Here is a 72,089-nt window from a genome sequence, read left to right on the forward strand (position 1 = left end):
CCCCTTCCACTCCAGCAACCCTCAGTTTGTTTCCTGACATTAAGAGTCTCTTATGGTTTGTCTCCCTCTCTGGTTTTGTCTTGTTTCATTTTTTCCTCCCTTCCCCTATGATCCTCTGTCTTGTTTCTCAAATTCCTCATACCAGTGAGATCATATGATAATTGTCTTTCTCTGATTGACTTATTTCACTTAGCATAATACCCTCTAGTTCCATCCATGTCATTGCAAATGGCAAGATTTCATTTTTTGATGGCTGCATAATATTCCATTGTATATATATACCACATCTTCTTTATCCATTCATCTGTTGATAGACATCTAGGCAGAGCACCTTCTTCTTGATGCATCTTTAATTTTTGTGTCTTCACAACTATGAGACTGCCAAAAGCTCTCTTGAGATATTCAGCTTCTTTCTGTACAACTTAATAATTGGCTAATGTCTCAAAGTGAAAACTGATGCATAGTGTCAGACTCAATTCCTTGTGTTTCCCTTCTTTGTGGAATCTGGGCCTCTCAATCTCTGGTTACTTTGGGAGGCCCAAACTTCAATATTTATCTCTTCCAATCCCATGAGATTTCTAAAAGCTCTGCTGTCTCTGCTTCTCCACCTCTTACAGGCTGCATTCTGACCAGCTTCTGAGTATATTACCCCATTAGGCTGAAGACCTAGTAAATACCCTAAATGGAAAGAGGAACTCAGAATGTTGGAGTCACCTCTATCAGTTTCTCAAGTGTATAATATATCCAAAGACACCATCCATACTCTAGAGGGGTTCATAATGACACCTTGTAGCAGATGCTATGTGTCAAATAAATATGGCATCCAATAAATGTAACAGTAAGTACAAGAGAAGTTAATAGGAATTTTCAAAGTTAGAGTGGGTTTTTGTTTCTTGCAACAAAAATAATCTTAACCAGAATTAGACATTACTAAGAAATACTAGGTAACACTAGTACCTATTACTGCTCGTGGGGAAAGAGGAAAAGTGGTTGAAGAGCTTTTGTGATCAAGCATTTGTGATCAGTAGAAAGGGAACTATCTGGAGTAGGCAGGAAGAATCCAGGTGCGGTTTTTTACCATATTAGGTTTCATAAGTGGCAGTCAGCTCTCTAGGGAAGATTGTGTTGCCTGCCCGGATTGCCATACAAAATACATGAACTGGGTAGCTTAAACAAGAGATATTTATTTTCCCAAAGTTCTAGAGGCTAGAAGTCCGTGATCAAGGGGCTGACTGACTCCTTTCCCTATGAGGGCTTTCTTTCTGGCTTGAAAATATCCACCTTGAGAAAGAAAGACAGAGAAATCTCTGGGGTCTCTCACTCTTAGAAAGACATCATGGATGAGAGCTCCACCCTTATGACCTCTCTTAACCATTATTACTTCCTTATAAGTCCCATCTCCAATTATAATACAGTCACATTAGGGCTAGGGCTTCAAAATATGAATTTTGGTGGGGGGCACAACTCAGTCCCATAGCAGAGATGCACCAGCTCTCTTACCCTTAAAGTTATACTGGATGTAATTCATGTAAACAGAACTAAATCATGTGAAGTTTGCACATTCTACAAAGGTGCTACTTCATAATTTTGGCAATGCTGAGTACTCTTCATAGAATCCAGAAGCATTATAGTCCCTCCTCCACTTTAGAAGGTAGTTCCCCCTTGATACTACCATTTTCTTATCTAAATCTCCTCAAGAGTCTGAGGTTTTCCACAATTAATGGCTTTACTATCATAGTCTTGTCTTCCATTTCTTTCAATTAATACCTGAAATTTGAGTTATAATCCACTTAATAGCAAGATGTTCCTTCTGTGTTGGAGTCTAATTGGGGAGAGGATGGGGGAAAAAACTATCTTCTCTTGGCTATCTTGCCCTCATCCCATGCTAAAAAAACAAAGGACCAGGCAGTATAGGTACAAGTCAATTTCATAACTAAGATGTTGACCCAGCTCAGTGGACAATGGAAGGCACTTAGAAACATAATATTCACAAAGTCAGGGTAATCCAAATGTTTCTCCCCTTCTAAACTGGCTCATCTCCCTCAGATTCTTAGGCAGGTCTGCAGGAATCCCCTTTTCCAAGCCTCTAACTCTGAATGTTGAACCTCCAACCATAGGGCAATTTTCACCCTCTGTGTCAAGACAATATTTTATTTCTTGGATCCTCTCCATCTATGTGGGAAGCATTCCTGGTGATTTTCCTTAATATTTGACTTTTGAAGGTAAGTTGTATTTCAAATGTAAAAAAAAAAAAATTCAGAAACAGCATAGTCAAAACAATATTGAAGAAAAAGGTAATTTTACCCATTTTCAAACAGGCATTATTGCCCTTAGAGTGAGTCAATGGATCCCTGTTATCTTCTGAGGATCATTTGGTTTCTCTCTTGCTCCACAAAGGAGCTTGCAACATGAAAAACAAAAGCTGCCTAGCTTGTAATGGCTACTTTCTCTGTCATCTTTGGGATTGTGGCAATGATGATTCTCAAATTCTTTTTATTTACAGTCTTCTCCACCCCCATTCCATGAAGGGGGATGGTGGTTACCGATTTTTCTTATTATATTTCTATCATAATACCTTTTTTATTACATTACATACCTAATTGCATTGCATTCACCAACTCAGAATTTCACAACAGAAGGATTTAACTGAAAGTCTGGAAAGAGACCTGCATGTGCTTGAATCTCTACGGACTCAAGCATACTGGCATGCAACCATTCCACATGGGATCCTATCACGTTCAGTTTCTTATAACCAAGTGTCAGCAGGGGACCCTCCATCCTCTACTTCTCCAGGCACTCTCCTAGTTCTCTTGAAACCCCTGTATATGTTGCACAGGACTGTACCCTACTAGATGCTGGGGTGCTATTTTTGGATTTCAAGTCCTTTATTTCTGAGTTCATAGACCTAATATCTACCATTACTCTAAATTCATTCTAAGCAAGGTCATCTCCCTCCTCCAGCATGTTTTTTTGTTTTGTTTTGTTTTTGTTTTTGTTTTCTTTTTTGGAAAGCCATCAACTGCTCTACTGTGAGCTTCAGGAGGGTTCCTCCAAACCTGAGATCTCTGACTGTGTTCCTCCTGCTGTCTCATGCTCTGTTTGCTGTTGGTATCTTTCCAGGGTCTGTCTATGCATTTGAAAGTAAATATAAATATGTTCTTAATCCTAACCCTTTGATAAAAGGGAGTACACAATACACAAAGTCTGAACCTTGCTTTTTTCATCTAAGAATATATCTTGGAGACGGAAGTGCCGCTTTCTGCTTGGAAAATGAATTGGAAAAAAAAAAATCTCCATTTGTGTCGAGTTATGGCTCCTGTGAACGCTGTGAAATACTGTTCCCATTTACTTTACTTTCAATCACCATGTGCCTCCTTTAATTTGAGTTATAATTATTTTAAATTAAATTTGTGAAAAAACTTTTAACTGATTTAAACAGAATATAACAAAGTTTAAAAACAGAAATATCAAGCCAGGACTGTTAAAGTGAAAAGAGGTTCAAGGGAATTTCAAATTAAATCTCCCTTTTCTACTGCTACTGAAAATTAAAATCTAAAATTCAAAATCTTAATTTGCTAGGCTTTCTTTCTTTACTTTTTTTTTTCTTTTTTGTAGAAGTAATCAGTTGCTAGAATAGAAATGTTCTAATCTGCTTGTTGAGAAATTTTTTAAAGAGAAAAGCAATGTGGTTTGGAAATATGGAGCACTTATTTTTATTAGATATATATGCCAGTTATAAATTGGAAATATTAGTCCAGTCTTTCCCCTGGAAAATCATGATATTCGTTTGTTTTCCTGATCAGGAAAATTTGTTCCCCACTAGGCCTTATAATAACAAAATTCTTTGTTGAAGTAGGAAACTAGTATAAGTAAGCTCATGTTAATCTATTAAAATTCTTATAAATGTGCATCACAAAAAGTAAAATATATAAAGTTAACATCAACGACTTTCATATACCTTTACTTATCAAATAATACTAACTATTCAGTTTATTTTCATTTGGAATCTCATACTTGCTATAAGCATTTCAGAAACTTCTTTCCCTTTGACTTTAACAAAATACCTGAAAGTGCTCTACTGGAAATAAAATGCCTGCTAAAAGAGTTGTTTTATTTTGTTTCCCTTGCCTTTCCGATTTTATGACATGACACTATTATCTCCTGCCTTAGGAAGCTACCTGGTCCCAGAAACAAAAGTCCTTTAATTGTTGGAAAGCCTTAGGAAACTGTATTTTAACATGTGAGATATAATTGAGTAGATATTTTCCAAAACTCCTTTATACACAATCTAAGGTTGTATGGTTTTAACACAACGCCTGGCACCTTGTTGCTAAGGCACTAGCCATCTGCCGTGCTGACACACAGGCCCCAGACTTCTCCTGACAGAATCAGACTCTGGGTCTCCTAGCCTGTTAGCTCTCAAAGGCTTCTATAGCAACAGACAACAACAACAGATTTATACTTCCTCTGCTTTCTTCCCTATTAGAATAGAGCTGGAAACAAAAGAGAAATTCAAATTAACTAGGATTTGGGGCAAGAAAAACTCTCAGTGGGGAAGGCATTACTATATATAATCTATGTACAAAACATATTCCTCCATTTTACCTTGCATGAAGTAGTGAAGTTCATTGTCTTTCAAATGTTTCAAGCAATTCAAAAGAATAGCATTAAAAATGCACATTCGTCTATGAATACTGGGTCTGTATTTGTGCACAATAGAGAATTATGAATCATTTCTGCTCAGTGTTGTAAATTTAATTTTCAAAAATATTATAAAATGAAGTAACTACTATTATAAAGATGCTTTTAGATGACATTTAATTACAATGCAAGGTAATTTATTTTACCAGCTAGAGTATCTTAGGCTAATTGCATTTATTTATGTTTTATGCTTGTGCCATCACAACAACCAACTTATTCTATATGTTCATTTTACCTTTTTTTTTCAATCTTAAGAGATATTTTAGATTTTTCTCTAAATTTTGGTAATGCTTCTTAATTGTAAGGGGAATATTTCTTTGCCCTTAACACCTCCTGTGTGGAAGAATGCTTTGATCTCTCTAGAAGTTTAATTGCATTTTATGGAATGGTTCCTCTTTGCAATTAGATCTAGGCTTGGATGCCGAGTGTGCTTCCTTTCATGTTTCTATTCAGTCATTTCTGTGGTAAATTTTCTATCTCACCAATGTGTGCTTTCATCCCAGCCTCTGGTAACAGTAACTTCTGAGTAGCCACATTTTTTTTTCATCTGCTAAAGATAGGCTCTCTGATCACCCTTGAAGTGTTTTGGCAAGTTTGCCTTTGATAATTTTAATTATTCTTCCCTTTTACAGATAGTTACTGGATAGTGCTAGTTAAGATACTGTCATATCTCTTATTGGATTACTCTACCAGGAAGTCAGTCATCATTGATAGGGTAAATACAGTCTTAAGTCCCTCTGCTCACTGAATGAAAAGTATTATTTAAATTCTAGTGGAATTACTTGGGTTCACTTCTCTGAAAAAAGATAGTAAATACTTTAGCATGGTAAGTGGCAGTGATCTGTCCAGATTTCTGTCCAAAGCCTGAATAGTGAAGTTCTAGCCAAATGACAACCTGCTTCTTGGTTCTCTTTCTAAAATTTTTATTTTGTAGTCCTCAAAGGGCTCAGTTAATATTAGCACCATAGTTCTCAGATTCTAAGATAGCAAAGAACCATAGATCTTTGAGAAAGAAAGAAAGAAAGAAAGAAAGAAAGAAAGAAAGAAAGAAAGAAAGAAAGAAAGAAAGAGCAAGCAGCCAAATAAATAGAGTCCTGTGCACACTGTTTTGTTCTCTTACACAAGCAAATTGATTCTATTCAGGAAGTATGGCCTGATGGTTGGAGGTGAGCCAAGAGTTTCATTAACAATTCTGAATAAAGATTTAATGGTCATAGAGAATACCAGTAATGTTGGACAGTCAATCTGTATCTCAGTTTCTCCATCTGTAAAAACAAAAAAAGAAAAAAGAAAGAAAGAAAGAACTCCAGCAATATCCAATTACCTTAGAAATATATAAATTGGATAAGGGCTCAGACATGTGTATAAAAAGGACCTTACAACTGAAATTAGTAAGTTTTTAAACCAAATAAATGCTCAACCAGTAAAATGTTCAGCTGCAGCAAATTTATACAGTTAGTCTTTTATTTATCTACTCATCTATTAAAAACAATATTTGTTGCATACCATCTAAATACCAGAAATTGTACAAGGCATTGTCAATACAGCAGTGGACAAGAATTTGTGCTCTAGTGTCAGAAAAACTTTAAAAGGGTAGTTGATGGGGGGGGGGCGCGGTTCTCTCTAAAATAAGTGATCAGGAAAGTTCTCTCTGAGAGGATAATGTTTGGGTTCAGATGAAGTAACAAAGAGTTGTCCAGGCAGAGGAACATTAAGTACATGTCCATTGGGGAGGGAAAAAATTTATTCAGTTAAATACAGCAAGAAAACCAAGGTGGTTCAAACATAGCAAGTGTGATAGACAGTGGTATGAGATGAGGTTTAGAAGTAGAAAGATGCATCATGTGCATATTAGAGAACATAGTAAAGACTTCAAAAATTATTCTAAATACAATGGGACACTTTTGGAAAGTTCAGCAGGGATGTATCATGATCTGGTTTTGTTCTGGCTGTGTAGACAATGAATTATAAAGCCTAAAATGGAAGCAAAGAGAACAGGTAGAAGACTCCTGGAGTCATTTAATGAGCAGTGATGGCAGCAGTGGAATTGGTAAGAAGCGGCGGATTTGGAGTACATTTGAGATAAAGCTTAACAGTCTTGTAATGGTTCAGTTTGGGGCACAGGTGCAAGAGAGAGGAATCAAGATGACTTCCAGGTTTTTTTGGCTTGAACAACTGGTAGTGGTTGGCATTTACTCAGAGAGTGAAGATACAATTAGGAAGAGGAATATGGCAGTGCATCGAGTCCAGTTTTAACTCTGTTAATTTAAAGTTGCCTTTTAGACATCTAAATGTTGATGTCAAGTAGACAGTTCTATATATGAATGTGGCACTCAAGCCAAGGCTGGAAATAGAAATGTAGCAGTAATAACTACATAGATTGAATTGGAAGTGCAGAAATGGTCAAGCAATAGGGAGGAAGAGATTGCCCAGAGTTCTGGGACTTTTCAATATTTAGAGGTTAAGCATAAAAAGGTAAGGAACCAACCTAGGAGACTCAAAATAGGGGGGGAAGCATGAGAACACCATGATACAGAATCCATGAGAATAAAGTTTTAAGAGGGAGGAACTGGAAAATTATTTTGAATGCTTCTGAGGGATGAAAAAGATGAAAATTTTCTGAGATGGACATTTTTATTGGTCTTGATGGAGCAGGTTCAGAGGTAGGAATTGGGATGAAAATCTAAGGAGATAATGAGGAGTAGCCAAAAGAAACAAGAGCATGTAGGCCGAAAGGGAAAAGGCAGAGGTACATTTTTATGCAGCTGTATCTCCATACACTACCATTAAAGCTAATAATCAGTTTAAGGAATAATTTGTAGCCTTAGGATTTTGATTTATTTTTAATTTGTTTTGGAAGGCTTTTACTTATCAAATATTTACTCAGCTCCTCTTCATGTGCAGGCACTGTCCTAGGGTTTTGGATTTTTTATTAATGAACAAGGCAACCAAAGACCCTTACCTTCATGTAGCTTAGTTTCTACTGAGGGAGACAAACAACCAAACAATAGAAATAGTAAACTGTTTAGTTGGTTATCAGAGGAAGAACATTCCGGGCAGAGAGAACCACTAGTGCAAAGGCCCTGAGGCAGAGATAAAGCAGGGAGGACGGAATGACTCCAGAGTGAAGTGAATAAGCAAATCAATGAAGCAAAGGAGGTGAAAGCAGGGGTCACTTTAGCAATGTTTTCTTTAATCTGAATGAAAGAGAGAGCAATGAATTGCAGAGTTCTGAGAAGGGAGTGATATGATTTGTCTCAACAGTAATTCAGCTAAGAGATGATGGTGTCTTGGATCAGGGTAGGAGCGGAAGTGATGAGAAACAATGGATTCCTTTATGCATTAGGTGCTGAGTACAAGAGAAAGAGAGGAGTCCAGGATAACTACAAGGTTATTGAACTAAAATTTGAGAGGATAGAGCTGCTAACAGCTATGATGGATAAAGTGGCAGGTGAAATGAGTTTAGGGATAAGCGGTCATGCTGTGTGAGACGAGACCTTCAAGTAAAGATGTCAAGTAGGCAGTTGGATAGACAAGCCTGGAGTTTGGTACCTTACATACTGACTGTTAAGAGCTTTTCAAACCATGATAAATCCACTGATGCTACTTCACAGCTCCACTTAGAGCCTATTCAAGTAAGTCCCACAAACAGAGGATCAAGTCCTATGGGGATGTCAGAGCAGACAAAAGAGTAAACACTAACACATCTGTTTATAGGCCAAGAACACAACATGGGTGAGGCTAATGACAACGCAGGCTAACCAGATATATCTTATAATTTCATTTACCCACATTAAGTGTTATAGAACTTTAAGCCTCACTCTGGATCCACAGGTGAGCAACACTCAATTGAAAGTTGTTTTTCTCTATAATCCCGACATCAGGCTCAACATATTAAGTAAAATGGAAGCAAGAGAGAGAGTTATCAACAAATAATAACACACAGTTAAACACTGGACACTGTATATCATAACTTTGCAATCCAGAGAAAGATGCCCTTGACCCAGTTTATCTTTGGCAAATGTCTCTGTGTATATGTGTCTCTTATAAGATATGACAAGGGCAAAGAGATAATAACAGTCACAGTCAATGCCTCAGAAAACTGCAAGTTTTACAAAACAAAAAGGAAAATGGGCAATGACTATACCTTTGATTTGAAAAACCCGATGCAATTAATGATTGCCATTACATGTTCCCTATTAGCCTGACTTGCATAAGCACAAGGAAAAGTTCAGGGTCTAAGAGCTAATCAGGAAAAATATCACTAAGCTTTGGGGTCAGTTAATTAACAGTAAAGTCATATTTTTCACAGATTAAGTCAGGCTCTTCCTTTTGACCTCATTTAATTGCTGCTTTTAAAGACCACTAGAATAGTACTCTCACATACAAAAATGTAGTGAAATTCAGCATTCTTTGAGGTGTGATCAGAGCAGAATTTAAAAACACTGGGGTGTATGTTTAAATTGGCATAGTCTTTGTAGAGAGCAATAGATATGTGCACTGTGAAGCAATATATATTATTGTGTAACAATATATATGTTACAGTACATATTAAGTGGCAGAGAAACATTGATATTTTTGGCATACTCATAAGTTATAAAGGTTGTCTTACAGAAATGTGGATAATGATAAACCTATACAGGTATTCATCACAGCATTAATTATAACAGTAAAAACTTGGGGCCCTAGTAAGCGCTGAATCACTAAATTCTACTCCTGAAACCAATACTACACTATATGTTAACTAACTTGAATTTAAACAATAAAAAAAGAAATATTAGGATATTTAGAAAGCAAAACATCAGTGTGAACAGTAGGAGGAAAAGTTTTTGGGAGGTAGAGTTGTGAATGAGAGAATCTAAAGCAATATAGGTTGTGGGAGAAATGTGGAAGAAAGAAAAAGGACATAGGAAAATTGTACCTGGGGGTTAGAAATGAGATCCTCTGGGGGTGCCTGGCTGGCTCAGTTGGTACAGCATGCAACTCTTAATCTTGGGGTCATTGTGAGTTCAAGCCCTACACTGGGCTTACTTAAAAAATAAAAACTCTAGAGGCGCCCGGATGGCTCAGTTAGTTAAGAGGCCAACTCTTGATTTTGGCTCAGGTCATGATCTCAGGGTCATGAGATTGAACCCCCCCAGTGTGGAGCCTGCTTAACATTCTCTCACTCCCTCTCCCTCTGCCCCTCCCTGCCCTGTTCTCTCTCATGCGTGCTCTCTCTCTCAAAATAAATAAATAAACAAATAAATAAATAAAATAAAAACTCTAAAAGAATAACAACAATAAAACACTTATAAAAAAAAAAAAGAAATGAGATCCTCTGTAAAGATTTTTGAGCAATGCAAGTTAAAGCTCAGAATTTCGTTTAATTTTTTAATCATTCTTAGCTGTTTAGATGGTACTTTTTTGAATGCAGTGTCCATATAGAGAAAAGACCCAATGAGTCTAGGATTTATAGTTTATTGTTTTCTATAATGAATATACAGACTCCAGTCCACAAACTGGAAAAAAACAACAACAAACCACCACCAACAACAACAACAAACAAACTTGGGGCCCTAAATGTCTCAAATTAAAGTATTCAATTCAAGTAATTATATAACAATTCTTTGGCATATTATGTAACACTCAAAAGTTAAAATACAACGACTGACATAAAACAATTTAAAATGGATTTAGAGTTCAGTTTTATTAAAACAGCACATAAAATGTTATATCTGGATCATGTGAAAATATATGTGTATACTTTTTATATATACATAAGTGAAATCCTTTAACAGTAATTATATCTGTACTGTAGACTGTGGATTCTGGTTAATTTTTTTTCTTTATCTTTTCTTGGCTTTCCATGTTCTTTATATATATATATATATATATATATGTATATAATCAGCATGTAATTCTTTATAATCAGAAAAATAATTCAACCTGTTCTTAGAAAATAAATTTCAAGCCTTTTGCCTCAGTTTTATACATCCTCGATTTTGGGTCCCTTTAGAGAAACTTAAAAAACATGGTTGTAATTTCTGTTTTCTTACTAACCTAATACTCATGAAGAAAAATAAGTTTGGTCCTTATGAATACATTTGATGGTAATTCTTGCTCTTTTTTTCTTCCCAAGTTTTTATTTACATTACAGTTAGTTAACATATACTTGGTAAGTCTAGGGCTTAGTTACATATACTTGGTAATTCTAGGGCTAGATGTTGTTATACATGGCCCATTCCAGGGAGTGATTTCAGATACTAAGAATTGTGAATGTTTTGTTCTAAACTTCCCTGGCAAATAGAGATTTTCCCATTTTCACCCTATGATAGTATAAAATAAATACACTTAACTACTCATATTGAATATACATATTTAATTTAGTATATAATATTTTGTGTATTTAGCACATAATACTATAATTTGGATAAGTTTAATTTTCATTACTTTTTATGAGAGCAATAAGGATCATAATTTTCTAAAATGGAGAAGTGAAGAATTTCTTTTTGGTGTCAATATTCAGTCACTACAATTCTCGTCTCCACCACGAAACATAATTTCTCACCAAACATGGTGACTAAAAGGCTAATAAAACCTAAATTTTGAAGTAAAGGAAGGTACAGCCAGGTTCAGCTATGAGACTTTAAAATGTATCTGCAGCTTCCCAGTTTTGCTCAGAGGAACAAGATCAAATTATCAGAGTCTGTCACCTATGCTGCCTAGAAGTCAATGCTTAAAACTACCTGTTGACAGATGGAGCTGGGCTGAAAAAAATCTATCACACAGGTATTTCTGCATAATATATTTCAAGATAAAAGATGTTGCCATTTTTAGTAGCAAAAAGCATAATTTTTCATTTCAAAAAATAAGAGCATTTCTTTAATAATATAAATTAAGGAATACCTTAGCAAATACAAAATAGACTCCTTCTGAGAGGACTACTTTATATTTAGAAAGAGTATCTGTATTCATTTCTAATTTTCATAGTTCGCACTTAAAAAGAGACAAGCATCTTTAATGACCAATGACTGTAATGTTTTTAAACATTTTCATTGCTCTTTCTAAAATGCAAATTATTTATTGATTTTTTTAAGGTGCTGAATGCCTGAGTTAGGCAGTACAGTATTTTAAAATATTAAAAGCATCAGTTAATCAAATCCTGCCTGTACAAGGAACTAACACTTATTAACTGATTTGACCTTAAGCTTATCAGCATTGCTAGCAATAATTAATCCATCTGTGAAGGTAGCAATCCCTAAACCTGTATAGATAATTCTGATTGATGTTCATCCAGATGGAGACACATCTTTCTAAGTGTGATCTTCAAGACCACCTGAGAGAGTCTGAATGCGTTCAGATCCCTGGGTCCCACATCATACCTACTGAATTTGAATCTCTGGGAGGAAAGCTCTGGAAATCAATATATATCATGCACCCCAGGTGATATTTATACATGTTAAATTGAGCAAAAGATAGTGGATCAATATTTGGATATAGCTTTTAAAGATAAATGAACTAATTTTTAAATGATGGTGAATTATTTTACATATTTGGTAATTTAGTGTATATATATAATATATACATAATAAACATGTATTTATAGTGAATCACTTCTAATGATTCTATTTATAAAAGTATAAAAAAAATGGCTCAGCTGGCTAAGCATCCAACTCTTGATTTCAGCTCAGGTCATGATCTCAGGGTCATGAGATCAACACCCCCTCCCCCTCCCCGCATCGGGCTCCATGGTGGGTGTGGAGCCTGCTTAAGATTCTCTCTCTCCATCTGCCCCTCCCCCCTTTAAAAATAATAAAAATAATTTAAAAAGTGTGTATGTGGGGTGCCTGGTTGGCTCATTCAGTTGAGTGTCTGACTCTTAATATCAGCTCTAGTCTTAATCTCAGGGTTGTGTGTTCAAGCCCCATTTTGAGCTCCATGCTGGATGTGGAGCCTACTTTAAAAAAAAAGTGTATGTGTAACATATATACTTTTATTTTGACTATTTCTAAAATCTATAGATAAAGTATTTTCTATAATAATAATTACAATTATCTATTAATAAGTTTTCACATGCCTTAAGATACAGGAACACAGTATTTCCCCTTCCATGGGAAGATATAGCCTCAATAGTAATTGGGCTGGAGATAAATAAGATGCTCCTGGTGGTTCTGAGACCACCTACCAATGAACCCCTAGACCATAGACTCAGCCTGGTCCCATACATGTCAGCAGTGCTGAGAACATTTTTTCTGTTATAATCTCTGCATCTGTGTCTCAAGTGTCATATCCATTAAAGCTAGATGTTAGATATTAGAAGAAGGAAGGCCTAAAGAAACATTAAGGATACATTTCCTTTTGCATAGAAATGAAAGATTTCCTGGGTATGCAGTTTCCCTACCCAGTTTTCTACTCCCTCAAGATTATGCCAAATTCAGTAAACAGAAGTAAAGGGAAGGAAAAGCTGCCCCCAAAAATGCAAAATTAAGAAAGAAAATAATTTTGTGGGTGGTAAGGGAAGCAAGCATTTTAGAAAATCCATAAATCTGTACATTTGCATTCCTATGGCCTATTTTAACTTAAAAGATCCAATATGGCAGGGGCAATCCTCATTGGTATGGTGTTCAATTCTAACCACCCGAAGGCAGGCATTTAATAAATAGCTTTCAGACAAGAACACCACAAAGGACTATTTCTTACTATGACTTAACATTTCTTATAGCTCAAAATCACTATTTTTCTACAGGAACTTGGGAAATAGCACATCTCTACATTCATAAAGTACATAATTGGTTTCTTCTTGCACCCCACTCTTCAATTTTCCTTTGGAAAATCTGATGCCCATATTTCCATGCAAGCATTATTTACTTTTTGATTGAAAACACAAAGTCATTTCTATTTATGAACACTTTCTTGTAATAAAACCTGGCATTTCTCATCACTACCATTTGCAGTCTACTTTTATAAAATTTAATGCATGTCAAAAATGTGCATGGTCTGGAAAATAAAGAGACAATGAAGAAACCTTATGTGTATCAGTAAATGTCATGAAATGGGCTTACCAAGGAAAGAATTCTCATGATCTAGACCTGGTCTGTCAAATATGGTAGCCATTAGCCACATGTGGCTATTGAGCACTTGAAAGATCCAAAGTCTGATGCATTATAGAATACACATTGGATTTTGAAGATGTACAAAAAAATGTAAAATATCACACTAACATTGTTTTATAAAGACTGAATGTTGAAATGATAATAATTTGGATATAATGGGTTAAATAAAATATGTTAAAGTCAATCTCACTTTTTTAAAAAATTTTCTTGTGATGTAGCTACTAGAAAATTAAAATTATATATGTGGTCCACAAAATATTTCTATTGGACAGCACTGATCTGGATTAAGAAATGCACTGCCATTGTTAATGTAGCAATTAAATTTGACAATATTGAAACATATTTTCATATTGTTACAAGTAGTGGGAGGGTTTTGATAGAAACTCTTCTATCCACTGGTTTTAGGTGGATTAACTGGCCTAATTAGATCTAAGCTGTTAAAAGGGCCCCAGAGGAGGGAGGGGGAAGGAAATGCGGACTCAAACAAGCTTTCCAAGTCCTCAAGTCACACACTCCTGGTTGACTGGTTTGCTTAGCCAAGCTGAAATCGGTCTTATTGTCATGTTGGGCGCATTAATTGGAGAGCAGACTAATTTGCAAGAATGCGTTAGTGCCCTTTAAAAGGTGATTTAAAATTCAAAATGATGGAAATGGCATAAAAGCATGCTTGTCTGATCACTCTCCAGAATCCATCTTGAAATCCCTACCATTTTTCCAGTTTCATTGTTAGAATTCAAGTACATAGTAAAACATTTAAGATTCCTAAACATCACACTCTACACCCTGGCACAAATAACTATCTTTCTGCTAAAGACAGGAGTTCCTATCATCAGACACAGGGGGATTATAAGTGAAAATACAATCTGTAGGTTTAATCAGGATTCCACATATAGGAATGAAACGTAAATATTACATCAACGTCACCAAGCATATTCGTGACTGAATGGAGGAAATTTTGCTTTTAATCCACTAGAAGATTACAAGGAATTTGAGGAAGCACCTCCACCTTTAATATAGCTGCTAAAAGACTAATAATAACCCATATTTATACCCACTTTATAGTTATGAATAATTTTACATCCATTATCACATTTAATCCTCACAAACAAGAATGACATTATCGCCTCCATTTTGAAGACAAGGAAGCAAATGCTCAGAAAAGTGTAATGAGCTTTCCAAACCCTTGAAGTTGAATCTTTTGACTTTTTTTTCACTATATTGCAGGTAGGAAGTAAAAACTGTATTGCCAGCTCAAACACTAAACCTGGGGCTTTTAAGCAAGCATGATAGACTCTTGGTTACTATGAAGGAAAAAAGGAAGCATGCAAGTGCTATTGGAAACAGTGAATTCAAAGAACATGACCTTAATTTTAGAATTTGCAGAATGTAAATCTGGAGTTGTCCATTTTGTTATGCATGCATAGACTTCCCATTACACAGTGTAACAAAAAAAATTACTATTTTTGATAAAGGAATCTGTGTCAGTGTTAATTCAATAACATTAGATTTGTGGTCCAAAGCTGGTCATACCATGAGAGCGAGAACTCCAAATGGCCACTTTCTCAATAACTAATTTATCAGGAGTTCTCATACAAAATACACTCAACAGCACAACCTTAGAAAGAGCTCAAAAATCCTGAATAAAAAGGAATTTTCAGGGCTAAACAAATAATTAACTGTGGAATTTGTTTTGTGAAAAGATTTAGGTTACTTACAGATATACTGAGTTCCATGAAGACACAGGAAAGAAAAAGCCTTTAGCAGTAAGTGGGAGTTTTGTAAAAATGAAAGTTAGCCATAGGTTTCAAATGACCAATGCTAATTAATACTTCTCTGGAAAACCATTCTTATCACAGCTTTAAGAAATCAAATTAAGCACCACCTCATATATGCTGTGTTTAATAAAAACAAAAATTTGAAAATCAATCAAAATCAAGGTATAAATAACTCAGATCAAGTCTACACACTCAAAGTATGTGCTGGCCTGAACATACTACATTCAAATCCAACAAGAATGGCTGTGTCTTTGGTCACCCAAGTGTTAATATATAAAGAATATATTATTATTGAATGAATGACTGAAAAGTATGCTAGTGGAACCCTATACTTGGATTTGTTTTTCCAGATGACACCAATGGTTGCTGGGCTCCAAACACACATTTGCACTGAGTTTCCTGTGCAAAAAGCTACTGGCACTCAGAGAGTGGTACAGGATAGGGCTTTTGTCTGTGACAAACTAGGTTGTCATATCAAAGCTGAAACTCAATTTTGGCATCGCTAGTACCTTTGGTCTAAACAAGCAGGAATACGAATCTTCCACAGTAGAAAACCATCAACTTCAGGGAGGAAATGGACCTTCAAAATCCAAAAAAATAATATTGGTCTTAATATTGGTTCATTCTTCTAGACTTATGTTTAGCTAACATGCTTTCTTGCCAGTTTTTTGGACTTATTACCATAATGCAGTGGCCTTGGACTTGTAAATACCTGGCAATATAACTCAGAAGCTGAGAAAAACAGCTGGTTTGATTTTATATATATTTAATATTTTTATTAAATATTGACTATACAAAAAATATTCATAAAACATATTTAACAATTTATAAAACTCAGACATGGGCATGCTAGATGAGGAGGACAAAGTAAAAAAGTTCTCCCTCTTCTGGAGCCATGAGGTAAAGGGATTGAACCAGAAAGAAAGGACACATCTGTTAAAGCCATGGTTGACCAACATGCCTGGAGAATTCTGGGTCAATTTCTGGCTTAGTTTCACTGAACACAGGAAAAAGAGTGAATTGAAACAGAAAGTGGCCCTAATTTTACAAAGAGTAAGGCACAGGACACACAATTTAGAATGCTGACTGCCAGGATTCTTCCTTACTTGTTTCATTCAACATGTGGATTTTAGGCTTGTCGCTTTGGGGGGCTGGCTCTGCACTGCACTTGGTGCCCAGAAGTCTGTCTCTTCCCAATCCTTTCCCCTTTTTTTCTAGCAGGAAGAGAGCCAATAGGATGTAGGGAGAGTGGCACAGAATCACCCAGTGACTTGTATATTCTTTTCTACAGAATCTGAATTAATAGTTTCCTACTTCAGAGGACTTCAGACTAATAGTGTGTTTCCTCAAGTTTCATTTATGGAGAAGTTTTCACTTTTAGAAAATAAATAAACCATTTTTAAACAAAATTGGTGGCTTCATGCCTTTATTTATCATGCATATTAAATGCACTCAATGCTTACTAGCCTTTGGGCACATTAACACATATCCTAGAAAGAAAGACAGACTCTGCCATCATAGTTCACACTTTGGGAGTCAATACAAAAACAAATTACAGTCATAGACCTCTCCTAGGAATTTTCCTTATTTCTTTCTGTCCATCATTATGTGAATTTCTACAGTATTACTTCTATACTATTAACAGCAAATTGTGGTTCCCTGAGAAGAAGGGCCCTATTGTTCCTCCAGGTAGAGATGAAGAGACAAGGTCCTTCTCAGGAATGTAAATCCAGAAGAGGAGGCCGGGGCACCAGGACTCAGGACCCAGAGAGCCTAGCCCTGGATGCTATACACTAGATGTAAGAACACATACAAGTTTAGCCAGTTTTGCTATTGAGGGTCAACTTTGGGCAAGATGTACCTCCTGAGAGAAGACTTTCTTCTATACAATAAATTTACAATAAATTCTTGAAGCAAAGATACCATCAGTATCTGCACCAAATGGACCACCAAATGGCCCACCAAATTAAAAACAGATAAAAGACAAATTTCTTAAATAAATTTTAAAAACTCTAAGTCCAAGTTTTGGAGTTGGATATCTAGTCCTTCATGTTATATTATCTTCTATAAGAACTCAATAATTTTTATATATTGTTACCTTTTAGTATTTCTGAGATTTACTGACTCAAACACTCATTAAAGATGATCTACATAAATCTAAGTAAGTTTCATGTTACTTCCAACTTTAGACAGGGCAAAAGAATTTCATCTCTTGATAATACTTCAACAATGCTGCCTGATTGAAAACAAAGAAAATAACTTTCAGTTACCAACGTGTGTGTGTGTGTGGTTGTGTGTTGGGTATTGAAGAAGGAGAAACTTTTACATAACACCTAAAAACACATTAGAGGAAAAAAAATGCCAGAGACTAGATTACTAGATAGTGACAGATGCCTAGTTATTCTTTCTCATATTCTTCCTCTTTTGTGACTGGGTACACCCCACAGGCTCAGCAAAGGTTCCTTTATTGCAATCAATCCTGTCTTAGGGGAGTCAGAGCTCTAGTTCCATTCTCAAGGAATTCATTTCAAGCCAACTTACTGATTGATGTTCCTTGGATCTTATCTCACAGTTTCATTAATTGGATTTTTGTCTTCTTATTAACATCCCTTTTGACTCTGTCCCAATCTTATCTCCCCGAGTCTCAGTCTTTAATAATATATATATATATATAGTAGTTCAGTTGTCCAACCTTGGGATCCTGTTTTTCCCTGGCCTATTTTCCCATGGACTAGAGATCTTCAACCCAAGCCGCCTGACTGTAGTCCTCTTCTGCTATATTCCCAATCCAGGGTTTATTCAAACATTACTGCCCTTGAGAATCCTTCCTGGACTCCTCTGGGCAAAAATATGCATTCCCATTGAAATCTGTATTTCCTACCCCCGGATCCAGCTGAACCCCTGCTCCAAGCGTCCTCCTCCACCTCTCATTCGAGTGGCCAAGCAGGCACTAGCTAACAGCAAGCCCTTCTATGGTGCTGCTGCCTTAATATTCTGTATGTTGTAGGCATAATCTGCCTCCAGGAATTCGAAGGGCAATTGCAAGTTTGTTTTTCATGTGATTAGGGGATACTGTGACTGTAATGTTAATAGGTTTGTTTCCTCACAGCGCTATTAGGAAGCCAATGAACACAGTGGTTAAGCAGATGACCTCTGAACTGTTTGGATTCAACTGACTCCAAACCTTGCCAGTTCAGATAAGTCATATTATCATTACAAGCTTCATTTTCTTCATCTGAAAATTGATAATAATTGTACTGATTTCATGTGATTTCTAAAAAGCTTGAATGGAATAAAGTATGTAAACTGTTTAGCAGAGAGTCTGACACAGAAGAATCAATAAGGTTTATTGTCATTACTATTATTTTTATTCTAATTAATTTTCGTCTCCATAATGGAGAAACTATGTCTTTCTATATTTGTATCCCTAGGCCATATTTAACTTCTGGGCATTCCCAAATCTCAACACTCAGAGCCCCCAATCTTAAGTTAGCATGGCATCTTGATTTTTCTGTAAGTGTTTTCCTCCATTCCTGAGAATCCCGTGAATGTCATATGTATACCATGATTGTCCCCATTCAGTTGTGGCTCCTGAAAAAGACTATCATCTCCTTAGAGACCCTGGCAAGGAAGGGGATGGCTGCAGGTGTGTATGGGGAGAGGGTAGGTATTTCAGATATAATTTAAAGCCCCTGCCTAAGGCTCTGAGGTCCTCTGCTGTAGCTCACAACTACAGTGCTACCTTCAGACTGTCATTCCCTATTTGCTGACTGCCTTGGAATAACCACATTCCTCTGGACTGGCAACTTCTGAGTCTCTGCTTCTTTTAAGGCCAGCTCTTTCAGACGAGGATCCTAGAACAGAATGGTTTAGAATAGCCTGTTCTTATGTGTGTGTTTTATGAGCATGCTCTTTTGCTTTATCCCTCTGAGTATAGCCATTATTCTTATTTTTATGTTTTTTTGCCTTTGCTCCATTAATTCTGTTTCTTCTAGTCCAAGCATTTGTATTTATTGATCCTATTGTTTAGTTTTAGAACTCTTGGTTTTTCACGGTATTTGGCAATTCTTGATTTTGTGTCCATCCTTGAGACTGTGACATCCTGTGAAACAATGTATGAGTCTAAGACCTACTAAGGGGAAAGATGGGAGAGTCTGCTGAGAAGATATTCTGCCCATTTCTCACTGAGCTTTGAGGAGGAGTGGGACATGCTTCCTGGTGCTGTACCTGAGCAGCTAGTCTTGTAGGTACAGATGATTTCCATTTTTCCCAGGTACTGCCAGCACCCTGGGTGTGGCCATGTCTCTCTGACCCAAGCTCACACACCCCTGCCACTACTTAGAAAAAGAAATCCCTGTCATAGATGCTTGGTCCAGACTGTGACACTGTCAATTCACCTGGCTGCCCTTGCTGAGGTATCCTAGGCAGCTTTCCTTTCCTCCTCCTCTTTCCCATTTCTTTTCACCTCCACTTCTAGTATTCAACAAATCCTATCTGTTTGCCATCTTCTGGGACTCCTAAGAGTTTTCTATTTGTGTATTGTCTTTTCTCATTTTTGAACACCTAATTACTTTATCTGTTTAAATCCCAACATCTGCCATTTTTTTAGACATTTTATGTGGAAGGAGATAACTTAGCTCATGATTAGCTTACTATATTGATGAGGAGGGTATCTGTTAGAGATGCAAACAGAGATATTCGTAGGCACAGTGTATGTACTGATCTGAGGATGGGGGCAGGGAGCTCCAGGCTGGAGGTTTAGATGAGGGACCCAGCAGTCCACACAGAGTATTAAAGCTGTGAGGCTAGGTGAATCACTGAAGAAAAGTGTTGCTAGAAAAAAGAGGGCCTAAAAGTGAGAGAGCACAGAAGCATTAAAAACTAGGATATATATTGAGTAATGTCTCCATTTTGTTCAATGATATCAAGTGAAGCAGTAAACAGGACAGTTCTTGAATTAGGGATAACTAGAAAAATGAGACTGTCCTACTAAATAATTTTACTAACTCTATTAGAGTTAGGGGATTTTACCAGCCTTTTGGCTATTGTTTGAGGACTGCGTATCTGAAGTTCTGCTATCTCCCTGGCACCATGACAACAATGTATATTGAAGATATGAGAGGTTCATTTTCCTTAGAACCAACAAACAGTGAATCCTAACCTGCTGGTAATATTTCTGTGATCCTCTGGTCCCATTAACCAGTAGTATTTCCTATGCTGAGAAAGAAAACTAGACATTTGCCTGCACCACCCATTTGGGAAAGGGTGTTGTGGCTCTCCCATGATTTTAAATACTGAACTTATTCTTGCTCCAGGCAACCTGAACTTCCCTTTCCCACAGCTTCAAACATGCTCTGTGTCACTTTTATATGGTTTACCTATTCACAAAAACTGCTTACCATGGCAACCCTTGTCTGCATGACAGGCAGTTATAATTTGCTTGGAAAAACTGCAACAAAGTGTCATTTTTTATACTCTTTATACCAAAATATTTTCTTTTTCAAAGATTTCCAGTGACTTTGTTGTGGTCACATGGCCTCTGCCAAAAGATCATTTATAGGTAAAAACATTATTAAAGAAACTCATACATGCTCAATAGTGATGGGTGGTATTGGGGTGGTTATAGCCTCTCAAAATAGGAAATAATTGACTTTCAGACACTCTACCTCTCTGGTGCTATAGATGCAGTATTCAATTAACACTTGACTGAACCAAGAAGTTCTAAATTTGATAAAAATATGCTTTGGATTGAAGTGCTGTGAGGTATGAGGAGAACAGACAGAGGACCAAAAATAAATGCAACCCAGTTTGAACCCTTCTCTGTCCCTCTGAGTATGTGTTCCATTCAGAAAAATTCAAAGGTATTTCCAAAACTCCTGCTATAGCGTTGCATGGTTGGTGTGAACAATAGCAGTCAAGGGATTTTGTGTGATCATGAACAATTTTTTTTTTTTAAAGATTTTTTATTTATTTATTTGAGAGAGAGAGAATGAGAGAGAGAGAGAGAGAGCACATGAGAGGGGGGAGGGTCAAAGGGAGAAGCAGACTCCCTGCCGAGCAGGGAGCCCGATGCGGGACTCGATCCAGGGACTCCAGGATCATGACCTGAGCCGAAGGCAGTCGCTTAACCAACTGAGCCACGCAGGCGCCCGATCATGAACAATTATTCGCATGAATACGTTTGCAGATTCACTGAATTGCCTGCCAAAAGGAAGTGACTGTTGGACAATACTGCCATATTTTAAATTCGAATATTGGTATCTCCGTGATATTTATTTCTGCGGCACAAACATGTTTGGATCAACATGCTCCTTGTCGCTGGATTTGAAATTCAAGCACCCCAAAATCAGTAACAATTGTAACTTTACAAAACAACTGTTCACTACTCTCCAAATCAGATTATTAATCTACACTTCACATCCAGTGAGTGCTAAATATATTATGCAAATGAGCTTGGTGCTCTGGGCCCAGAGCACAAATGGGATTCACGTTAGGCTCCAGAGGAATCTGGCCATGAGCAAATGATGGGAGAATATATGACCCAGAGGATTAATCATTCTCACAGTTTATAATAGATGCTTCTTTCAGATGCCCATCTTCAGCTTCATACCTCTATATAAAAGTGATTGGTGAAACCATCTCTTAAAGAGATGATGGAAAAGCAAGCTTTTTGATATTTTTTATCTTTTACCTTTTGGTAATATTTGAGGTTTTCTTTGTTGTCTTTGTTTGTTTTGTTTTAAGCTCCAGGCATCATTTTAGTAACTTTGAAAGACTGATGTAAATTAAGATGATTAATTCTTAGTATATTAGGCATCATATAACAATTTTGTTACTTGTAAGTTTTTACAAAACCTTAAAATGGCACAGATGAAAATGTTGGGTGGCCCTTCTAAACATATGTTTTCTAGGCAAAAATACCTGTAAGCTTACTTTATGAAAATTTTGCATCATCCTGTGTCCCAGAACAAAAACTAATTGAGTGTGGATTTGAGAACCAGGAAGTTCATATCACTCTGACACATACAAGGGGATACACTTTTGAAAAGACCAAAAGAGTAGCTGAGATCTAAATGCTTTGAAATCCAAACATGTCAGGAATAATGTTTTCACTCCTTACAAGTTAGGTCCAATTCAGAAACCCATGAGCAAAAATGAGTTTCAGTGGATTAAAAAAATGGTAAATAGTACTAGATAAGTCAGTGAATATTGTAGACAAAGAAGTGGAGTAAATGTCCAGACTGGGGCATTCTTCTTTAAGAAGGATTGTGAAAAACAAAACAGAATAAAACCAGGGGACATAGTTGGACAAAGCCAAAAGGAAAAAGGATGGGGCTGGTTAAGAACACAGGGCAGATTCAGGATGAACTAAATCAATAATAGGCCATATGTCTGAAGAATTGCTGTGGCAATTAAAACCTCTTTGAGGCAGGACAAGACCCAAGAAGGTAGTTATAATCAATGAGGGAAACAAGGTAATGATTTAAGTTATAATGGATGAAATGGAGGAATTACAGAGCCGGATTCCATTTTTGTAGGAAGAGCTTAGTCAGAGTTGTTAATTGGGCTGTGTCTTCAGGGACTAGGTGTAACAAAAGTGAAAGTTCATACTTTACCAAGTTGCCTCAGACTTGGTTATTCTTGCGTGGATTGTAGAGAGGTGGAGTCAAAATCAAACAGCATTTTGAATGCATGCGATATCTTTCTGGTAGGGTTCTCAAACTCAGCTGTTGTGCCAATATTTAAAAGGAGTAAATAACTATGTTGAATATTGCTGACAGGTCAAATATGATAAGCACAGAAGGTGTCCTAGTGCATCTGGCATCCTGCTCAAAAGTTGTTTTTCTTGAGGCGCAGATGCCAAACTGAATTAGAATGACAGGAGAACAAATATGAGGAAGCGGAGAAATCAAGAAGAGTAGCTGGCTGTGATGGGGAGCAGAAAAATGGTGTGATAAATGGGAAAAGATAAGGGGTTCCATGGAGGTTTGTCTGCATGGTTTGGAGATGAGAAATGCAGAGCAGGTTGAAAGGAATGGGGTATGGTCCCCTTCAGAGAGAGAGAGAGAACACTGATTCAGCTGAGAGGAGCCAGACTAAGCCAGTGAATGATGATGACTACAACACACCTGCAGAAGGACTTTTCTTGAAAGGAAGAGAAACTTTTGCTTAGCTGTTAGGGGGAATAAGATTTGTAAATGTTTACAGATTTGGTGGTGGGTAGATAAGAAGTGATACTCTGTTTCTTTTTCTTTTTCTTTTTTTTAAAGCAAGAATGAAGCTGATTGTGAGTGAAATGCTGATGTGGAACATTTGAAGAGACAGGAGAAATTATGAAATCGCCATCATGGAAAGCAAGGCATGAAACTTATTATACAAATACTGTAACAATCCTGGAGAGAGAGAGCCTATCTGAGATTTGAGATAATAAATTTAAAGTGAGGGGCACCTGGGTGGCTCAGTTGGTTAAGCGTCTGCCTTCGACTCAGGTCATGATTCCACGGTCCTGGATCCAGCACCACATGGGGCTCCCTGCTCAGCAGAGAATCTGCTTCTCCCTCTCCCTCTGCCTCTCCCCCTGCCTCTCCCCCTGCTCGTGCGCATGCACTCTCTCTCTCTCTCAAATAAATAAATAAGGTCTTTAAAAAATAAATTTAAAGTGATATCAATCTGCTGCACAGGGTCATTTTTCTTTAGGTACCAACCTTAAGAGATGGGGTTGAATTTATTCAAGGCAGTGGGCTCACATCTGCACATCTTGTAAGCTTACACTGTTTCTATCCTGGATCCAAATTCCTAGCTATTTTGAATAATACTGAATGAACTTGGAATGCAAATATCTGTTCAAGATCCTGATTTCATTTTTTTTTTTTTTTTGGATATATATCCCCAAGTGGGATTTATGGATCAGTTGCTGGTAGTTCTATTTTTAATTTTTTGAGGAACCTTATACTATTTTCCAAAGACGCTACACCATTTTGTATTGACCAATCATGTGCAAGGGTTCCAATTTCTCCATATCCTTGCCAACACTTATCTTTTGTTACCCTTTCTTTATATGAAAGAAAACTTTAAGAATAGGACCTATTAGATAGGAAACATGGTGGTCTTCTGGATTTGTTTGGTTAAGACGGGAGAAGAAAGTTCATAAGCATTCCTCAGCCAAAAGTGTTGTTGTAAATTTCTATCTTAGTTTAAAGGATTTAATCTAGAAAGAATAAACCTAGCTTAAGTGAAGATAGTGCCTTCAATAGATTTATTTACCACTGACAATGAAAGGTGATGTCAACATTTGCTTGGTTAGCCCAGAAATACCAACTTCATTGCAAATGGGCTTTTTTGGGGAGAAAAAAATCACATCATAGGACTCCATTTAAGAAAAGTAAAAGAATTATAACTAAATACTAATTATTCATTGTTCTGTATTATATATCATAAGGCTAGGAACTATGTTAATTCTGTGATTGTTTTTGTTTGATTTTAGATCTTAGCCATCATAGCTACAGTTTACAGGTCTTGGAATTTTTCTACTTTCTTTTTTTTTAAGGGAAGGCCTAATTTTTTTATTTAAATTCAATTAATTAGGCAAGAAGGCAGAGGAGAAGGAGACCTAAATTTCATCTGGTCCCAGGAATTCAGCTAGATAGGGATCAAACCATTCTGAACACCTATGAACTCAATAGGAGATCGAAGAAAAGAATAGCAGCAACTCTCTGAACAGAAAAGTGACCACTTTCTGGAAGGGACCCAACAAGTGGCAGATCCGGGGAAACTCCCCTTCCTCCCCCGGGAGGAGTGGCACAGGAGCGCACCGCAGGGATCTGCTCGGTTTGGAGACTCCACATGGGGTCATGTGCCAGAGATAGAAATGCTCGGTCTCAGGCCGGGTGAGCACGGAGTGCGGCCAGAGACCGGGGAGACGGGAGTGATTGACCGCTTTTCTCTGGGGGCTCCCTGAGGAGGGGGGCCGCGAGTTCTTGGCTCCTCCACGGTGGAGATTGTGAGGCCACCATTTCACTCTCGTCCTCCAAAGCTGTACGGAAAGCTTGCAGGGAACAAAAGCTCCCAAGAGCAAACCCAAGCAGATCACTTAGCCCCGCCCAGCAAGGGTAGGGCAATTCTGCCCCCAGCAAAGACATTTGGGAACCACGGCAACAGGCCCCGCCCCCAGAAGATCAGCAAGAACAGCCGGTCAAGACAAAGTTTACTGATCAATGAGAACGGCAGAACTCCAGTGCTAGGGGAATGATGCACATAGAATTCATAGCTTTTTTCCCATTACTCTTTAGTCTTTCAAAGTTAATTTTTAAAATTTTCTTTTTCTATTTTTTTGAATTTTTCTTTTTCCCTTTTTCAACCAACATCTTATCAATCCCTTTTTTAAAAAATCTTTTTTATTTTTCATTTTTAGAGTCATATTCTATCCCTTCATAGTAGTTAACCTTACTTTTGGTATATATATATAAGTTGTTCTCTCTTTAAAATTTTAGGATACAGTTTCTTCTAACAGACCAAAATATACCCTAAATCTCTAGTGTATGGCTTTGTTCTAGTCTCCTGCCTGATCACATTCTCTACCTTTTTTTTTTTTTTAAATCCTCTTCTTTCTTGTTTCAACCAACTTCTTATCTTATCAATTCCTTTTATAAAATCTTTTATAATTTCCATCTTTACAGTCATATTCCATCCCTTCATCATATTTACCCTTATTTTTGTACATATATGTTTTTCTTTCTTTAAAATTTTGGGAGGCACTTTCTTCTAACAAACCAAAATATGCCCAAAATCTAGTGTGTGGCACTGATCTATGCAACAGCCTGATCATATTTGATCATATTGTTTTTTGTTTGTTTGTTTGTTTTTATCTTTTTCTTTTTCCTTTTTCTTTTTTCTTTCTTTCCCTTTCTTTTCCCCTGGTTTCAGGTCTCTTCTGATTTGTTTAGTGTATATTTTTGGGGGGTCATTGTTACTCTGTTAACATTTTGTTCTCTCATTCATCTATTCTCCTCTGGACAAAATGACAAGATGGAAAAAATCACCTCAAAAAACCCACACACACACACACACAAGAGGCAGCACCGACTGCCAGGGACCTAATCAATATGGACATTAGTAAGATGTCGGAACTAGAGTTCAGAATTATGATTTTAAAGATACTAGCTGGGCTTGAAAAAAGCATGGAAGATATTAGAGAAACCCTTTCTGGAGAAATAAAAAAATTAAATCTAACCAAGTTGAAATCAAAAGGGCTATTAATGAGGTACAATAAAAAATGGAGGCTCTAACTGCTAGGATAAATGAGGCAGAAGAGAGAATTAGTGATACAGAAGACCAAATGATGGAAAATAAAGAAGCTGAGAAAAAGAGAGATAAACAACTACTGGATGACGAGGGCAGAATTTAAGAGATAAGTGATACCATAAGACGACACAATATTAGAATAATTGGGATCCCAGAAGAAGAAGAAGAAGAAAGAGAGAGAGGGGCAGAAGGTATATTGGAGCAAATTATAGCAGAGAACTTCCCTAATTTGGGGAGGGAAACAGGCATTCAAAATCCAGGAGGCATAGAGAACCCCCCTCAAAATCAATAAAAATAGGTCAACACCCTGACATCTAATAGGAAAACTTATGAGTCTCAGAGACAAAGAGAAAATCCTGAAAGCAGCTCGAGAGAAGAGATATGTAACCTACAATGGCAGAAACATTAGACTGGCAGCAGACCTATCCACAGAGACCTGGCAGGCCAGAAAGGACTGGCATGATATAGTCAGAGCACTAAACGAGAAAAATATGCAGCCAAGAATACTATATCCAGCTAGGCTGTCATTGAAAATAGAAGGAGAGATAAAAAGCTTCCAGGACAAACAAAAACTAAAGGAATTTGCAAACATGAAACCAGCCCTACAAGAAATATTGAAAGGGGTCCTCTAAGCAAAGAGAGAGCCTAGAAGTAACGTAGACCAGAAAAAAACACAGACAATATACAGTAACAGTCACTTTACAGGCAATACAATGGCACTGAATTCATATCTTTCAATAGTTACCTTGAATGTAAATGGGCTAAATGCCCCAATCAAAAGACACAGGGTATCAGATTGGATAAAAAAACAAGACCCATTGATATGCTGTCTGCAAGAGACTCATTTTAGACCCAAAGACACCCCCAGATTGAAAGTGAGGGGGTGGAAAAACATTTACCATGCTAATGGACACCAAAAGAAAGCTGGGGTGGCAATCCTTATAGCAGACAAATTAGATTTTAAACCAAAGACTGTAATAAGAGATGAGGAAGGACACTATATCCTACTTAAAGGGTCTATCCAACAAGAAGATCTAACAACTGTAAATATCTATGCCCCTAACATGGGAGCAGCCAATTATATAAGGCAATTAATAACAAAAGCAAAGAAACACATCGACAACAATAAAGTAATAGTGGGGGACTTTAACACCTTCCTCACTGAAATGGACAGATCATCTAAGCAAAAGATCAACAAGGAAATAAAGACTTTAAATGACACACTGGACCAAATGGACTTCACAGATATATTCAGAACATTCCATCCCAAAGCAACAGAATACACATTCTTCTCTAGTGCCCATGGAACATTCTCCAGAATAGATCACATCCTAGGTCATAAATCAGGTCTCAACCGGTACCAAAAGATCAGGATCATTCCCTGCCTATTTACAGACCACAATGCTTTGAAACTAGAACTCAATCACAAGAGGAAAGTTGGAAGGAACTCAAATACATGGAGACTAAAGAGCATCCTACTAAAGAATGAATGGGTCAACCAGGAAATTAAAGAAGAATTAAAAAAATTCATGGAAACCCATGAAAATGAAAACACAACTGTTCAAAATCTTTGGGATGCAGCAAAGGCAGTCCTAAGAGGAAAGTATATAGCAATACAAGCCTTTCTCAAGAAATGAGAAAGGTCTCAAATACACAACCTAACCCTACACCTAAAGGAGCTGGAGAAAGAACAGCAAATAAAGCCTAAACCTATCAGGAGAAGAGAAATAATAAAGATCAGAGCAGAAATCAATGAAATAGAAACCAAAAGAACAGTAGCACAGATCAACGAAACTAGGAGCTGGTTCTTTGAAAGAATTAACAAGATTGATAAACCCCTGGCCAGACTTATCAAAAAGAAAAGAGAAATGACCCAAATCAACAAAATCATGAATGAAAATGGAGAGATCACAACCAACACCAAAGAAATACAAACAATTATAAGAACATATTATGAGCAACTCTATGCCAGCAAATTAGATAATCTGGAAGAAATGGATGCATTACTAGATATGTATCAACTACCAAAACTGAACCAGAAAGAAATAGAAAACCTGAACAGACCTATAACCACTAAGGAAATTGAAGCAGTCATCAAAAATCTCCCAACTAACAAAAGCCCAGGGCCAGATGGCTTCCCAGGGGAATTCTACCAAACATTTCAAGAAGAATTAATACCTATTCTTCTGAAACTGTTCCAAAAAATAGAAATGGAAGGAAAACTTCCAAACTCATTTTATGAGGCCAGCATTACCTTGATCCCAAAACCAGACAAAGACCCCATCAAAAAGGAGAATTACAGACCAATATCCCTGATGAACATGGATGCAAAAATTCTCACCAAAATACTAGCCAATAGGATCCAACAGTACATTAAAAGGATTATTCACCATGACCAAGTGGGATTTATCCCTGGGCTGCAAGGTTGGTTCAACATCTGCAAATCAATCAATGTGATACAATACATTAATAAAGAAAGAACAAGAACCATATGATCCTCTCAATAGATGCAGAAAAAGCATTTGACAAAGTACAGCATCCTTTCTTGATCAAAACTCTTCAGAGTATAGGCATAGAGGGTACATACCTCAATATCATAAAAGCCATCTATGAAATACCCACAGCGAATATCATTCTCAATGGGGAAAAACAGAGCTTTCCCCCCAAGGTCAGGAACACGGCAGGGATGTCCACTCTCACCACTGCTATTCAACATAGTATTAGAAGTCCTAGCCACAGCAATCAGACAACAAAAAGAAATAAAAGGCATCCAAATTGGCAAGGAAGAAGTCAAACTCTCACTCTTTGCAGATGATATGATACTTTATGTGGAAAATCCAAAAGACTCCACCCCAAAACTCCTAGAACTCATACAGGAATTCAGTAAAGTGGCAAGATATAAAATCAATGCACAGAAATCAGTGGCATTCCTATACACCAACAACAAGACAAAAGGAAGAGAAATTAAGGAGTCGATCCCATTTACAATTGCACCCAAAACCATAAGATACCTAGGAACAAATCTAACCAAAGAGGCAAAGAATCTGTACTCAGAAAACTACAGAATATTCATGAAAGAAATTGAGGAAGACACAAAGAAATGGAAAAACGTTCCATGCTCATGGACTGGAAGAAGAAATACTGTGAAGATGTCAATGCTACCTAGAGCAATCTACACACCCAATGCAATCCCTATCAAAATACGATCAACTTTTTTCAAAGAAATGGAGCAAATAATCCTAAAATTTGTATGGAACCAGAAAAGACCCCGCATAGCCAGAGGAATGTTGAAAAAGAAAAGCAAAGCTGGTGGCATCACAATTCTGGACTTCAAGCTCTATTACAAAGCTGTCATCATCAAGACATATGGTACCGGCACAAAAACAGACACATAGATCAATGGAACAGAATAAACAGCCCAGAAATGGACCCTTAACTCTATGGTCAACTAATCTTCGACAAAGCAGGGAAGAATGTCCAATGGAAAAAAGACAGTCTCTTCAACAAATGGTGTTGGGAAAATTGGACAGCCACATGCAGAAGAATGAAACTGGACCATTTCCTTACACCACACACAAAAATAGACTCCAAATGGTTGAAAGACCTCAATGTGAGACAGGAGTCCATCAAAATCCTAAAGGAGAACACAGGCAGCAATGTCTTCAACCTTAGCTGCAGTAACTTCTTCCTAGAAACATCGCCAAAGGCAAGGGAAGCAAGGGCAAAAATGAACTATTGGGACTTCATCAAGATAAAAAGCTTTTGCACAGCAAAAGAAACAGTCAACAAAACCAAAACACAACCGACAGAATGGGAGAAGATATTTGCAAATGACAGATCAGATAAAAAGGGCTAGTATCCAAAATCTATAAAGAACTCATCAAACTCAACACCCAAAGAACAAATGATCCAATCAAGAAATGGGCAGAAGACATGAACAGACATTTTTCCAAAGAAGACATCCAAATGGCCAACAGACACATCAAAAAGTGCTCAACATCGCTCGGCATCAGGGAAATCCAAATCAAAACTTCAATGAGATACCACCTCACACCAGTCAGAATGGCTAAAATTGACAAGTCAGGAAACGACAGATGTTGGCGGGGAGGTGGAGAAAGGGGAACCCTCCTACACTGTTGGTGGGAATGCAAGCTGGTGCAGCCACTCTGGAAAACAGTATGGAGGCTCCTGAAAAAGTTGAAAATAGAGTTACCATATGACCCAGTAATTGCCCTACTGGGTATTTACCCCAAAGATACAAATGTAGGGATCCAAAGGGGTACATGCACCCTGATGTTTATAGCAGCAATGTCCACAATAGCCAAACTATGGAAAGAGCCAAGATGTCCATCAACTGATGAATGGATAAAGAAGAAGTGGTATATATATACAATGGAATATTATGCAGCCTTCAAAAGGAATGAAATCTTGCTGTTTGCAACAACGTGGATGGAACTGGAGGGTATTATGCTGAGCGAAATAAGTCAATCAGAGAAAGACATGTATCATATGACCTCACTGACATGAGGATTTCTTAATCTCAGGAAACAAACTGAGGGTTGCTTGAGTGGTGGGGGGTGGGAAGGATGGGGTGGCTGGGTGATAGACATTGGGGAGGGTATGTGCTATGGTGAGCACTGTGAATTGTGTAAGACTGTTGAATCGTGTAAGACTGTTGAATCACAGACCTGTACCTCTGAAACAAATAATATATGTTAAAAAAAGAAAAGAAGAAGATAGCAGGAAGGGAAAAATGAAGGGGGGGAAATCGAAGGGGAGACGAACCATGAGAGACTATGGACTCTGAGAAACAAACAGGGTTCTAGAGGGGAGGGGGGTGGGGGGATGGGTTAGCCTGGTGATGGGTATTAAAGAGGGCACTTACTGCATGGAGCACTGGGTGTTATATGCAAACAATGAATCATGGAACCCTACATCAAATACTAATGATGTGTTGTATGGTGATTAACATAACATAATAAAAAATAAATAAATAAATAAATTCAATTAATTAACATATAGTGTATTATTAGTTTTAGAGGTAGAGTTCAGTGATTCACCTGTCTTATATAATACCCAGTGCTCATTATATCACGTGCCCTCCTTAATGTCCATCACCCAGCTACCCCATTTCCCCACCCTCTTCCCCTCCAGCAACCCTCAGTTTGTTTTCTATGATTAAGCATCTCTTATGGTTTGTCTCCCTTTTTGATTTCATCTTGTTTTATTTTTCCCTCCCTTCCCCTATGATCCTGTTTTGTTTCTTAAATTCCACTGAATTCTCTGTGTTTTAAAGGAAACATGTTTCAGAATTTTTCATTGATTTATCCAAGAGTCTCTAATTTAAAAAATGTTACATCTATTTTCAGCACATTCATCTAGGGAAGACTCCTTACTATTATTTTTCCAAACTGATATTGCATAAAACAAATGATTAATTGAAATAAATGGCCCTGTTTTGAGCCACTCCACTCAGCACTGTTACCTAATAGCAAATTGCAAGCTGACTGATGAGGTTTCAAAGCAATTAATGAGCTATGGGATCCCACCGGGCCTTAAGAAAAATATTCTTTTTCAATAAATATATATGGTAATGTAAAAAACAGAATTAAAAGAAAATTGACCACACCTTCCTTACATATGGCATGGAAGAGTCAACCACAGTCAGTATCTAATACATGAGTTACAAGTAGCTGCAGTTTCAAACTCAGTAGGTAAGATTTGGGGGAATTAAGTTTCTTTTTTTCTTTTTTCCTACTGAAATTCAGAGAACACAGAGAGATTGAGGAGCTACCATTTAGAAGGTGGGTATTTCCAAACTAATAAAGGGGGAGGATGTTTAACACATTCTCAGGGAAACTCCTAATCACTACTACCATTGATGTGGTCAGGAATGGCTTGTTGGCACTTGATGCTTGAAAGATAATGATAGCATTTTAAATTAAGGGCACAATCATAAATGCTTTATTAATATTTATTGAATGATTCTAAGATGTAGTCATATCCTTTAATAACTTTTTATAATGCATGTTATAAAATGCATTGGTAACATATTCTTAATAAATGATGCCATAATAAGCTCCTATAATATTGCTATACACAGCTGTTGTTAATTAAAACAATGTATGCACCTGCTTCATCCATTAATTTTGCTTATTAGGATAGAAAGCATTTTTAAATGACCAATATAACTTTAAAAATAATCATTATTTGGATGAACTTTTAGCTACACTGACTTTTCTTCACTTTCACAGACACCTGTAGCCTTTATGTCTTGCAAACAAAATAAAAGAGAAAAATAGGTCACCAAATGTTTGGAGGTGTTTCTAAGTTACTAATGGATGCACATTAGTTGATTTTTGCTCTGTGTGCGCTATATCTGCTTCCTGAAAATAGCTCAGAAGGACTTAGAAATTATTTTATTCTCATGATTTTGGTCTTCATCTGCTTTCCTAAGGTCCAAGGAATGCTCAAAAATTGAACACCCAAACAATTTTTCTTTTTCTCTTTCTTCCTTTCTTTCCTTTTTAATTTCCTTAAGTAATCTCTATGCCAACGTGGGGCTTGAACTCATGACCCTGAATCAAGAGTCACATGCTCTACTGACTGAGCCAAGCAGGGGCCCTAACATTTTCCTGATCTCACAGAATATTATGCCATTTTAACATATATCTTCTCCCAAAAGACTATTCCCTTGATCAATCTAAAATGGAAGTAGCAGTAATAGAACAGTTAAGGTGCTGTCTCCTGTCCATACAATGCCATCTATTTTTTGAACATATCACATAATAAATGATGAAGTTTGTAGAAGGAAAAGCTTTATATTGTGGAAATTTCAACTTTGATCTTACAAAACTCTTTCCTCCCTTCCTCATTCATTCTCATCATCACAGCCATAGTAATGTTATCAGTGGCATAAAAGCATAATAAAAGCTAAATGACACAGCATGATATAGCATGGAAAATAGAAGTCTTTCTAATAAAGTCATTAAAAATAATTGTTTGTTAATTAGTAAGTATATGAGCTTGCCTGGGCTGCCATAACAAATTACTATAGACTATATGACTGAAACAACAAAATTATTTTTTCATAGTTCTAGAGGCTGGGAAGTCCAAGATTAAGTCTGCAAATTTAGGTTTTCTTGTTTGTTTGTTTTTTTTAAGATTTTATTTTATTTGACAGAGAGAGAGATTGAGCACACAGGCAGGGGGAGTGGCAGAAGCAGGCTCCCCGCTGAGCAGGGAGCCTGATGCAGGACTTGATCCCAGGACCCTGGGATCATGATCTGAACCAAAGGCAGATGTTTAACTGACAGAACCACCCAGGCATCCCACAAGTTTAGTTTCTGATGGGAGCTCTATTTCTGGCTTGCAGATAGCCACTCTGTCCTTAACATGATGGAAAGAGTAAGTTCTCCGGTGTTTCTTCTTACAAGGAGACTAATCCAATCTGATTAGGGGTCCCACCCTTATGACCTCATTTAACTTAATTACCTCTTAAAAGTCCTATCTCCAAATGTAGACACTTTAGGGATTAGGGCTTCAGTGTATGAATATGGAGGGAAGGAGGCACACAATTTAGTCCGTAGCAGGATAGTTGTAATACAGAAGCAAATAAGGCACATGAATATTTTCTTACTCCAAATATTTTCACATGGAAATTTTTACTTCAAAGGGATTTTAAAAGTTTATATCCTGAAAAATGAATACAATATTTTCCTAAATTCTATGAGCAATAAGTCCCAAATTCATAAAAAATTATATCCTGTTGATAACTGAGCTCACATGTCATCACAGACAGATTTAGGTGGTGAGAATACAATGGTGAACAAGACAGAAAAGTTCCTGCTTTCATGGAGCTTAAATCCTAGAGTGGAGAGATGGTAAATTAACATATAATCACCTCAATAAGAGAACATCTGACAGTGATAACTGGTATGAAGAAAAGATGACACAGTAACAGAAACAGTGCCATGGGGCTAACTGCAGATGGTGTGGTGTAGGGCACCAGAGGAGGTCACAATGTGACAAAGAGGCGACTATGTGAAGAGCATCTCAAGCACTAATAATAGCAAATAAATGGAAAAAACGAGGGGTTTCTTTCATTTATTATTACATTAAAATGATCATTCATAAATAAGAAAACCTATATCAAGCATCAAAACACTTATGTGTAGAATCAGCAATTCAGAAATTTCTCATGATTCTCTGTCACCAATGATCCTAAAAATAAATTCTTATTTGAAAGAATTTTAATTAAGCTGTTCTTCTTGCCCACCACTGCATCTTGTAGTTGGACCAAGAAAAGAATTAGTTCCTCTCTGCAATGTACCTGGATTGACATGTATGTAATCAGTGTGCCCAGTACAGGTATCTATAACTATAGAAATTTGGGGACTGTTACGAAAAGGGTTTAATGCACAGATGCATTAAAACGGAGACTATCCATATTTTACAATGCCTCCCCCTAAACAAACGTGAGACTCAGCTCTTGACTCAATCTCACACCTTTCTCCTGTTGGAAGTCTTCATTAGTGTTTGGCCATTTTCATTTAAACATTTCACTTAAAATGTCTAGTAGGGAAATTAAATTTCAGGATGGGTTTGTGACAGCAAGTAGGAAATAGAAAACCTTAATAATCAAATCTGGACTTGATTTGTAAGTTAAAACCACTGAATCTTGCATTCCCTTTGGTGAGTGCCTGAGGAGAGCAGAAATCTTGAAAAGGCTCTCCAGATGCCCTGGGCTAAGAACAACCAGGTGATTATGAGTTACACATGTTTCACATTTGCTAATAAAAAGGTGAAAATCACCCTAGTTGGCATTATTCTTATTTGAGGCATTTAAAGCACCAATGAAGGATTAAAATTAAGCCATGAGTGAATAAAAAAGACAAGAATTAGAAACATGCCCTATGTTAAAGCGAGTACACTTGCACATTATAGTGCAAAGAGATACAAAATATTCAGTACATTCACAGAACACTCACATTAGGAAATATATGTAATTAAAACAGCCAGATCAGGGGCGCCTGGCTGACTCAGTCAGTGGAGCATGAGACTCTTGATCTCAGGGTTGTGGGTTTGAGCCCCACATTGGGGTAGAGATTACTTAAAAATAAAATCTTTTAAAAAATGGTTAAAAAAAATTGGCCAGGTCAATCTTGGGGCAAAGGAATCCAGATGACCAACTTGTTTGCCTCTCAAAGACAATAAAAATAAGGACAAATTCATTATTCCTTACCCTTTGTTATTTATATTCTCTAATATCTTCTTGTTCAAGCTCTGTGAGTCTTCAGAATCTTTATAAAATAGGTAAAGTAAAGGCTAGACTACCATCCTCCTTCAAGTAGCACTGCTAAATCAGAAAGACAAAACGTTTCTACATAGCACCTGCACAGTTACTGTTTCTAGAACTGTATTTCCCAAATTAAATCTTCATGATCATGTTAAGAGATCATGATTTCAGAACAGCACAGCTGAGACAGCTTTCTCTACACCCTCCCAAAAGAAAATGTTCTTGCACGTTATCATTCTCCCCAGTTAAGTATTTCAGATAAAATTATCTTCTCACACATTTGCTTCATAACAGAAGTCTGGAGTGGGGAGTATATTTCAAGCAGTGAGTTGGAGTATTGACATCCAAGGTTGAAATTCACTCGAAAATATAAATCTAGGTGAAATTTATTTAAAACTTTTCTTAAGCACTATTTTGAGGTGGATAGAATCACTTTCTATTTCTTAACCTATTGATAGTCATTTTCATCTTGAAATCACTCTCTTAGACAATTTTTCATAGAATTTCATTTCCTCCAAAATGAAGTTGCAACTCATTAGCACTGCTTGGTAATTTTGCCTCACAAAATTTTCTAGATTCATCTGCCCCCTGAATCTCAATGGCCTTTTTCCTTTCCTCATCTTTCAGTACAGTGCTACTTGAATTTTTCCAACCATATGTTTTCACACCAATATACCTTTACTCATGTCGCCTCCCTCGCCTGTAATGTTCCTTCTTTTCTCTGTTCTATCCTCCAAAGTGCTTCTCTGACTAAAATTTAAACATTCTTTGTCTTCTAGAACCAGATAAAATGTTTTCTCTTCTTTGATATATTGCTGATTCTCCTAACAAGAGTAGCCGTTTCTATCACGTACCTTTATTACAGGACAGTGTGATTTACACTAGAGTTATCTGCGCATGTTTTCCTCCTCCCTTGATAAACTACATATTTATCTATGTAATCTCATAGAGTCAATGACTATACCTGGCATGCAGTAGGTAGCTGATATTCATTGAATTGAACTGGCTTGGACAATGTTAATGATTTCTTTTGGTGTCTGTCTTGATCAAAACAATGGTTACCACAAAGTAGAGACTCAATAGCACTGTTGAGAGAAAGGAAATGTAGACAACTTTCATTCATATTGTTTGTAAGTAATCACAGATTAGAACAATCTTGTGCTGGAGAATTGAAATAGGGCAGGTTGAGCTTGGAGCGCTTGAAAATAAGCTCTGAAGACAGAGTATGATCACAGTGAAAAGGCTCCGTCTATAGAGTAAGCAAGACTGCTTTGCTCAGTCATCAATCAACTACCACAGCTACTTGTTAATTAATGAAACCAAGTTTCTTCCCTGATGACAACAACACTTGGTTACATTTGTGAAAGGAGAATTGATTTTGATCGACTTGGACCCTCTGCTGTGTCACGAACATGTAGTTGGATAACTAATTGAATGACTAGCCTCTCACTGGAAAGCTCTGGACCCTTCACCTAAGCTACTTCATTAGTCAAGTGCCCTTATTGAGAAGACAATCTTGCTCCAAACTGATACAGCTGTAGCTATGTTATGATGCAGCATAGTCTAGTAAAAGAACACTGGTTAGAAAGGTAGGAGGTTGGGTTCTAGTCCTAGATCAGCCCTGGATTAATTTGGGACCTCTAAGAGCAGGTTATAATAAACTTTGTCTTCAGACACACTTCTCCTTAGATTCTAACTCAGCTACTTACTAGCTCTCAGAACTCCTGCAGAAGTGATTTAGTTCTGTGAGTCTCATTGTCTTCATTTGTAAGATAGGGATAATGAAAATCCTTTGGGAATCAAGGTTTAATTGAGATGCTGTCAGGAAAAAGTATGACATAGTGCCCAGAACAAAGGCACTGAAAGTTGATCTAAACAAATGTTCAATAAATGTTTATTTCCACCCTTACCTACCCCAGTCTTTCAGTTTTCTCATTCATTCATGTCATAATAGTACCCTGTCTCTCTCAGTGAACAAGACTAAACAAGTGGGACTTATGCTAGATAGCTGCATCTTCTTTAGATGATTCCTTAAACATAACTGGGTTAAAAATTCACAGGCGCTGGCAAAAAGGCCCCGGCATTTAGGTAGAGGAGCATAAAGTGACCCAAAAGTGGTTCTCAGCAGGCTTATATAATGGGAAGAAGATTAGGAACAGCTTACATAGCAGTGAAGGATTTATATGACAATTTTCCTTACTTTTCCACATCCTCAAGAATCCACATTTGTTAAGATTGCATCAAGCTCAGTGAGCTAAAATAGTTCATGTAATTCAGTGAGTGATGAATAGAGCTTTCCTCACACCAAAGAAATCTCCTGTAAAGGTCATTGATCACCTCATCCAAAAAATAGGAATCACTGCTTAACAGATGCTTGCTCCCAGTGGCTGTTACAATGATTACTATACATTTTGCAAATGCATTAAGAAGTGTTTACAAACTATCCAGATTTATATTTTAAAGGATTTGATTCAGTGTGAAGTTCCCCAATGACTTCCAAATTCCCACATGTGGCTGACATTTGTTAAATAAACCCCATTACAGATAAAAAGAAATTACCGTACTAAATTCATAACTGAAATTTCATCCACAACTCTACCTTGCCAATTAATATTTACACTAATCTTCCCTGATTACAAACCAGTTAGTTTTACATGACAAGGGAGCTTTGATTCATGAATTCATGTTCCAAGGCTGACAGTATCTACAGTTCTTGAATTTTATTTTGGGGAAGACATAGGCTACAAACAGAAGCCCTGTGAAAGTCTGTAGTTTTAGCAAAGACATTGAGTATTCATTCAATTCTCTACATTCTTTTTTCACAAAACATGCAATTTAGCTAACATACGCTATTTTCAGTAATTGTATACTGTGGAAGAATATCACTCTTTATTCAGTGTATCAAGTCTCTTAATCACTATCTTGAGTTAGTTTCTGTATTTAAATACTTCGGGAAAAAAATTCTTTGGAGGGGAACTGAAACTAACAACTACTGGTTCCATTATCAACTGATGGCTTAATCACCAATAGTATAGCTATTTAAATTAGCCTCCTGTGGATGATTAGACAATGTAGCCCATGAACCAGCGTGGAGCACCTGTGTAAAATGGGCAGTAAAAGCCATGGAAAGGCTCACTCCCAATTAATAAATGAACCAACAAACCAATCACAATCTCATTATTACTTTGGGTGACTGATTTCTCCTTATTGTCAGTGATTAGTTTCCCTTTGGAACAGCTAGTCCTATTTCTCATTGTGGACAGTGATTAGACAAGGAAGGACAACTAGATTAGTCCATTTCCCCATGTCCATGCATTGCTTGTAGGAAAAAAAAAAATCATTGCAAGGAGCCAGTGTGCTCTTGCACTGTTTTTCAAATTAAAATCTGTCACCCATTAGTGAGTTGTGAAATCTATTTAATGGGTACTATAGTCTGAATTCGTATGTTTAGATCCTAACCCCCAAAGGTGATAGTATTAGGAGGATGGAACCCTTATGAATGGGATTAGTGCCTTATAAAGAGGCTCCAGAGAGGGCGCCTGGGTGGCTCAGTTGGTTAAGTGACTGCCTTCGGCTCGGGTCATGATCCTGGAGTCCCAGGATTGAGTCCCACATTGGACTCCCCGCTCAGCGGGGGGGGTCTGCTTCTCCCTTTGACCCTCTTCCCTCTCGTGCTGTCTCTCATTCTCTCTCTCTCAAATAAATAAATAAAATCTTTAAAAAAAAAAAAAAAAGGCTCCAGAGAGATTCCTAGCCTCTTCTACCACATGAAGACACAGTGAAAAATCTCAGCTATGAACCAGAAAGAGGGCCTTCACTCAACCATACTGATGCCTTGATTTGAACTTTCCAGCCTCCAGAACGGTGAGAAATGAATTTCTGTTGTTTATAAGCTACCCAGTCTGTGGTATTTTATTTTAGCAGTTCAGATGGACCAAGACAATGGGTCATGACAAGCATATAACATGTATTTCTGCTTGTGAGTTGCAGTAAAAAATGTTTGAAAGCCACAGAGTTATTTACATGTTGGATTAAATATTAGGATTCAGGGTGGTACTTTTTGGCCAGGTAAATTTCCATCATGCCAGATTATTATAAGATAATTCAAATTGATAGGTCATCTGTTATCCTCTACTATCTTAAAAAATAAAGTATATCCACTTGTAACAGCTCCTGAAATGATCAGTTACCTTCTGAGGCAGTCTGATCCTGGTTATACAACCAGCCCTTCCCACTGGCACCTAGCATTCAGCCATTCCTAACTATAAAATGGATGATGTAATTTCCTATTTGAAAAAAAAAAAAAAAACAAAGGGTAAGTAGGGGGAGAATCCAGGTTTTGTGAGACTAAAACTTTTTACAATTTTGGGTACTCTCTCTAAGGAAAAGAAGATCAAACTACAAATAACAAAAGGAGGTATGAAAGGGAATATTTATATAGAATAAAGAAAGAAATTATAACAAATGCCCAGGACCGTGGAGCTTTTTTAGGTCTCTTTCTTTTGAGATCTGTGGACAAATTACCAGAAATGCTTACATTGAAATGCTTGATTGTAAACGAGTTTCTCTCCTTCTGGAACACTCTTACAATCCCCAGCAATTCCCAAGACTTGCAGGGACACTGAAGCTCACAGCTTCATGTATGCCATGTTAAATACTTCTCTAACATAAGAAAGAAATGAATGTGAAGGAGCGCACCAGTGACTCAAAGACCAGAAACTCATAGATGGGGCTATAGTACAACTCAGTGCTTACAGTAAGACTTTGGATATGGAAACACTGGGATGGGGCTTGGCTCTGCCACTCAACAACCTGCAAGTTACTTAATCTCTGTATACCTCAGTTTCCTCATCTGCAAAATGGAGGTATTGATATTGTCTGCCTTAACAAGCTATAAATGGGATTATGCATGTAAAACTTCTAGAACAATGCTGGACACATAGTATGTGCTCAATGAATGTTTACGATTGTTTTATAGCAAGATGTAGTCAGGATCAGAGATAGATGATTTGGATTCCAGGTCCAACTCAATAGTTCTGTCTTTTTTTTTTCTGTATGGCAAAATAGTATCTACTCCCCAGGGGGTAAGGATATGTGAAGGAAATACTTAAAGCTCCTTGGAAGGAAGGTGTGTGTGTGTGTGTGTGTGTGTGTGTGTGTGTGAATGTACGTTACTGAATGTAGCGGATGAACACAGGTAAAATAACAACAATATTGACAACCACTAAATAGAGAATATTAATAAGATGAATATCTCTTACACTATAAATGACCAGTTACATAATTTCCATGTATATGAGAACTGCACTCACTGGAAAAAATAAAATGGCACAGGATAGTACGGCACTCTAAATAGTAAATAGTCTATAATAGTAGTCCTTAGAATAAAAGTTTTTTTAAAAAAACAGTTTTATTACATGCAAGGAAATAAATGATAGCATTTCTTGCAATTACCATATTGATTACCTGTAAACAAATTAACACTGAGTGGTTTTTTTAAGTACCTGATCAAATTCCCTAAATGGGATAAATGCCTTTCCCTTGAAACATATTTTCAATGATGACTTTGCTTAGAGAATATTTTTTAATAGATAAAGCAAAGGCTAATCTCTCAAGCCATTTCAAGACCATGAGACACTGCAAATAATAGCAGAAATGATAATATTCACTGCATTTAATAAAAGATTAAAAAATATAAACATTCAACACATCAAATCCAACTACTGCAGTGGCACTCAATCAATCTCTGCTTGGAAAGATGGTTATGTAGAGTCTTCACACATTTGTACATTTTATAATGTTATTAGTACCAACATAAGGATTTCTAGCACTCTAGTATTCTGTGAAAATAAGAGAGAAAGACAAGAAAGAGAAAGAGAGAGATTGAGAGAAAGAAAAAGAGAAACAGAGGAGAAGAGATTTTATATTCTGGGTAGAAAGAAAAAGTCTACCTCCATTTATTCTAGTTCTTCAACCTTATGTTTTTCTTGCTCTGTTAATCAACAATAACTCTCCAATCCCTCTTTTGAATTAAAAAAGCATCTAAATTAAAATGTGGAAGTATCTGTCCGTCATATTTGACTTATTGAGAAAATATATATGCACATAAAAATTGAAAAATGCATTTTTATAACTACTAGCCAACACTGAAATTAACAGTTAATTTTTTGACATATTTCTCTAAGATATTCTTTTCCTAAACTATGGAACAAAAAATTAAAATTTCTACAGGGTAAATATGGTTAACTAAATTCAAATATATTCCATTAGAGGTTCTTCCCTATAGAAAGAAATATGAAGCTCATCTTTGCAGATCCTTACCAACTCGTCTTGGACCCAGAAGGCCCCCATAGGCAACATCTACACTGATGAAGGCCAAGCTCAATAGGAGGAGATTCTGGAAGGCTTTCCTCCCAGGATTCTGTTCCTCTAACTGGATCTGATTCTAAAATTTCCATTTACAAGGGAGAAAACCTATATTCTAATTGCAATGTCTGCTGTTGTAAATGATGCTTGAAATTAGTATTCTTAGAATGTCTGAGAGGTACCTTTTATATTTCCAATGAGAAAAAGAGAACCAGCAAACCATGGACTCACCCCCACTTCATGGCAAAGTAGTATATAGCCATGTCTACTGACTTTGGTCCTGGGGTATTTCACATCATTTTACCTGGCTTTCCACATATTAGACTTGGATTTACTTCTGTGAAAGGCCTTTCTAATGAAATTCCTCTTTACTGCCCAAATGATTGGTTAATTGGAGGCAATACTTACATTCAGAGCTTTGATAGTAAAAGAGAACAGAAATCAAAGTACAATGTACACATGCATACCATTTTGGTAAAACATGACTTGTGGGTATGAAATAGTTCAACAGCAAAACCCCTATTGCTGCCTCTGGGCAGGGGAGACTAACTTGAAGCCACACAGAAAATAAACAGCACCTTTAATGTGGCACTGGGACTCGAATTTACTTTATCCCCAGCCAACATTTACAGAAATATATGGTAACCTGTCAACATTTATACTGTAAGTTTCTTGTGCATAGGTCTTGTACTTCATTTAACCCTATTCCTTGAGCCTCACAAAATTGCTAGCACAGATTTGATTTGTGTGGATTGAGGGCAGGAGGAAAAAGCGATTATTTATTTGTTTACTTGCTTACTTACTTATTTTTACTGAAAGACGTCCACCATTTAACTGTGGCTAGCCACATATCTGTGGAGACAGAAAATCACCATTGTGCAATCTCTTTTAATTTTAGGAAGAATTATGCGGCAATACGATCATGTAAATTTAAAGCAGTAGATAGCTATTACCCCAGGAGGAAGGGTAAAGAATCCTTTGTGACCCAAAGGTCACTTGAAAAGGAAAGAGTTAGGAATATTTGCATAGGACCCAACTTTGCATTTGAACCATGTTTTCATGGTTCAAATTCTATAATGGACTGAAATATTCCCAAATGTTTTATTTCACAAAATAAGTCCCAAGAATAGGTCCCTCCTTTAAAGATGGGAAAGTGATGACTGGAGAAGCAGAAGCACTTAGGAATTACCCTTTCTCTCCCAAACTAAGAATGGAGACAGAACACATTCTGGGAGTAAAAGAAATTTAGGAAACCAAGCTATGCAGTTTTCATGGATATTTAATTTATTATTATTATTATTATTGTTGTTGTTATTATTACTATTCTTTTAGCCAGGTTAAAAGGTGATTGGAGCCAGGTGTGGATGAGGAGGAATTGTAGCTGATGTTTAAAGGCACATGAGAAACTCACAATGTAAAAAAAGTATTCCTATTGTGACTCAAGGTAAATCTGAGAAAATTTGGTTTAAGCTATGATTAAAATGGGACAATTTAACAGACTCATATTAAATGGTATATGTTCCCAATTTACTTTATGGTTGTATTCTGTCTAATGGGCAAACATGGGGTACAAATAAAATTAACCATAAACTCCAATATTCTTAAGGCTTGATAAGATTTTGATGGGCATTTTTATTTACATATTAATTTGCTGGCCAAAGTGATAATGATTAAAAAGAATTTATTATTGCTTTAAATAAAATAGTATTAATGGAAGCACATATAACCTTCATCAATTTGTGATTCACACCTCTTTTCTAGAGATAACTGAATTGCCTTTAGATTGTCCCTTGTATTTTCCCAACAAGAGAGCTGTCTTGGTTTACTTCATACCAATACAATTTATTCCTTTCTTTTCTTTCATCATTTAGTACCCCAAGTTTCAAATTCTTCACCAAATGAGATGTCATTTAAATTAAGAGAGCTCTCAACTTCTTTTTCCAAAGCTATAATAATGATACCTGCTTTCAGTTTACGAATAAAGGAAAGTATTAGAATTAATCTATGACTATTTTGTCCTTGTCTTAGAATATGAAATCTTTGACAGCCATGGCTATTGCAAGGTTTGAATTAAATGCAGAATCTTAATATAAGAATGTTTAAATGCTGTTTAGATTTTAATTACATGTAGAGAATGAATATTGTAAGAAAATCTTTGAGAAGTATAAGACCTAGAAATTTCCTTTAAGGAGGTTTTGTTCTTTTTTAAAATTTTCATTTGTTAAGCAAGTACTCTTTAGCAACTTACACAGAGCTATACAAATTATAAATCACATAAAATTTTAAAAATTATAAAGGGATAAACACTATTCAAAATAAAATTAATTGTGAATAGTTGTGACTGTTTGGGAAAAGACAAAGAAACAAGGGAAAATGCTATTCTAAATAGAAATGGAAGCCAAAATTTTACCTTTTATGATTTTATTTATAAAATGTAAATGGAAACGATTCTTTAAAGGGACAACAAACTAGGCCATCTCCTACCTGACTCAATGAATTTAGTGAATAATGAAGTTACATAGTAATTGAAATTAATACATGGCTAATAGCATTCTGCTGCCTGTGCTTTGAGATTGTGCCAATCTTTTATGCTTAATAAATATTGATGATTTACTGAAAACAAATTTAGCAAGTACTTAAAGTTTCATTTCATTATGTTTACTAATCTTGTGTGAACTTGGACTGCCTTATTATCAGAGTTTACGATAATGCAGTATCAGGATCAAACCTGGATCTGCCTACCCCAATCTCATTTGAACTCATAATCTCTCCTCACATCTGTGGGGTGTCTAGATGATCATATAGACACTCATTTTAATAAAGAAGTTCAATTAAAATATTTATTAGCAAGGACCCCATGGGAGAAGACACATTGTCGAAAGACTTGGCTGAGAGGGGTAAAGAAATTAAGCCAAACTCATTAGCCCTAAAAACTAACACAATATTCTGCAAAACCATCAGAAATCAGCATGAACAGAGACTTAGTAGACAATGCCACGTGTTGGGTCAATTTTCTAAATACTCAAAGCATTTGTATCAGGAATTTTGCTACACATATGCTTAGATTGTACATGTTACTGATATGACATGCCAATATATTTTCAAGTGCCTAAAAAATGGGTGGTATTAGTTCAGCTTTAAACTTGGTAACAACAGCTTTGTAATTTACCCTATTTGGGGGTGGAAAATCAAATGCATATAAAAGATTTAGAAAATGACATAAAGCAATAATGTCCTTTACCCTCTTACAGTTTGGTAGGAGGCAGTATGGTTTAGTAGTCTGAATTAAAATCCCAATCATTAATTGTTTGACATTGGGATAAAAGCTCAAAAGCCTCAATCTTCCTTATCTATAAAATGACTTTACTAGTGGTGTTTAAGAATCAAATGTGGAAGACAATATTAAGCATTAAGTAAATTACCTACCTTAAACTTTCAACAAAAATATTTGGTCATAATAATGTTAATAATAACATACCTAAACAGATTCTTCTCTTTCTACAAACACATACCAAATGACAGGGATGAAATATATTGAAGAAAAGCTGACTTCTGCTTCCAGTTGAGATGTAATAGGCCAATATTTATGTCCACAACAATTAGAAAAGCTGACAACATTACAGAAAAAAAAAATTTTTAAGCATCAGAGAACTATGGAAGCAATAACAACTAGAAGGACTAAATTTCCAGAGAGGGGCCAAAAGTAAGGTGAGCTGGTAGCTGATTTTCCCCATAGTATCTGCTGATTCTAGGTACAGGCTAGAGGTTGAGAACCAGGGTGTGGTATAACTGCAGGGCCACTGATGGTACAGAGGCTACAATGACGAAACTAGAGAGATCTCTGGGGCCTTAAACAAAAGGTCATTTCCTTCTATACAAGGCATTTTTTAAATTCTGAGGTTCAGTGGAAGACAAAAGAGCAAAACTGAAATCTGTGGAAAGAGTGAAATATCCTCTAGTTTCATGGGGCCTAGAAAACAAAGACTAATCAGGAGGATGAGACCCAATTTAAAAAAGAAGAAGGAAAAAAGCAAATAGGAGGCAAAATCCCAGGAGTTGTGAATTGATACTAAGTTTAAGAATCTACAGTTACTTTTCTCCTAAGGATACATCAATGTTGAGGGTAGTTGGAGGCTGAGAATCCAGGCCTGGACCTGGCAGAAGGTTGCTGCTGAGATATAGAAAAAGCAACTGACTCTTTGGCATTTGTGGGCTAGAATGATAAAATTGGAGACTCAAGGGCATCAAATCTAAGGTTGGTTTCCCTCTCAAGAGCAAATTTTGAAGTTCTATGAAGTGTGGGACTAAAGAGCTAAGGTTAAAACCTCTGTTGGATAGATATAATTCCTGTAGTTTTTCAGAACTGAAGAGACAAAGATACATCAGACGCTCATTGAAATCCCTTGTGGCCATGCTCTAGGAATCAGGATGACCCAGGCATGGATTTAGTGTTACCAAAATTGAAACCCACCCTCGACACAACCTAATCCCTGACTGTATTGAAATGATAAACCTTCCAACCCTACCATACCCTACATTCTATATTCTTGACAGAGGAAACATTTAATCCTTTCTGGTGGGAAAAAAAAAATCATCTAGAGGATGTATGAATTTTAAATATATAATGTTTGGCATATAATAAAATCACAAACAAAGCAGACCTATAAATGATCCACATTTTGAATAGCTGAGACAAACTTTAGAATAACTATCATTAATACGTCTAAAAAATAGGTGAAAAAAATAAGAATAAGTAAAGAGACGAGAAACAAAATAATTCAAGACTGGAACCTATATAAAAGAATCAAATAGGTATTCTGGAAATGAAAATACAATATCTGAATTAAGAATACAATCAAAGATTTAGTAGACTAGACACAAGTGAAGACAGAATTAGTGAGTTAGAAGACAAGTCAACAGAAAACACTGAAGTTAAAGTACAAAGAGAAGTAAGGATGAAAGGAAAAAAGAAGAGAAAAGGAAAGAAAGAAGGAAGAAAGAAAGAAGCAAAAGGAAAATGTAGAACATGGTCAAAGTTTCTATTCTGTGTGAAACTGGAGCTCCAGAAAGACAGTATAGAAAAAATAGGGCAAATCAATATATGAAGAGAGAAAGCAGAAGAATTTTCCAGACTGGCGGGAGAGATTAATTATCAGATGCATGAAATCTAACCAAGCAGAATAATACCAAAAAAACCCCATTTATCTAGGCACATCACAATATAATTGCTAAACATCTAAGACAATATTCAAAGGACAGCCAGAGGAAAGAAGACATTAGGACAATCAGACTGTCAGCTGATTTCTTAACAGAAATAATATATGCCAGAAGACAATGGAAAGAAATCTTTAAAGTGCTGAAAAAAATAATCACCAACCTAAAATTCTATATCAAACAATAATATTTTTCAACAGTGAGGATAAAATAAAGATGTCATCAAACAAAGGAAAACTAAAGCAATTGGTTTGCAAAAGGCCTATAATAATATAACATAAAAGAGTCCTTCAAGCCAAAGAAAAATGATCCCAAATGTAAGCAGTGAAATGTAGGAGGAAAAAGAATACTGAAAAATATAAATACGTGGGTAAAAATAAAAAATGCACTTATTGTAAAAGACATTAGCAGTGATATATTTTTAAGTTTAAAAAATAGCTAAAATGCATGATAATAATGTAAGAAGTCAGAGGATGATAAATGGATATTATATGCTCTAGGCTTCTATGTTATTTTAAAAGAATTAAAAGTAATAATATGTATTATATTTCAATAAGTCAAACATACATTTCATAATCTCTAAGGTGTCCACTAAAAGAAGTGTAAAAGTTGTATAATTAACAAATTAACTCAAGGAGACTATGGAGCAATAAAATACAATGAAAAAAATTTAAAATATATAATAGCACATGAAAGAAAAGGAAATTTTTAGGAGTGGGAAAAAAAAAAAAGAAAGAAAGAAAGCTAGAATAGTAAACTTGTGAATGGAAAACTCTATAGTCCCAGAATGTCAGACTGGTATAAACCCTGATGGGTAGGCTCTTGAATTTTTAATATCCACCCAGATTGAGGAATAAGATTCGGGCCAAGATAAGATAAGATAGGATAGGATAAGATAGTGATGTGGTACAATAAGACCTGATGGCTTTCTTTAAGAATCCCAACTCCAGGCCTATGTACACTATCTGGAACTGTTGAATTAGATTTTATATGGACAAAATGTAAAACCTTATCTTAGACTGATGAAATCTGAAACTCATCTAGGAAATTTCGTTGTAGCCAACTTTCAATAACTCTGGGGGCAGTAGACTCCCAGGAAATAAAAGTCCTCCTCAGAAATTGGCTAATATTAAAAATATATATATTTTAAAGTAATAGAAGTTTATTAAGTGAAGACACAGAAAAAGCTCTCAAGAGTGAAAGGGTCCTGACAGAGGTGCCTAAAATTCCAAAATTAAAAAACACAAAAGGAAATGAGGTACCATGAAATAGAACCAACAGTCACAATAAGAGGATTTGCCTCCAAAAACTTAAGATGATAATTTTAATTAAACTGTAAAATAAATACGCCTAAAATGATTGAGATATATAAGAAAAAATAGAAAGCACAGAAAAGAAATAAATAAATAAAATCTGAGATAAAAGAAGAAGTTGCCTTAAAAGAACCAAATAGAACTTAGGTAAATGTGAGGGGAAAATAGCAACAGAATTGAATACTCATCTATACTATCATTTAAAACAAAAATCCTATTTAAGATTATTTAAAATAAAAATTGAGATAGTTGATGACTCCAAGCCCCTTAATAAAAGAACTATGAAACACACACACACACACACACACACACACACACACACACACACAAGAAAAAAAGAAAACAAAAGAAGTTGAACCCAAAGGAAGAAACAGGATGCAAGAAGCAATGGGGAATAGAGAAACTGGAAAATATCTGTAAAGATATATGTAAGCATTTACTTTTACATTTAAATAAATAAATCAACAATATTAATGACTAAATTTACTCTTAATTGGGAGTTTTCATCTTCTTTCTCTATATTATAACCATAAAAAATATTTCAAGGAATTCTTTAAATGAACTTATACTTTAAACAGCTGTTTAAATTCTTTAAAATTCATTTGTTTAATTTTAAAAAGTGTTTTTTTTTCTTACCTCCCCAAGAAGAAAGCTCAAGAAATCAATTCCTTTTCTCTCATATAAACAAAAGGTGATTTTTTATTTTAATTTTTGACTTAGATATATAATTTTAAATTTGTCACAATTAATATATTTTTAATACAGAAACTAAAATATAGGTAGATACAGATATAGACAGATATACACAGATACATATGTAACACACATATGCCAGTTATAATTTTAATCTTAAAAAAGATTATTTTTCTACACAACATTTATACATTGTTTAACAACTCAAAGATTTCGATAGAAGGCCAGTCCTCTGTTGTATAGTGTACAGACTTTTATTTCTAAAAATGTTTTTTAACTCCTTTTTTTTCAGAACCTAATAAACCTGTTTTAGTTGATGTCCTTAATCATTTTATTGATGCTGCTAAGCATATGAAGGGAAAATATTATAATAGCATGTGCATCCACACTGGTTTAGTTCACTTATGCTGATTCTAGGTCACCCAAAATATAATATAAAATCCACATGTGCTACAAATTGGTAATTTGATCTTAGGCTATACTATATCCTATTGCAAATTGACTAGGGATGTTAGAAAAATAATAAAATGGAGTAACTCAAATCTCCTACATTTTTTTAAACTTTTCTTCTAATTGGATGTGCTAATGGGCACAGTTGTAAACAAAAGGTTAGCAGTGACTAAAAAAAAAAAAACAGCAATAGCAAAAGATATGACTAATCCTCAAACTCAATAGTTGTCATTAATTAAAAACTGATACTTTTTAAAACAGGTTTTGAAGCATGCTAAAACAGTGCATTTTTAAGTTGTAAGATGTTTTGAGAAAACTACATCATGCAAGTTGGTTTTTGGGTGTCATATTTTCTAGTGTCACATGTTGAAGAAAACCTTACAACTTGTCAGATTCCCAAAACCACGTGACTCACCAATATGCAATAATTTGTTTGGAAGAGCTGGCTTAAGCTTCCACTCAATTCCAATGTGAAATCAATCATCTTAAAAAAAAAAAAGTCAAGGGATGCCTGGGTGGCTCAGCCAGTTAAGGTCTGCCTTCAGCTCAGGTCATGATCCCAGGGTCCTGGGATCGAGCCCCACATCGGGCTCCCTGTTCAGTGGGGAGTCTGCTTCTCCCTCTGCCTGCCGCTCCCCCTGCTTGTGCTCTCTCTTTCTCTCTCTCTCTCTCTGACAAATAAATGAATAAAATCTTTTAAAAAAAAAGTCAAAACCTTTTAAAGACCTTTTAGAAAGGTCTCCTAACTTTTGCCTGTACACAATTACTTCAAACATCTCAACAACCACTAAATTTTGGATGGCAAAATATTCCTTCAATTTCTGTAGTTAACACAAAAATAATCCTCAAACACATACAGATTTCCTTGAATTAGGGAAATATTGCAATTGAATATTGAAATTAAAAAAATACATTCAGAAATTATCAGAGATGTTCACATCTTTTGAAAATTTCAAAACTGATAATCCATAAGTGGTTGAATCACACTGTATCAGTGCTTTCTGTACTATAACTCAGGTGAACTACTCAGCACAGAAGGAGTTAATTCTGACTGAAGTATCTTTAGAAAGGTATATTTCTACTATCCCAGGCTGAGTTCCTAGTAAAAGGTGATACATTTACTCAACCAATCCTAGAAATGAAAAGGAAAAAGGCAGGCCAATATTATGACTTAACATTCTTGGTTCTCCTAAATATTGTATTTAAGATAATACAAATGATGAAATCTAACATAATCTTTTTTTTTTTTTTTTGGTCCTTGCAGTCCAGGCCCACATTAAGGAATGTTGCATAGCAAAGATACACATTGTTAACATGTTATGCCTATCCGTCCATTTATATGAATAAAATAGAGTCACTCTGGCCAGATTTCCTTATTTTAAGTAAACGCCAAGCCCAAGTGGGGCTTCAACTCACATCCCTGAGATCAAGAGCCTCATGCTCTACTAACTGGCCAGATTTCCTTATGTATTAAGCAAGTTCTTTTCCTTAGATATTTGTGTCTGTTAGATCTCAATTTCTATTGTACTCCTCATAAATGGTTCACATTTCCATTTTTATTCATTTCTATTTCAGAAAACAAGATAATTTCTTGTCATCACATTAATATAAGTCTTTGCCTTCAAATAGGGATGATTTATGTTATAGCCTGGCACTTCTTTTGTATAAATAATTCTGCCTGGGCAGTACTGACCAGAGAGGAATTCAGATGAGTTAAGATATATTCAGGAGAAACTGTAAAGTCAGCATGAAATTATGGAGAGATGGACAAAGCAGTGGGAAGAAGCAAATGAAACTGTCGAAGGCAAAGCATTTTTTTAAATCACAAACCTTAAGTCAGTCAAGAACACAGTAGGAGGTTTATCAAGTAGAATTAAAGTTTCATTGAAGATTGAACTGCTCACGAACCTTTTCATGCCACCCTAACTAAGGGGCGTCCATTTGTGATAATGACATTTTAATGAGGAAAATCACATGTAAATGAGATAAATAGTAATTATAGGCAGAACCACAGGTGGTCTACAAAACACCAACTTGAAGGAAGGCCTGGGGAATAGTTGGAGGAGTAGAAGAGGCATGGGGTGGTGTGCAACAGTATTGCTGGTGGAGTAAGGGTGTTACACCACAGAAGAAATCAGTATAGAAATTTTAAAAAATGAGTTAATGTGTAAAAGAGCCAACTTGAACCTATGTACTTGAAAGATCCTGACTTCAATACATACATATTTTCTTCTCCCACTAATATTGGTTAAAGTGAGTATAGATCAGTTGTTCTCAACTCAGGGTAATTGTATCCCTAGAGGACATATGGCAATGTCTGTAGATACTTTTTGTTGTGATAACAGGGAAGGGAGTGAGGGCATTTGCTAGCTAATGGATAAAGCCCGGGGATGCTGATAAATATTCTACAATGCATAGGACAATTCCCCACAACAAAGAGTTATCCAATCCAAAATATCAATGATTTCCACAGTGCCAAAGTTGAGAAACTCTGTTGTAGATAATAAATGATATTGTTGCCTACCAACATTCTCACTTCTCTATTTCTCAGCATTGTTGACAGTACTTAGCCTAATAATTGTGAAAACTTACCCTTCTAGTAATCTGAGTAAGCTAAATCAGAATTGCATAGAAAAAGGGCAAAAGACATGATATTTCATTGATGTTCAACATCACTAGCCATCAAGGAAATTCAAATTAAGACCATGATGAGATATCCTTAAACATCCATTAGTACAGCTGCAATAAGCAATAGTGACAACACCAAAAACTGAAAAGGGTGTACAGAAACCAGCTCTCTCATACTTGCTACTAAGAATATAGATGGTAAAACTGCCACTCTGGAAAAAAGTTTGGCACTTTCTTTAAGAAAAAAAAAAAAACTAAACAAAGTTTTTTACTTCTGTGATGATAGAGTAGACATACTTTTCCCTATTCTGCTTACTAGGTACAAGTAAAAACCCTGAACATGATATATAAAACAAACACAAAGTCTCTGAAAGGTAGAGAGGAAAAGACTAGAGTACTAGAGACCTTAGAATGCAAAAAACAACACAGTGGTGAGTTCTGTGTTTTTTTCTTTTTTGCTTCACATATACCAGACTTGTTGCTGAAGAAGCAGGCAATACCAGAAATACCAATGGGCACAAACAGAAAAAGAACCAACAATGCCTAACTCTCCCTAGCCAAAGCCCAGAAAAGGGTAGCCCTCTACAAATGAAAATTTTTAGAAAATAACTGCTCTACAGTTTTTTTCTGTAGCCCCATCCTTACCCACATTAGCAAAGGCTAAGTGGGGATCCTAGACTGCTAATCTAGCTGAGCTGTAATGAGTTATTCAAACCCTCATACTGTGGTATTGTGAGAGAAGTCCAAGTAGGGCATCAAAACTTCCATCCCTGCCACATAGCAATGAGCCACCATTGCCCTTTCCCAGTGTCAGTGGAGAGACCATGTAGTGGGAATCCTGGACGTCCATCCTTTATCACCATAGTGATGGGGTGGCCCTCTCGATCCCTGCTGGGATGATGTCAGAGAAGGCCTACTGGGGAACTAGGACTTTCACCACAGCCCAGTGTTAGTGAGGCCACCCACTTCATGATCTGAGGGAAGGCCACTTGGGGATAAATAAGGAGGTACTCTTACCCCTCTGAGCCATGGAAGCCAATGGAGGTATTGTAGAGAGCCAGAATTCTCACCTTCACCCAGAAATAATAAAAAGCTCTTATCTTGGGTATCAATAGAGGCCAAGCAGGGAACATGAACTTCTGCCTCAACCTGGAAGCAACAAGGCAGTCCTTCTCCTTTCCCTGCCATGAAGCTACATAAAACAGACATTTAAATAAGATCCAGGGTCTCATAACATAATATCCAAAATGCCAAGATTTCAACTGAAAATCATTTGTCATACCCAAAACCAGAAAGATTTCAAACTGAATGGGGAAAAAAAAGGCAAATAGATGACATCAAGAAAACAGAGATACTAGCATTACCTGACAAAGATTTTAAAGCAATCATCATAAAAGTGCTTCGTGAACAATTCTGAGTACACTTGAAATAAATGAGAAAATATCACACCAAAAAAATAGAAAATAAAAAAAGAATGCAAACAAATTTTAGAACTGAAAAATACAATACAACTAAAAAACTCAATGGTTGGACTCTATAGCAGAATGGAGGGGACAACAGAAAGAATCAGTGAATGTGAAGACGGAAAAACAAAAATTATTCATTCTAAACAACAAAGAGAAAATAGATTGAAAACCAAAATAAAACAAAACAAGGAACAAATCCTCAGGGATCTGTGTGACTATAACAAAAGATCTAATATCCATGTAGTTAGTGTCTCTGAAGGAATGGGGAAAAAAGCAATGCTGAAAAAGTACTCAAAGAACCAAATTTAGCAAAAAACATAAACCATATATTCCAGAACCTGAATGAATTCTAAATAGGATAGATCCACAGAAATCCACACCAAGACACAGGACAATCAAACTTGTGAAAACTGAACAGAAAGAAAATATCTTGAAGCAATGAGAGAAAAAAGACACCTTATCGTTCCTATAAAGGAGAAATAATTAGAGTGGTTTCTCATCAGAAAATACAGCGGCCAGAAGAAAATGGCATAACATGTTTCAAGTACTTAAAAAGAAAAAAAATTGTCAACACAAAATCCTTTACCAGCAAGAATATCTTTCAGGAATGAAAAGGAAATCAAGATATTCTCAGGTTAAAGAAAATTAAGAGAATTTGAGGACAGCAGACCTACCCTAAAAGGATGGCTAAAGGAGTTCTTAAATAGCAAAAACTAAAGGAAGGAATCTTGGAATAGCTGGAAGAATAAATAGAGCAAGTAAAAATACGAGTAAATATAATAGACTTTCCTTCTCTCGAGAATTTTATATTATGTTTGACAGCTTAAGCAAAAGTTGTAACAATGTCTGATGTAGTTCTAAATGCAAGTAGATGAAACATTTAAGACTATGATGTTATAAATGGTGGAAAATGAAGTGATATGAAGGGAGAAAAGTTTTCTACATTTCATTCAAACTGATAAAATGATAGCATCAGGATACTGAGATCTATCTATCAATCTACCATCTATATCTATACATCTGCATTTATATATAATTTAATATCAAAGCAACTACTATAAAAGCTATAGAGATACATTCAAAAACACTATAAATAGATGAAAATTTAATTATAAAATATATTCAAGCAATTTATAGAAAGGCAGGTAAAACAAAAGACAAAGAGAGCAAACATATAACAAAAAAGGCAGATGTACTCCCAAACATATCAATAATTCCATTAACATAAATGGTGTAAATACAACCATTAAAAAACAGAGATTGGCAGACTGAGTTAAAAAACATGACCAGCTAGGGGTGCCTGGATGGCTCACTCACTTAAGTGTCTGACTCTTGATTTTGGCTCAGGTCATGATCTCAGTATTGTGAGATCGAGCCCCATGTGGGGCTCTGCACTGGGCATGGAGCCTGCTTAAGATTCTCTCTCTCCCTCTCCCTCTATTCCTTCCCCCTCTCTCTCTTTAAAATAATAATAATAATAATAATAATAATAATAATAATAATAATAATGAGTTAATTTACTAAGAAGATATAGCAATCCTAAAAGTGTATACACTTAACAAGAGAGCTAGAAAATATGTGAAGGAAAAACTGATAGAACTAAAAGGAGGGATAAATCCAAAATTATAGTGAGAGACATAAACACTCTTAATAACTGATAAAACTACTTGGCAGAAATGAGCAAGGATATAGAAGAACTCAACCCCACCATCAACTACTAAGATCTATCAACATTTATAGAACATTCCATCCCACCACAGCAGAACACACATTCTTTTCAAGTGTCCACAGAATACATACCAAGATAGACCATATCCTGGTCTATAAACAAACCCCAAACATAGAAAATAATTGTTCCCTGACCACAATGGAATCAAAGTAGAAATTAATAACAGAAAGATAACAAAATCTTCAAGCAGTTGGAAACTAAACACACATTTTAAATAACCTATGGGTCAAAGAAGAAGTTTCAGGAAATAAAAATACATTGAATTAAGTAAAACTACAGTAACATAGCAAAATTTGTGGGACACTAATAAAGCAATATTGACAGGGGAAATTCATAGCACTAAGTGCAGACATTAAAAAGGGGGGGGAAGGGGGGCGGAGCAAGATGGCGGAGGAGTAGGAGACCTGGATTTCGTCTCCTCTCAGGAATTCAGCTGGATAGGGATCAAACCATTCTGAACACCTACAAACTCAACAGGAGATCAAAGAAAATAGCAACAACTCTCTGAACAGAAAAGCAACCACTTTCTGGAAGGTAGGACGTGCGGAGAAGTGAATCCGAGGCGATATTCGGGAGGATAGATGGCGGGGGAGGGGCCTCCGTCGGCCGCTTCTGGCAAGTAATAGAGCCCCAGAGCACAAAATCGGAACTTTTAGAAGTCGGCTCCGCTGAGGGACGTCACTCTGGTGGCTAAGTGGGGGGTGGAACCCTCGTGGGACAGTGTGGTCTCAGGACCCTCAGGGTCACAGGAAGACCGGGAATGCCTGAGTGCGGCAGAGCTCCCAGGTATCGGAGCAGGGAAGCCGGCTGCAGAGACGGAGCCCAGGCGCGGGCTCTCAGCTCGGGGTTGCCATAAACCGTGATCCGCGGCACAGTCGGGCCACTGCTCCTCCATCAGGGACCCAACAAGCGGCAGATCCGGGGAGACTCCCCTTCCTCCCCCGGGAGGAGAGGTGTGGGAGCGCACCGCGGGGATCTGCTGGGTTTGGAGACTCCACACGGGGTCGGGTGCCAGATAGAAAGGCGCGGTCACAGGCCAGGTGAGCACGGAGTGCGGCCGGAGACCGGGGACACGGGAGTGACTGACTGCTTTTCTCTGGGGGCGCACTGAGGAAAGGGGCCCCGAGTTCTCGGCTCCTCCGGGGCGGAGATTGGGAGGCCGCCATTTTCGCTGTATGGAAAGCTTGCAGGGAACAAAAGCTCCTGAGAGCAAACCTGAGCAGATTACTTAGCCCAGACCTGGCAAGGGCGGGGCAATTCCGCCTCCGGCAAAGACATTTGGGAACCACGGCAACAGGCCCCTCCCCCAGAAGATCAGCGAGAACAGCCAGCCAAGACCAAGTTTACCGATCAATGAGAACGGCAGAACTCCAGCGCTAGGGGAATACTGCACATAGAATTCATGGCTTTTTTACCATGATTCTTTAGTCTTTCAAAGTTAATTATTTTTTTAACTGTCTTTTTTTTTTTTTAATTTTTCTTTTTCCCTTTTTCAACCAACATCTTATCAATCCCTTTTTTAAAAAACATTTTTATTTTTCATTTTTAGAGTCATATTCTGTCCCTTCATAGTAGTTACCCGTATTTTTGGCATATATATATAAGTTGTTCTCTCTTTAAAATTTTGAGATAGTTTCTTCTAACAGATCAAAATATACTCTAAATCTCTAGTGTATGGTTTTTTTCTACTCCCCTGCCTGATCACATTCTCTCCATTTTTTTTTTCTTTTTTTTAAAATCCTCTTCTTTCTTTTTTCAAACAACTTATCAATTCCTTTTATAAAATTTTTTATAATTTCCATCTTTACAGTCATATTCCATCCCTTCATCATATCAACCCTTATTTTTGTACATATATAAGTTTTTCTTTCCTTAAAATTTTGGGAGGCACTTTCTTTTAACAGACCAAAATACACCCAAAATCTAGTGTGTGGCACTGATCTATATACCAGCCTGATCATATTTGATCACATTCTGTTTTTGTTTTGTTTTGTTTCGTTCTGTTTTTGTTTGTTTTTATCTTTATCTTTTTCTTTTTCTTTTTTTTTCTTTTTCTTTTTTCTCTCTTTCCCTTTCTTTTCCCACTGCTTCAAGTCTTTTCTGATTTGTTTAGAGTATATTTTCTGGGGACATTGTTACCCTGTTAGCATTTTGTTCTCTCATTAATCTATTCTCCTCTGCACAAAATGACAAGACGGAAAAAATCACCTCAACAAAAAGAACAAGAGGTAGTACCGACTGCCAGGGACCTACTCAATATGGGCATTAGTATGATGTCAGACCTAGAGTTCAGAATCATCACTTTAAAGATACTAGCTGGGCTTGAAAAAAGCATGGAAGTTATTAGAGAAACCCTTTCTGGAGAAGTAAAAGAACTAAAATCTAACCAAGTAGAAATCAAAAAGGCTATTAATGAGGTGCAATCAAATATGGGGGCGCTAACTGCTAGGATAAATGAGGCAGAAGAGAGAATCAGTGAGATAGAAGACCAAATGATGGAAAATAAAAAGCTGAGAAAAAGAGAGATAAACAACTACTGGATCACGAGGGCAGAATTCGAGAGATAAGCGATACCATAAGACGAAACAACATTAGAATAATTGGGATCCCAGAAGAAGAAGAGAGAGAGAGAGGGGCAGAAGGTATAATGGAGCAAATTATAGCAGAGACTTCCCTAATTTGGGGAAGGAAACAGGCATCAAAATCCAGGAAGCACAGAGAACCCCTCTCAAAATCAATAAAAATAGGTCAACACCCCGACATCTAATAGTAAAACTTACGAGTCTCAGAGACAAAGAGAAAATCCTGAAAGCAGCTCGGGAGAAGAGATATGTAACCTACAATGGTAGAAATATTAGATTGGCAACAGACCTATCCACAGAGACCTGGCAGGCCAGAAAGGACTGGCAGGATATATTCAGAACACTAAATGAGAAAAATATGCAGCCAAGAATACTATATCCAGCTAGGCTGTCATTGAAAATAGAAGGAGAGATAAAAAGCTTCCAGGACAAACAAAAACTAAAGGAATTTGCAAACACGAAACCAGCCCTACAAGAAATCTTGAAAGGGGTCCTCTAAGCAAAGAGAGAGCCTAAAAGCAACATAGACCAGAAAGGAACACAGACAATATACAGTAACACTCACCTTACAGGCAATACAATGGCACTAAATTCCTATCTTTCAATAGTTACCCTGAATGTAAATGGGCTAAATGCCCCAATCAAAAGACACAGGCTATCAGATTGGATTAAAAAACAAGACCCATCGATATGCTGTCTGCAAGAGACTCATTTTATACCCAAAGACACCCCCAGATTGAAAGTCAGGGGGTGGAAAACCATTTACCATGCTAATGGACACCAAAAGAAAGCTGGGGTGGCAATCCTTATATCAGACAAATTAGATTTTAAACCAAAGACTGTAATAAGAGATGAGGAAGGACACTATATCCTACTTAAAGGGTCTACCCAACAAGAAGATCTAACAATTGTAAATATCTATGCCCCTAACATGGGAGCAGCCAATTATATAAGGCAATTAATAACAAAAGCAAAGAAACACATGGACAACAATACAATAATAGTGGGAGACTTTAACACCCCCCTCACTGAAATGGACAGATCATCTAAGCAAAAGATCAACAAGGAAATAAAGACTTTAAATGACACACTGGACCAAACGGACTTCACAGACATATTCAGAACATTCCATCCCAAAGCAACGGAATACACATTCTTCTCTAGTGCCCATGGAACATTCTCCAGAATCGATCACATCCTAGGTCATAAATCAGGTCTCAACTGGTACCAAAAGATTGGGATCATTCCCTGCCTATTTTCAGACCACAGTGCTTTGAAACTAGAACTCAATCACAAGAGGAAAGTCGGAAAGAACTCAAATACATGGAGACTAAAGAGCATCCTACTAAAGAATGAATGGGTCAACCAGGAAATTAAAGAAGAATTAAAAAAATTCATGGAAACCCATGAAAATGAAAACACAACTGTTCAAAATCTTTGGGATGCAGCAAAGGCAGTCCTGAGAGGAAAGTATATAGCAATACAAGCCTTTCTCAAGAAACGAGAAAGGTCTCAAGTACACAACCTAACCCTACACCTAAAGGAGCTGGAGAAAGAACAGCAAATAAAGCCTAAACCCAGCAGGAGAAGAGAAATAATAAAGATCAGAGCAGAAATCAATGAAATAGAAACCAAAAGAACAGTAGCACAGATCAACGAAACTAGGAGCTGGTTCTTTGAAAGAATTAACAAGATTGATAAACCCCTGGCCAGACTTATCAAAAAGAAAAGAGAAATGACCCAAATCAACAAAATCATGAATGAAAGAGGAGAGATCACAACCAACACCAAAGAAATACAAACAATTATAAGAACATATTATGAGCAACTCTATGCCAGCAAATTAGATAACCTGGAAGAAATGGATGCATTCCTAGAGATGTATCAACTACCAAAACTGAACCAGGAAGAAATAGAAAACCTGAACAGACCTATAACCACTAAGGAAATTGAAGCAGTCATCAAAAATCTCCCAACTAACAAAAGCCCAGGGCCAGATGGCTTCCCAGGGGAATTCTACCAAACATTTCAAGAAGAATTAATACCTATTCTTCTGAAACTGTTCCAAAAAATAGAAATGGAAGGAAAACTTCCAAACTCATTTTATGAGGCCAGCATTACTTTGATCCCAAAACCAGACAAAGACCCCATCAAAAAGGAGAATTACAGAACAATATCCCTGATGAACATGGATGCAAAAATTCTCACCAAAATACTAGCCAATAGGATCCAACAGTACATTAAAAGGATTATTCACCACGACCAAGTGGGATTTATCCCTGGGCTGCAAGGTTGGTTCAACATCCGCAAATCAATCAACGTGGTACAATACATTAATAAAAGAAAGAACAAGAACCATATGATCCTCTCAATAGATGCAGAAAAAGCATTTGACAAAGTACAGCATCCTTTCTTGATCAAAACTCTTCAGAGTATAGGCATAGAGGGTACATACCTCAATATCATAAAAGCCATCTATGAAAAACCCACAGCGAATATCATTCTCAATGGGGAAAAACTGAGAGCTTTCCCCCTAAGGTCAGGAACGCGGCAGGGATGTCCACTATCACCACTGCTATTCAACATAGTATTAGAAGTCCTAGCCACAGCAATCAGACAACAAAAAGAAATAAAAGGCATCCAAATCGGCAAAGAAGAAGTCAAACTCTCACTCTTTGCAGATGATATGATACTTTATGTGGAAAATCCCAAAGACTCCACCCAAAACTGCTAGAACTCATACAGGAATTCAGTAAAGTGGCAGGATATAAAATCAATGCACAGAAGTCAGTGGCATTCCTATACACCAACAAGACAGAAGAAAGAGAAATTAAGGAGTCGATCCCATTTACAATTGCACCCAAAACCATAAGATACCTAGGAATGAATCTAACCAAAGAGGCAAAGAATCTGTACTCAGAAAACTATAAAATACTCATGAGAGAAATTGAAGAAGACACGAAGAAATGGAAAAACGTTCCATGCTCATGGATTGGAAGAACAAATATTGTGAAGATGTCCATGCTACCTAGAGCAATCTACACTTTCAACGCAATCCCCATCAAAATACCATCCACTTTTTTCAAAGAAATGGAACAAATAATCCTAAAATTTGTATGGAACCAGAAAAGACCCCGCATAGCCAGAGGAATGTTGAAAAAGAAAAGCAAAGCTGGTGGCATCACAATTCCAGACTTCCAGCTCTATTACAAAGCTGTCATCATCAAGACAGTATGGTACTGGCACAAAAACAGACACATAGATCAATGGAACAGAATAGAGAGCCCAGAAATGGACCCTCAACTCTATGGTCAACTAATCTTCGACAAAGCAGGAAAGAATGTCCAATGGAAAAAAGACAGTCTCTTCAACAAATGGTGTTGGGAAAATTGGACAGCCACATGCAGAAGAATGAAACTGGACCATTTCCTTACACCACACACAAAAATAGACTCCAAATGGTTGAAAGACCTCAATGTGAGACAGGAGTCCATCAAAATCCTAAAGGAGAACACAGGCAGCAACCTCTTCGACCTCAGCCGCAGCAACTTCTTCCTAGAAACATCGCCAAAGGCAAGGGAAGCAAGGGCAAAAATGAACTATTGGGACTTCATCAAGATAAAAAGCTTTTGCAAAGCAAAGGAAACAGTCAACAAAACCAAAAGACAACTGACAGAATGGGAGAAGATATTTGCAAATGACAGATCAGATAAAGGGCTAGTATCCAAAATCTATAAAGAACTCATCAAACTCAACACCAAAAGAACAAAGAATCCAATCAAGAAATGGGCAGAAGACATGAACAGACATTTTTCCAAAGAAGACATTCAAATGGCCAACAGGCACATGAAAAAGTGCTCAACATCGCTTGGTATCAGGGAAATCCAAATCAAAACCTCAATGAAGATACCACCTCACACCAGTCAGAATGGCTAAAATTAACAAGTCAGGAAATGACAGATGTTGGCGGGGATGCGGAGAAAGGGGAACCCTCCTACACTGTTGGTGGGAATGCAAGCTGGTGCAGCCACTCTGGAAAACAGTATGGAGATTCCTCAAAAAGTTGAAAATAGAGCTACCATATGACCCAGCAATTGCACTACTGGGTATTTACCCCAAAGATACAAAAGTAGGGATCCGAAAGGGTACGTGCACCCTGATGTTTATAGCAGCAATGTCCACAATAGCCAAACTGTGGAAAGAGCCAAGATGTCCATCAACAGATGAATGGATAAAGAAGAAGTGGTATATATATACAATGGAATATTATGCAGCCATCAAAAGGAATGAGATCTTGCCATTTGCAACGACGTGGATGGAACTGGAGGGTATTATGCTGAGCGAAATAAGTCAAACAGAGAAAGACATGCATCATATGGCCTCACTGATATGAGGAATTCTTAATCTCAGGAAACAAACTGAGGGTTACTGGAGTGGGGGGTGGGGTGGGAGGGATGGGGTGACTGGGTGATGGACACTGGGGAGGGTATGTGCTCTGGTAAGTGCTGTGAATTGTGCAAGACTGTTGAATCTCAGATCTGTACCTCTGAAACAAATAATGCAATATATGTTAAGAAAGAAAAAAAAGAAGAAGAAGAATGTAGCAGGAGGGGAAGAATGAAGGGGGGGAAATCGGAGGGGGAGAAGAACCATGAGAGACGATGGACTCTGAAAAACAAACTGAGGGTTCTAGAGGGGAGGGGGGTGGGAGGATGGGTTAGCCTGGTGATGGGTATTGAGGAGGGCACGTTCTGCATGGAGCACTGGGTATTATGCACAAACAATGAATCATGGAACGCTATATCTAAAACTAATGATGTAATGCATGGGGATTAACATAACAATAAAAAAATTTAAAAAAAAAAGGGGGGGAGTCTCAATAATCTTAGTTCCCACCTCAAGAACTAGAAAAATACGAGTAAAATAAACACAAAGGAAGCAGAAGGAAGGATATAATAATGATAAAAACAGAAGTCAATGAACCTGAATATAGAAAAACAACAGAGAAAACCAAAGAAATAATAAGCTGGTTCTTTGAAAATATCAATGAACTCAAATAACCCTATAGCTGGTATGGAAATAGAAATTTTAATTCAAAAACTCACCAAAAAGGAACATTTAGACCCAGATTGTTTTATTGAAGATTTCTAATGAGCATTGAAAGCACTGACATCATTTCTATACAGTCTTTTCCAGGAAAACAGAAAAGGAGAAAACACTTCCCAATTTATTTTACCCTGAGATAAAAACAAGGCAAAGACAGTACAAAATAAGAAAACTACACAATGATATTTCCCATGAATATTGACACAGCATCCTTAACAAAATACTAGCAAATAAAATTTAGCAATATATAAAAATAATTGTAATCATAAACAGGTGGAGTATATTGCAGGGGTGCAAGGGTGGTTCAATATCGAAACATCAATCTATGTAATCACCACATTAACAAGCTAAGGGGAAAGATACATATATGATCAAATCAATTGATGCAGGAAAAGCATTTGACAAATTCAACCCCTATTCAGAATTTTTAAATCTTAAAAAAATAAGAGTGGAGTTCCTCAATATAATAAAGATCACTTATATACAACCTATACCTGACATTTTTAATGGTGAAAGAGTTAATGCTTTCTCCCTAAAATTAGGAACAAGGCAAAAAAATTTACTCTCATCACTCTTATTCAAAAGAGTGCTGGAAGTTCTGACTAGTACAATATGGCAAGACAAATAAAGGACATAGAAATCACAAAGGAAAAAATAAAACTCTCCCTTTTTCATATGACATGATTTTATACATAGGAAACCCGAAGTCATCTATAAAACAAAAATAAAAACACCTGGAACTAATAAGTCAGTTAATCAAGGTCACAGGATATAAGATAAATGTACAAAATGTCAGTTGTACTCTACATAGTAGCAACGAACACATGGGCACTGAATTTAATAATACAATACCATGTTCATGGATTGGAAAACCTAACATAGAAAAAAATGTCAATTCTCCTAAACTGATATGTAGGTTTAATGTAATTCCTATTAAATTGACAGCAAGATCTTTTTGCACTACAGACAAAATTCTTCTGAAATTTAAATACAAAGGCAAAGAAACTAGAATAGCTAACACAATCTTGCAAAAGAATAATAAGGTGGGAAGAATCTGTCTACTCAATTCTAAGATTTGTTGTACAGCTATAGTAATCAAGACATAGATTTATGGAACAGAATATAAAATCTAGAAATACAGCCACAGAATTATTCCCAACAGATTTTCAACAAAAGTGCAAATGCAATTTAATGGAGAAAAGACAGCCTTTTCAACAAATGGCATTGGGGCAATTGGACACTCAAAGGCCATAAAATGAACAACAATCTAAGTCTCACGCCTGATATAAAAATTAACTCAAAAAGGTCATGGACTTAAATTCAAAATATAAAACTATAAAACTCTCTCTCTTTCTCTCTCTCTCTCACACACACACACACACAAAGACAATCTTCAGGACCTAGGGCTGGGCCAGGAGTTAACACCAAAAATATAATCTATAAATGGAAAATGTAATATATTGAACTTCATCAAAATTAAAAACTTTTGCTTGGTAAGAAACACTGAGAGCATGAAAAGACAAGATACAGACTGGGAGTAAATATTTGCAAACCACATATCCTACCAAAGACTGGTATCTAGAATAAAAAGAACTTTCACAACTCTACAGTAAACAAACAAGCAATCCATTTAGGAAATAGGCAAAAGTCAAAAAATATTTCACCAAAGAAGAGACACAGATGGCAAATAAGCAAATGAAAAGTTGTTCAACATCCTTTGCCATTGGGGAAATGCAAAAACAGCTCCTTTCTGCCAGTTTATCCATTTTTCCCGTTTCCACAGGTCAGCACTTATATCATTCAGGAACATTAGTTACCAAAACTAAATCTGAAAATAAGAGAAGATTCTATATAGGTGCTATATGTCTAATTCCATCTGGATTAAACAATATCCTAGCAATACGAAAAATTTTAAACCATAGTTTAAATTAAATTAATTAAAGATAACTTATTCCTTGCATACATCTGAAAGGCATGGAAAAGGAGATCAGCTTCACAGACTTTAAATACAGGTTTCCCTTCATTTGTTATGTAAAATCAGCCAAAAGAGAGATGTTAAGTGATTGAATAAAAATTCCTCCATCAAAGTCATATTGCTCTCAACTCAGTAGTTTATAAAGACTCTTTGCCTACTAAAACACTCAGAAATAATATGAAATATTTTTTCTTACATTTACATATAGCTTAAATTTTGGATACATTATTTATGTTTGACAGTCCAGATTAATACCAACCATTTCTTTGGGTTTGCAACAAGCTCTAACACTCTCCTAAAATTATAGAATAAAAATCTAAAAAACACAAAATCAAAGCTGTAACAATGAAACACTTTAGTCATGATGATGACAGTGAGTAGGTAGTAGTGATCTCCAGAGTTTTATTTTATGTATATAAACCTGAATATATATTATTTATGTTCCCAAATTATTTTGTTTTGTGAAATTAATTTGGGATAGACAGCAGTTTTAAAAATCTTGGTTGTATTTGGATTTGCCTTTCTCTATTATTACTCTTATTTTAGAAAATTATGGAAGACTGAGTTTTATCTTGGTCTATCTCATCCTCAACTAGCAGATCCTTCAACTTTTTTTTTTTTTTTTTTTTTTTTGCTATCCGGGTTTTCTTTTTAAAAAAAATAGCTTTACTGAGACATAATTTACATATCATAACTTTCACCCATTTAAAGTATGCAATTCAATGTGTTTAAGTGTATTTACAGAGTTGTGCAACCATCACCACAATCTAATTTCAAACAATTTCATCACCCCTAAAAGAAACCTTACACCTAATAGCAGTCACTTCCCATTCCCTCCTCACCTTTCTATAGCCCTACATACTCACTAATATATGTCCTGTGTGCACAGATTTGCCTATCCTGGACATTTCATATTGATATAATTTAATATGTCGTGTTTATGGCAGGCTTTTCATTTATGAGGTTCATCCATATCAGTGTAGGTATTAGAATTTCATTCCTTTATTCCTGAATAGTATTCCATTGTATGGATATAACATATTTTGTTATTCATTCACCAGTTGATGGATATTTGAGTTGTTTGCACTTTTTGGCTATTACGAATGATGTAGCTATGAATAGTCATGTCCAAATTTTTGTGTGCTCATGTTTTTTTTCTCTTGGGTACATACCTAGGAGTGGAATTGCTCAGTTATATGGTAACTCCATATTTAACCATTCCAAATGGTTTTCCCAAGGGGCTTCACCATTTTACAGTCCCACCAGCAATGTAAGAGAGTCCCAATTCCTCCATATTCTTTTTTTAAAGATTTTATTTATTTTTGAGAGAGAGAGAACATGAGTGGGGGCAGGGGAAGACGGAGAGAGAAAAGGAGACTCCCCACTGAGCAGGGAGCCAGTGTGTCACGGGGCTCAACCCCAGGACCCTGGGATCATGACCTGAGCTAAAGGCAGATGCTTAACCGACTGAGCCACCCAGGTACCCCAATTCCTCCATATTCTTGCCAACTTTTTTATTGTGAGTGTTTTTTATTATAGCATCCTAGGAGATGTGATACCACGTTATAGTTTCAATTTGCATTTCTGTAATGACTAATGATGTTGAGTATCTTTGCATGCGATTATTAACTATTTGTATATCTTCTTTGGAGAAATACATATTCAAATCTCTTGCCCACTTATAAAATGAGTTATTTTTATTTTTATTATTGAATAGAAAGTGTTCTTCATTTTTTCTGGATACAAATCCCACATCAAATATATAATTTGCAAATATTTTCTCCCATTCTGTGGGTTATCTTTTCACTTTGTTCATGGTGTTGTTTGCAGCATAAGTACTTTCAATTTTGATAATGTCCAATTTATCTCCTTTTTTTGTTGTTGTTATGCTTTTGGTGTTATAGTTAAGAAACCATTGTCTAAACCATAAGAGACTGTTAATCTCAGGAAACAAACTGAGGGTTGCTGGAGTGGAGGGGGTGGGAGGGATGGGGTGGCTGGGTGATGAACATTGGGGAGGATATGTATTATGGTGAACGCTGTGAATTGTGTAAGATTGATGAATCACAGACCTGTACCCCTGAAACAAATAATACATTATATGTTAATAAAAAAAAATTTTTTTAAAAAGAAACCATTGTCTAACCCCAAATCATTATTGATTCCTACATTTTCTTCTAAGGACATCAGAGTTTAAGCTTTTATATTTAGATCTGTAATCTATTTCAAGTTCATTGTTGTCTACGGTGTAAGGGGTCTAACTTTGTTCTTTTGCATGTGGACATCTAATTGTTCCAACACCATTCGTTGTAAAGACTATTCTTTCTACCATTGAATTGTTCTGGGCAACTTGTCAAAAATTAATTGACCATAAATGTGAAGGTTTGTTTTTGGACTCTCAATTCTATCTCATTGATCAGCATTTCTATCTTTATGGCAGTACCACACCACCTTGAGACTCTTTCAACTTTTAATAACCATTTTTCTCACAAGAGAAATGTGTGAGTGCATGTGAGAGACAGAAAATGAGAAGCACCTTATTAAATAAAGCCTTTAAGAGGGGCAAGGAAAGCTTTGTTCCTCTTGAAGAGGATTTCCCTAGAAGCTCTGATATGTCAAGAATATTTGGAAAACAACATACACCATGCCCCCTGCTGGGGCTAGGGTAAGGAATAAACAATGCACATTAGTTTAATAAAAGGTTCTGAGAAGTGTTGGGCTCCATTTAGCCAAAGTTTCCTAATTTTACTCGGTCAAGAAAAAATTCTGCTTTCTTTTTTACAGATGTAATAATATCCCATAAACAAATTTGACAAAATTCTGATATAACTCAGGCAGAGTGAGGATATAGTAAAGCAAAGGCAGAATGAAGGCATCTGGCTTTGAAAGGTTTGGCCTCTAGGCGCTGGAACTTAATGCATTATTTAATGGTGCAGACTTGGATGTGAACACTGAAGAAATGATTCCTACTGGATTTTTTGGTAGCAGACATTGTGGGAATCATCTTTACTTTTTTTTCTTCTATTGCATCTCCAAATCTTTTCCAGAAAATTCTTCATGAAGCCCAACTTACCAGGAATCTATTTTCCTGAGTACCTACTATGTACTAGATATGATGCTTTATGTTTCTACTCTTCACAATAACCCAATAATGTAGGTGCTATCTCTATTTTACAAATGAGGACATGGAGACTCCAAGTAAATTTCCCCTGAGTTGCACAGTAAGAAATTGCTGGAGTTAGTTTTTTCAGATTCCAAAGTCTATATTAAGAACAACAGCAAAAAGGCATTAGTTTGTTTAGATAGTAGAAGAGCAATTGGTTTTCTATCATCACAGAGCACCCAGGACACTCTCCTTAAACTCAGAAACAAGGAAACAAGTATTATTGCTCTCACCACCAAGGGAATACATGGATGAGTTAATTCCAGGGACAACATCACTCACTCTGCCACAGTCAATCTACAACTGCTACCAACATAAACCACTTCCACTCTCCCATCTCTCCCTACCCATATGCTCCTCAAGGATCTCTTTCCTGACCTCTGAATACCCTACACTTATCCTTTACCTTATCATGATTGTAATTCAATTATTAATTATATCCTATATCTCCTCAACTGTAATATCACCTCTTTAATTTGTCTTGTTCACTGCTGTGACCTCAACACATAGGGTACTCACTGTCTCAAGGGAAGTTGAAATATACTGTAGCTATGTGTGGTGATGGATGTATTAACTTACCTTATTGTGGTAACCATATTGTAGTATACACATATATCAAATCATTACATCATCTATCTTAAACTTACATGGTGTTATATGCCAATTATATCCAATGAAGCTGGGAGAAAAAAAAAAGAGAAGTTGAAGTATTTTTTGATGGATGAATGGAAGTATTCATTTGAATTACACCATTTGCTATAATGTAGAGTTTTATTTATAGCCCCTTTTGATTTACTGTATTTGTAGTGGAAAGTGAACATAATCTTAAAAGGCAATAATTATTTGAGCATATGATAGTTTTATCAAACTTGATGCAGATCTATATCTCCCACCTCTCTCTGCTTCCCTCCCTCTTTCCCTTTTTCTATTTTTTTTCTCTCCATCTCTCTGCCTACTACTACTCCTTATAGTTCAGTTGTATCACTGAAAACTTGAAAGCTAGCTGGGCAAAGAAAAAGAGGGAATGCCAATTTAATTCTAAAAGTAGATTAATCCACGCTGTAAGTAGTTGAGCCATAAATGTGTGCTATATGTTCAAAATTCAGAGCTCGCTGAAAATTTGCTCTGGTCTAAGCAGTCATAATAAAGATATATTTTGTGTAATTGTGTACATAATACAGGAAAATGTCTCTTCTGCACTCTACCTCTGGCCCCCCTTTTGAGTCTCCACTCTAGGCAGGAGAGAAGAAAAGACAGATAGAGGCAATATGACATGATATCATGTCACTGTTGTGCATAAAAGTGCATCTGAGTATAAGGTATGGGTTTTATTGTCCACAAAGGCTCAACTTTAGTTTTGAGGTTGAGTTCTGTATATTTGAACATGCCATGTATGGATGAGTATGACTTCTTTTCCAGACCAGCTCCCCATCGCTTAATGTGAACCTTAAATCAAATCTTGTGGTTCAGGTTGGTTATTTGCAGTATATTACAGACCTGCATTGATTAATTTCATATCTAGGGCTCAGAGTCGACCAGTTCAATCTTACAAACACTGTATAACATGACTACTGCAGCCAGACTTAAAACATGCAATCTTCTTTTCAATTCTAATTTTAATATTTTGTAATAGGCTATATGCATCTCATTTGTATTTATAAATGAGATCCGTGTGAGTTGGAAATGAAACTGCAAGCACATGTTAATCATATATGCAGGAGTCCAGCATTGGGCATAAATATATATCCACCTATGTCTGTAAGCCAAAAAGAAAAAAAATGGAAGGAAATGGAGGGTCAGAGGTTCAGGTTACTCTCCTTTTTCATGATTGGAAATGAGATTAAGTATACTTAGGATAATTTACAGTAGTAGGTGGCTTCTAAAATTTAAATCACATAAGCAAGTTTTAACATTAGTAAATAAATTATTTTTAACCCAGGGACAAGTGTATTTTTATTTTTAAAAAAGAAAGACTGCAAATTGTTTCTACTTAACAGGCAAATATATACTCCCTCTTTGGGCTCCTAGGTCACAAAAGGTGGTTATCCTGTCACTACGGCTGATTTCTGAAAAGTGTGACATGCATTTAGTTGTCAGTTCCTATCACCAGCATTCAGGAATCAACATTACATCAGCAGCAAGACACACCATTTTATGCTCTTTTTGAAGATAATTAGAGTTCCCTTTTGTTGCAAATAAGATGTAAAACAGCTATAACTGCTGGAGAACGTGATTAAAGTAACCTCTATAGAACCCCATTATTCTAGACAGATTCCTTCAGATGCATAATTTTCCCATTTTAAGAAAACATAATGCATGCATATAAAATTCAAATTGTCGAGACACCTCTAACAAAAATTAGTACTCTATTAAGGCATTCTTAGTAGCTGGTTAACATGTAAAACTCTTTAAGAGTATTTTAACATAATCATGAAATAATAGTATGTGTCACAAAAGGTAAACATTTTACAGTGAGAGGATTCTTCAGACAAGATCCATGTATTTAACTTTTTTTTTTACTTACAAAACTTTTGACAGATAATATGTGAGAACTCATGTCCCAAACATCCCAAACCCCTCGAAATATGCAAGCAGACTTCCATCACCATGTGCTCCAACTCTGAAGATAGATGGTTGTACACACACAGAAACACACATGCAAACACATGTACACAAACATGCATGCACGTGCGCACACACACACCGTATTTGTTTAGGCATTTAAGTGTCATTTATTTGAAACACTAACGCTGCACATATCATTTTTGTGCACCAATATCATATGTATCACAGGTTTTTTCTTAATAACTGCATTTAAAAATACATAATTTTCTAGACTGTGTAGTAAAATGTGGCTTTAAAATAGATTTTTAAAATAACTCTCATCTCTACTGCAGGTCTTCCCTTTCCAAATACAGCCTGGGACAGACACAGCCACCTACGAGAACCAGTGTCCAGCAAAATAACTCAGTGCCTACTTGTCCACAGGGTGTTCCATTTACTTAACAAAATATAAATGCTGCTAGAAAAAGACACACAAAGTGGTGATTAGTAAATTCCACTAAGATTGCCTATACACTGACCATAACTTTTGCAGAATGGTTATAATTATAAAATCAAATTCTTGGGTGGCTCTGCTGGGAACCTCAACATCTAACGAAAATGTTATTAAAGAAGCGTACAAATGAATAATCATTCTCAACAACTCACAGCAGCCTTCACGGCATGAAAGTG

The sequence above is a fragment of the Phoca vitulina genome, unplaced genomic scaffold (genome assembly GCF_004348235.1).
Source record: "Phoca vitulina isolate PV1807 unplaced genomic scaffold, GSC_HSeal_1.0 scaffold20, whole genome shotgun sequence".
Lineage (NCBI taxonomy): Eukaryota > Metazoa > Chordata > Mammalia > Carnivora > Phocidae > Phoca > Phoca vitulina.